Genomic DNA, 72,089 nt, shown 5'->3' with positions numbered 1-72,089 from the left:
ATGGCTCCCCATCCTTTTTCCCTGCGTGCATGGCTCCACATCCTTTTTCCCTGCGTGCATGGCTCCACATCCTTTTTCCCTGCGTGCATGGCTCCACATCCTTTTTCCCTGCGTGCATGGCTCCACATCCTTTTTCCCTGCGTGCATGGCTCCACATCCTATTTCCCTGCGTGCATGGCTCCACATCCTTTTTCCCTGCGTGCATGGCTCCACATCCTTTTTCCCTGCGTGCATGGCTCCACATCCTTTTTCCCTGCGTGCATGGCTCCCCATCCTTTTTCCCTGCGTGCATGGCTCCACATCCTTTTTTCCTGCGTGCATGGCTCCACATCCTTTTTCCCTGCGTGCATGGCTCCACATCCTTTTTCCCTGCGTGCATGGCTCCACATCCTTTTTCCCTGCGTGCATGGCTCCACATCCTTTTTCCCTGCGTGCATGGCTCCACATCCTTTTTCCCTGCGTGCATGGCTCCACATCCTTTTTCCCTACGTGCATGGCTCCACATCCTTTTTTCCTGCGTGCATGGCTCCCCATCCTTTTTCCCTGTCATACTTACCTCTCACCGCGCAGCACAGAACAGAACTTCCTTCCTGGCATCTCTTCTGCAGCGTCTTCCTTCCTGTCTTCAGCGGTCACATGATAGCGCTAATTAAGGTCATGAATATGCGCATATTCATGACCTTAAATTAGCGGTACCATGTGACCGCTGAAGACAGGACGCGCTGCAGGCACTGGGACGCAGTTGCAGCCACCGCTGGAGGAAGGTGAGTATTACGTCTTCAGGGAGGGGGGCGGGAATGAGGGAGGGGGGGAGGGAGGGAGGAGGGGGGGCGGGCACTTGACCCCGGAGTTTTAGAAAAAAAAATAAAAACTAGCAGCGCAAATTCACTTACTATAGAGTCTGCCGCCCTCTCTTCTGCCGCCTGATAGTCAAATCGCCTAATGGTAGCAGCGTCCCTGGCCGCCCTGCAGGGGCCCCCCAGAGCCTCCGGGCCCCGGTGCAGCTGCACCGGTTGAACCGGCGGTATGTCCGCCCATGTACTGTAGAGAATGTCAGTACTCCAGTATTGCCGAAGCTTTGGCTTTTTGATTAGGCCCATATGCAGCACAATTCCCCAAAATGTCATCATCTCTGCTGCATTTACGGGGGTCCATCTGGCATAAGATGACGTGGGATTTTGGGTAAAAAATTGTTGGGCATACAGGTTCGTCTGGGCCACCATAATATTTATTATTTCATCACTGAAAAAGAATTTGAAGAAGTCAATTTCAGTGAGGCCAGTCGTGTCAAACTGGATTCCTGAGCTGCTGCTGAAATCCGGAATGACGGGCTGAAAATTTTCCGGGGGTGCAATCCATACGGGATCGATTGCTGCAGGAGTTGCCTGGGTCCTACGGCGCCTTGTTAGGGGTCTTTCCTCACCAGATGAGGAGGAGGAGGAGGAGGAGGAATAATGGAATGTGGGATCTTCCTCACTGGCTGAATCCGTGTCGGACGCAAGGATGGCGTAAGCCTCCTCTGGTGAATAGCGCCTTGTTGACGAATGGGCCATTTTTTTTTTCCCAAACCCTGGGTATGTGTGTGTAAGTGGTGCTTTTACACGTGTAATGTGTGGGGCTTGTGTATAGGGTACTCTTTATTAAAACCAATCAGAGAGAAAAAACAAGTAGTGAGAAAAAATGTAGAACAAACAAGAAAAAAAGATGAAAAGAAAAATCAATGTAAAAAAATAAGTTTGTATAAAAAAAAAAGTATAAATTTACCCTACGCAACTAAATATTTTTTTTACAAAAGAAAAGCGAACGCCACTAACAGTGTGACGTACGCTCCCCTAATGCACTAGAGATTATCCGGCGATAGCAGATTTTTTTTATGCACAAGACGCTACCTCCCTACCTATAAAACTCGATTTTTTTTTCTTCTAAAAGATGATCGGTCGTCACTAACGCTGTGACGCTGGCTACACTAACACGTTACCACTAAACTACTCTGTACAATTTTTTTTTTCTCTAAAAAAAAAAAAAAGACCGGTCGTCACGAACGCTGTGACACCAGCTAATCTACGTCTAAGACTACACTGTACTAACTACTATTATATTTTTGTAAAAGAAAAAAAAAAATCGGACGTTGCTTAGACTGCAATGTCCGCTACACTAACTAAAAAAAAAAAGTCCTGTAGCGCAGTCTCTGATCAGCAGCGATACTGATCAAAGAGCTGCGGACACAGGAAGAGCACGAATGCTCTGCGCGGGACGCCGCGCACAGGAAAAAAAGCGCAAAAAAGTGCGCAAAAAATTGAATTGGAGGGGGGTACTTGAACAGGGATGGAGGGACATCACCAAACACTGACGCCGGCTACGCTACCTTGTTACGTCTAAAACTACACTGTACTAACTACAATTTTTTTTCTAAAAAAAAAAAAAACAGACGTCGCTTAGACTGCAATGTCCGCTACACTAACTAAAAAAAAAAAGTCCTGTGGCGCAGTCTCTGATCAGCAGCGATACTGATCAGAGCGCTGCAGACACAGGAAGAGCACGAATGCTCTGCGCGGGACGCCGCGCACAGGAAAAAAAACGCAAAAAGTGCGCAAAAAATTGAATTGGAGGGGGGTACTTGAACAGGGATGGAGGGACGTCACCAAACACTGACGCCGGCTATGCTACCTTGTTACGTCTAAAACTACACTGTACTAACTACAATTTTTTTTCTAAAAAAAAAAAAAAAAACGGACGTTGCTTAGACTGCAATGTCCGCTACACTAACTAACCTAAAAAAAAAAGTCCTGTGGCGCAGTCTCTGATCAGCAGCGATACTGATCAGAGCGCTGCAGACACAGGAAGAGCACGAATGCTCTGCGCGGGACGCCGCGCACAGGAAAAAAAACGCAAAAAGTGCGCAAAAAATTGAATTGGAGGGGAGTACTTGAACAGGGATGGAGGGACGTCACCAAACACTGACGCCGGCTATGCTACCTTGTTACGTCTAAAACTACACTGTACTAACTACAATTTTTTTTCTAAAAAAAAAAAAAACAGAAGTCGCTTAGACTGCAATGTCCGCTACACTAACTAAAAAAAAAAAAGTCCTGTGGCGCAGTCTCTGATCAGCAGCGATACTGATCAGAGCGCTGCAGACACAGGAAGAGCACGAATGCTCTGCGCGGGACGCCGCGCACAGGAAAAAAAACGCAAAAAGTGCGCAAAAAATTGAATTGGAGGGGAGTACTTGAACAGGGATGGAGGGACGTCACCAAACACTGACGCCGGCTATGCTACCTTGTTACGTCTAAAACTACACTGTACTAACTACAATTTTTTTTCTAAAAAAAAAAAAAAAAACGGACGTCGCTTAGACTGCAATGTCCGCTACACTAACTAACCTAAAAAAAAAAGTCCTGTGGCGCAGTCTCTGATCAGCAGCGATACTGATCAGAGCGCTGCAGACACAGGAAGAGCACGAATGCTCTGCGCGGGACGCCGCGCACAGGAAAAAAAACGCAAAAAGTGCGCAAAAAATTGAATTGGAGGGGAGTACTTGAACAGGGATGGAGGGACGTCACCAAACACTGACGCCGGCTATGCTACCTTGTTACGTCTAAAACTACACTGTACTAACTACAATTTTTTTTCTAAAAAAAAAAAAAACAGACGTCGCTTAGACTGCAATGTCCGCTACACTAACTAAAAAAAAAAGTCCTGTGGCGCAGTCTCTGATCAGCAGCGATACTGATCAGAGCGCTGCAGACACAGGAAGAGCACGAATGCTCTGCGCGGGACGCCGCGCACAGGAAAAAAAAACGCAAAAAGTGCGCAAAAAATTGAATTGGAGGGGAGTACTTGAACAGGGATGGAGGGACGTCACCAAACACTGACGCCGGCTATGCTACCTTGTTACGTCTAAAACTACACTGTACTAACTACAATTTTTTTTCTAAAAAAAAAAAAAAAAAACGGACGTCGCTTAGACTGCAATGTCCGCTACACTAACTAACCTAAAAAAAAAAGTCCTGTGGCGCAGTCTCTGATCAGCAGCGATACTGATCAGAGCGCTGCAGACACAGGAAGAGCACGAATGCTCTGCGCCGGACGCCGCGCACAGGAAAAAAATGCAAAAAGTGCGCAAAAAATTGAATTGGAGGGGGGTACTTGAACAGGGATGGAGGGACGTCACCAAACACTGACGCCGGCTACGCTACCTTGTTACGTCTAAAACTACACTGTACTAACTACAATTTTTTTTCTAAAAAAAAAAAAAAAAACGGACGTCGCTTAGACTGCAATGTCCGCTAGACAAACTAACCTAAAAAAAAAGTGCGCAAAAAATTTCAATTGGAGGGTGGGGGAGGGAGGGGGTACTGGAACAGGGATGGGGGGATGGGAAAGGGGTGGGGGAGGTGCTGCTGCTGCTGTGATCACAGGAGTCACACAGCAGGCAGATGGCAGCAGAGAGCACACAGCACGGAGCACAAGCTGAAGCAGGAGCTCAAGCTGGAGGCAGGAGATCCCAGGGAGGATCGCACTGGCCACCAATGGATTCCTTCACTAAGGTGACACAGAGGGGCTTAGACCACCGCTCTGCACGCCAAATCTGAGAGAAAGATGGCGTGCAGGGCGGTGATCGGTATTTTAAATTAACCCCTTTGACGCTGATTGGCTAGAAGCTATTGTTCAGCCAATCAGCGCCATAGGGGTTAATCAGGTGAGGTGACGTGGCGATCACCCCACCTACTGTGACGGCTGTGATTGGTGCGACGTCACACAGCATCAATCACAGCCTGTCACATGCTTTTTTTTTTTTTTTTGAAACTTTATTGTCACATCGCTGTGATTGGCTGGTCAGAATTGACCAGCCAATCACAGCGATCGCTGATGCGGGGGGGCGGTGCAGGCACCCGGGGCTGCGTGCAGGGATTGTCTGCTGTCAGGAACAGCAGACACCGGAACCCGATCACCGCGCGATGCCGCGCGGTGACCGGAAAATGGCGGCGCCGTACTAGTACTGCGGCTGGCACTTATGCAGTGCCGGCAGCGCAGTACTAGTACGGCGCATGGCGCGAAGGGGTTAATGGACTTTGAGTTTGCCAGGCATTGTGGTTTTCCCTTGCAGCCTTTGCAGAACCCTATTCCTTTAAGGGGCATTGATGCTACACTGTTGTGAATTCCGTTCTGGAGCTCCCTCTTGTGGTTGCTAATGGTATTTTTGTGAGTTCTGCCCTTGGGCTCCCTCTGGTGGTTTCGAGTGGAACTGCTGCTCCTTTAGGTAGCTGTAGCAGCTGCCTTCACTAATCGCCTTGCCTGGGTTTGTTATTTAAACCTGCTCTGGGTTTAGTCCATGCCTGCTGTCAATGTTCTTGGTTGGATTTGGTTCTTTCCTTGGAATTCTCATATGGCCAGTCCTTGTCTGCAAAAGATAAGTTTTTGCTAGTTTTTGTTTGTCCATTTGTTTGGACTCTATTGCTTTGCAAATATGTCTCTTTTTGTCCAGCTTGTCACTATGTGTTATTCAGGCTAGCTGGAAGCTCTGGGAAAGCAGATTTGCCCCTCCACACCGTGAGTCGGTGTGGAGTTCATTTTTGTAAACTCTGCGTGGATTTTGTAGTTTTTATACTGACCGCACAGTATCCTTTTCGCTCTGTCTATCTAGTTTAGTATTGGCCTCCTTTGCTGAATTCTGATTTCATTTCTTTGTACGTCATTTCCCTCTCCATTCACAGTCTATATTTGTGGGGGGGGCTATCTTTCCTTTTGGGGGTTTTCTCTGAGGCAAGATAGCTTTCTATTTCCTTCTTTAGGGGTAGTTATTTCTTAGGCTGTGAAGAGGTGTCTAGGGAGAGTCAGGAACATCCCACGGCTATTTCTAGTGTTGTTGTTAGGATTAGGGACTGTGGTCAGTAGAGATACCACCTTCTCAGAGCTCGCTCCATGTTGCGTTTTAGCCACCAGGTCATATCAGTGTGGCCTCTTAACCACCAGGTCATAACAGTACAGCAGGCCAGAAATGAATTAAGTGCATCTCAAAAGAAGGAAAAGAAAGTTCTGAACCATTTTTTTTTCTGTGCTCTGTTCTGTCTTTTTTTTCCTCTTGATATCTGGGTGGTGCTGGATATATGCTCTGGTATGGAGGTTCAGAGTTTGTTTTCTCGTGTGGATCAACTTGCTGCAAGAGTCCAGAGTATCCAAGATTATATTGTCCAGACTCCGGCTCTAGAGCCTAGAATTCCTACTCCTGATTTGTTTTTTGGGGACAGATCCAAGTTTTTGAACTTTAAAAATAGCTGCAAATTGTTTTTTGCTTTGAAACCCCGTTCTTCTGGTGATCCCATTCAGCAAGTAAAAATCATCATATCCTTACTGCGTGGTGATCCTCAAGACTGGGCTTTTGCTCTTGAAACAGGGGATCCGGCATTGTTGAGTGTGGATGCATTTTTTCAAGCGCTCGGATTGTTGTATGACGAACCTAACTCAGTAGAGCATGCTGAGAAAACACTGTTGGCCCTATGTCAGGGTCAAGAAGCGGCAGAGTTATACTGCCAGAAATTTGGAAAATGGTCTGTGCTCACTAAGTGGAATGAAGAGGCTCTGGCTGCTATTTTCAGAAAAGGTCTTTCTGAAACCCTTAAAGATGTTATGGTGGGCTTTCCTACGCCTACCGGTTTGAGCGAATCTATGTCTCTAGCCATACAGATTGATCGGCGCTTGCGTGAGCGCAAGGTGGTGCACCATATGGCAGTGTCCTCTGAGCAAAGTCCTGGCTCTATGCAATGTGATAGGATTTTGACTAGAGCAGAAAGACAGAAATTCAGACGTCAGAATGGCCTGTGTTCTTACTGTGGTGATTCTGCTCATGCTATTTCTGATTGCCCTATGCGTACTAGGAGGGTTCCTGGGTCTGTTACCATTAGTACTGTACAGCCTAAATTTCTCTTGTCTGTTACCCTGATTTGCTCATTGTCGTCCTTTTCTGTTATGACATTTGTGGATTCTGGCGCTGCCCTGAACTTAATGGACTTAGAATTTGCCAAGCGCTGTGGTTTTTTCTTTGGAGCCTTTGCAGAGTCCTATTCCCTTAAGGGGGATTGATGCTACGCCATTGGCCAAGAATAAACCTCAGTATTGGACTCAGTTAACCATGTACATGGCTCCAGCACATCAGGAAAATATTCACTTTTTGGTGTTGCATAATTTGCATGATGTTGTTGTGCTGGGTTTTCCATGGTTACAGGTACATAACCCAGTGCTGGATTGGAGATCTATGTCTGTAACTGGTTGGGGTTGTCAGGGGATACATAGTGATATTCCTTTGATGTCCATTTCCTCGTCCCCTTCTTCTGAAGTTCCTGAGTTTTTGTCGGATTTCCAGGATGTATTTGATGAGCCCAAGTCCAGTTCCCTACCTCCTCATAGGGACTGCGATTGTGCCATTAATTTGATTCCTGGCTGTAAGTTCCCTAAGGGCCGACTTTTCAATTTGTCTGTGCCAGAGCATGCCGCTATGCGGAGTTATGTAAAGGAGTCCTTGGAGAAGGGGCATATTCGCCCGTCTTCGTCACCGTTGGGAGCGGGATTTGTTTTTGTTGCCAAAAGGATGGCTCCTTGAGACCCTGTATAGATTATCACCTTCTCAATAAGATCACTGTCAAATTCCAGTACCCTTTACCTTTACTTTCTGATTTGTTTGCTCGGATTAAGGGTGCCAGTTGGTTTACTAAAATCGACCTTCGAGGGGCGTATAATCTTGTGCGTATTAAACAAGGTGATGAATGGAAAACAGCATTTAATACGCCTGAAGGCCATTTTGAATATCTTGTAATGCCATTCGGGCTCTCTAATGCTCCATCGGTATTTCAGTCCTTTATGCATGATATCTTCCGGAATTATCTGGATAAATTCATGATTGTGCATTTGGATGATATTTTGGTTTTCTCCGATGATTGGGAGTCTCATGTATAGCAGGTTAGGATGGTATTTCAGGTCCTTCGTGCTAATGCGTTGTTTGTGAAGGGGTCTAGGTGCCTCTTTGGAGTTCAGAAGGTTTCTTTTTTGGGTTTCATTTTTTCTCCCTCGGCTATTGAAATGGACCCTGTTAAAGTCCAGGCCATTCATGATTGGACTCAACCTACATCTGTAAAGAGCCTTCAGAAATTTTTGGGCTTTGCCAATTTTTATCGCCGCTTTATTGCTAATTTTTCTAGTGTGGTGAAGCCTCTGACCGATTTGACGACGAAGGGCGCTGATGTGGTGAATTGGTCCTCTGCGGCTGTTGAGGCCTTTCAGGAGCTTAAACGTCGTTTTACTTCTGCCCCTGTGTTGCGTCAGCCAGATGTTTCTCTCCCTTTTCAGGTTGAGGTTGATGCTTCTGAGATTGGGGCAGGGGCCGTTTTGTCTCAGAGAAATTCTGATGGCTCTTTGATGAAACCGTGTGCTTTCTTCTCCAGAAAGTTTTCACCTGCTGAGCGTAATTATGATGTCGGCAATCGGGAGTTGTTGGCTATGAAGTGGGCATTTGAGGAGTGGCGACATTGGCTTGAGGGAGCCAAGCATCGCGTGGTGGTCTTGACTGATCACAAGAATCTGATTTACCTCGAGTCTGCTAAGCGGTTGAATCCTAGACAGGCTCGGTGGTCTCTGTTTTTCTCACGTTTTGATTTTGTGGTCTCGTATATTCCGGGTTCTAAGAATGTGAAGGCTGATGCCCTTTCTAGGGGTTTTTTGCCTGATTCTCTGGGAGTTCTTGAGCCGCCTGGGATCCTCAAGGAGGGGGTGATTCTTTCTGCCATCTCCCCTGATTTGCGGCGGGTACTTCAAGAGTTTCAGGCTGATAAACCTGACCGCTGTCCTGTGGAGAAATTGTTAGTTCCTGATAGATGGACTAGTAGGGTAATTTCTGAGGTTCATTGTTCGGTGTTGGCTGGTCACCCTGGGATTTTCGGTACCAGAGATTTGGTGGCTAGGTCCTTTTGGTGGCCTTCCTTGTCGCGGGATGTGCGTTCGTTTGTGCAGTCCTGTGGGACCCGTGCTCGGGCTAAGCCTTGCGGTTCCCGTGCCAGCGGGTTGCTTTTGCCTTTGCCTATTCCTGAGAGGCCCTGGACGCATATTTCCATGGATTTTATTTCTGATCTTCCTGTTTCTCAGAAGATGTCTGTCATCTGGGTGGTTTGTGACTGGTTTTCTAAGATGGTCCATTTGGTGCCGTTGCCTAAGTTGCCTTCCTCCTCTGATTTGGTTCTATTATTTTTTCAGCATGTGGTTCGTTTGCATGGTATTCCGGAGAATATTGTGTCTGACAGAGGTTCCCAGTTCGTTTCTAGATTTTGGCGGTTCTTTTGTGCTAGAATGGGCATTGATTTGTGTTTTTCTTCAGCATTCCATCCTCAGACAAATGGCCAAACGGAGCGAACCAATCAGACCTTGGAAACCTATTTGAGATGCTTCGTGTCTGCTGATCAGTATGATTGGGTGACCTTTTTGCCGTTGGCCGAGTTTGCCCTTAATAATCGGGCTAGTTCTGCTACCTTGGTTTCGCCTTTCTTTTGTAACTTTGGTTTTCATCCTCGTTTTTCTTCAGGGCAGCTTGAGCCTTCTGACTGCCCTGGTGTGGATTCCGTGGTGGACAGGTTGCAGCAAATTTGGACTCATGTGGTGGACAATTTGACGTTGTCTCAGGAAAAGGCTCAACGTTTTGCTAACCGTCGTCAGTGTGTTGGTTCTTGGCTTCGTGTTGGTGATTTGGTCTGGTTGTCTTCTCGTCATGTTCCTATGAAGGTTTCTTCCCCTAAGTTCAAGCCTCGCTTTATTGGGCCCTATAAGATTTCTGAAATTATCAATCCAGTGCCTTTTCATTTGGCCCTTCCAGCTTCCTTTTCCATTCATAATGTGTTCCATAGATCCTTGTTGCGGAGATATGTGGTACCTATGGTTCCCTTCGTTGATCCTCCTGCTCCGGTGTTGGTTGAGGGGGAATTGGAATATGTGGTGGAGAAGATTTTGGATTCTCGTTTTTCGAGGCGGAAGCTTCAGTATCTGGTCAAGTGGAAGGGTTATGGCCAGGAGGATAATTCTTGGGTTGTTGCCTCCGATGCTCATGCTGCCGATTTGGTTCGTGCTTTCCATTTGGCTCATCCTGATCGGCCTGGGAGCTCTGGTGGGGGTTCGGTGACCCCTCCTCAAGGGGGGGTAATGTTGTGAATTCCGTTCTGGAGCTCCCTCCTGTGGTTGCTAATGGTATTTTTGTGAGTTCTGCCCTTGGGCTCCCTCTGGTGGTTTCGAGTGGAACTGCTGCTCCTTTAGGTAGCTGTAGCAGCTGCCTTCACTAATCGCCTTGCCTGGGTTTGTTATTTAAACCTGCTCTGGGCTTTAGTCCATGCCTGCTGTCAATGTTCTTGGTTGGATTTGGTTCTTTCCTTGGAATTCTCATATGGCCAGTCCTTGTCTGCAAAAGATAAGTTTTTGCTAGTTTTTGTTTGTCCATTTGTTTGGACTCTATTGCTTTGCAAATATGTCTCTTTTTGTCCAGCTTGTCACTATGTGTTATTCAGGCTAGCTGGAAGCTCTGGGAAAGCAGATTTGCCCCTCCACACCGTGAGTCGGTGTGGAGTTCATTTTTGTAAACTCTGCGTGGATGTTGTAGTTTTTATACTGACCGCACAGTATCCTTTTCTCTCTGTCTATCTAGTTTAGTATTGGCCTCCTTTGCTGAATTCTGATTTCATTTCTTTGTACGTCATTTCCCTCTCCATTCACAGTCTATATTTGTGGGGGGCTATCTTTCCTTTTGGGGGTTTTCTCTGAGGCAAGATAGCTTTCTATTTCCTTCTTTAGGGGTAGTTATTTCTTAGGCTGTGAAGAGGTGTCTAGGGAGAGTCAGGAACATCCCACGGCTATTTCTAGTGTTGTTGTTAGGATTAGGGACTGTGGTCAGTAGAGATACCACCTTCTCAGAGCTCGCTCCATGTTGCGTTTTAGCCACCAGGTCATATCAGTGTGGCCTCTTAACCACCAGGTCATAACAGTACAGCAGGCCAGAAATGAATTAAGTGAATTAAGGTCATAACACTACACCCTTGGCTAAAAATAAGCCCCAGTTTTGGACACAGGTGACCATGCGCATGGTGCCAGCCCATCAGGAAGATTGTCGATTTCTGGTGTTGCATAATTTGCATGATGCTATCGTGCTGGGTTTTCCGTGGTTGCAGGTACATAATCCTGTGTTGGAATGGAAGTCCATGTCTGTGACTAGTTGGAGTTGTCAGGGGGTTCATAATGATGTTCCTTTGATGTCAATCTCCTCTTCTTCCTCTTCTGAAATTCCAGAGTTTTCGTCTGATTTTCAGGATGTATTCGATGAGCCCAAGTCCAGTTTCCTTCCACCGCACAGGGACTGCGATTGTGCTATTGACTTGATTCCAGGCTGTAAGTTTCCTAAGGGTCGACTTTTCAACCTGTCTGTGCCTGAACATACCGCCATGCGGAGCTATATTAAGGAGTCTTTGGAGAAAGGGCATATTCGGCCATCTTCTTCACCGTTGGGAGCGGGGTTCTTTTTTGTTGCTAAAAAAGATGGTTCCTTGAGACCCTGTATTGATTATCGCCTCTTGAATAAAATCACGGTCAAGTTTCAATACCCTTTACCTTTGTTTACCGATTTGTTTGCTAGGATTAAGGGAGCTAGTTGGTTTATGAAGATTGACCTTCGGGGGGCATATAATCTTGTTCGTATTAATCAGGGTGATGAATGGAAAACTGCGTTTAACATGCCCGAAGGCCATTTTGAATACCTTGTGATGCCATTCGGGCTCACTAATGCTCCATCTGTTTTTCAGTCCTTCATGCATGATATTTTCCGGACTTATATTGATAAGTTCTTGATTGTATATTTGGACGATATTTTGATTTTTTCCGATGATTGGGAGTCTCATGTGGAACAGGTCAGGATGGTATTTCAGATCCTTCATGACAATGCCCTGTTTGTGAAAGGGTCTAAGTGTCTCTTTGGGGTGCAGAAGGTTTCTTTTTTGGGCTTTATTTTTTCTCCCTCGTCTATAGAGATGGATCCGGTTAAGGTTCAGGCCATTCATGATTGGATTAAGCCCACATCCGTGAAGAGCCTTCAGAAATGTTGGGGTTTTGCAAATTTTTATTGCCGTTTTATTGCTAATTTATCCACCGTGGTTAAACCCTTGACCGATTTGACGAAGAAAGGCGCTGATGTGGCGAATTGGTCCTCTGCGGCTGTCTCTGCCTTTCAGGAGCTTAAACGTCGATTTACTTCTGCTCCGGTGTTGCGCCAACCGGATGTTTCTCTTCCGTTTCAGGTTGAGGTTGACGCTTCTGAGATTGGGGCAGGGGCCGTTTTGTCTCAGAGGGATCCTGTTGGTTCCTTAATGAAACCGTGTGCCTTTTTTCCCATAAGTTTTCGCCTGCTGAACGCAATTATGATGTCGGCAATTGAGAGTTGTTGGCTATGAAGTGGGCGTTTGAGGAGTGGCGACATTGGCTTGAGGGAGCTAAGCACCGTATTGTGGTCTTGACCGATCATAAGAATTTGATTTACCCCGAGTCTGCCTAACGGTTGAATCCTAGACAGGCTCGATAGTCCTTGTTTTTTTCCCATTTTGATTTCGTGGTCTCGTACCTTCCAGGTTCTAAGAACATTAAGGCTGATGCCCTCTCTAGGAGTTTTTTGCCTGATTCTCCTGAGGTCTTAGAACCGGTCGGTATTCTGAAAGAAGGGGTGGTCCTTTCTGCCATTTCCCCTGATTTACGGGTTCTTCAGGAATTTCAGGCTGACAAACCTGACCGCTGTCCTGTGGGGAAACTGTTTGTTCCTGACAGATGGACTAGTAGAGTTATTTCTGAGGTTCACTGTTCCGTGTTGGCTGGTCATCCTGGCATTTTTGGTACCAGAGACTTGGTTGGTAGGTCCTTTTTGTGGCCTTCTTTGTCGCGTGATATGCGTTCTTTTGTGCAGTCCTGTGGGACTTTGCGCGGGCCAAGCCTTGTTGTTCCCGTGCTAGTGGGTTGCTTTTGCCATTGTCGGTCCCTGAGAGGCCCTGGACGCATATTTCTATGGATTTTATTTCCGATCTTCCGGTTTCCCAGGGGATGTCGGTTATCTGGGTTGTTTGTGACCGGTTTTCTAAGATGGTTCATTTGGTGCCTTTGCCTAAATTGCCTTCCTCTTCGGATTTGGTTCCATTGTTTTCTCAGCATGTGGTCCGTTTGCATGGTATTCCGGAGAATATTGTGTCTGACAGAGGTTCTCATTTTGTTTCTAGGTTTTGGCGGGCCTTTTGTGCTAGGCTGGGCATTGATTTGTCTTTTTCTTCTGCGCTTCATCCTCAGACAAATGGTCAGACCAAGCGAACTAATCAGACTTTGGAGACTTTTTTGACATGCTTTGTGTCTGCTGATCAGGATGATTGGGTGGCTTTCTTGCCATTGGCCAAGTTTGCCCTTAATAATCGGGCTAGTTCGGCTACTTTGGTTTTGCCTTTTGTTTTGTAATTTTGGTTTTCATCCTCGTTTTTCTTCTGGGCAGGTTGAGCCTTCTGACTGTCCTGGTGTGTATTCTGTGGTTGACAGGTTGCAGCAGATTTGGGCTCATGTGGTGGACAATTTGGTGTTGTCTCATGAGGAGGCTCAACATTTTGCTAACCGTCGTCGGTGTGTTGGTTCCCGGCTTCGGGTTGGGGATCTAGTCTGGTTGTCTTCCCGTCATGTTCCTATGAAGGTTTCTTCTCCTAAGTTTACGCCTCGGTTTATTGGTCCTTATAGGATTTCTGAGATTATTAATCCGGTGTCTTTTCGACTGCCGCTTCCGGCCTCTTTTGCGATCCATAATGTCTTCCATAGATCTTTATTGCGAAAATATGTGGAGCCCGTTGTTCCCACTCTTGATCCTCCGGCCCCTGTGTTGGTTAATGGGGAGTTGGAATATATTGTTGAGAAGATTTTGGATTCCTGTTTTTCGAGGCGGAAGCTTCAGTACCTTGTCAAATGGAAGGGTTATGGCCAGGAGGATAATTCTTGGGTTTTTGCCTCTGATGTCCATGCCGCTGATTTGGTTCGTGCCTTTCATCTGGCTCATCCTGATCGGCCTGGGGGCTCTGGTGAGGGTTCGGTGACCCCTCCTCAAGGGGGGGGTACTGTTGTGAATTCAGCTTTTGGGCTCCTTCCGGTGGTTGTAGGTGGTAATGCAGTTGTCTCTGGGCTGCAGTCCTGGACAGGTGTATCTGCTGATTGCAATTCTGACTGGGGTATTTAGGTTTGCAGGACTCATTAGTCCTTGCCAGTTGTCAATGTTTCTTGGGAAGTGTTGGATCTCTGTCTGGCTTCTCCTGCTTAGCTGCCAATTCAGCAAAGATAAGTGTCTGTTTCTTTTTCTTTGGCACACAAGCTGTGTGCTTGTTTTTTGATTGTATTCCTGCTCTGAGTGTAGGATTTTCTGGAGTTGCAGATATACGTTCCACATCTTTAGTTAGATGGAGGAATTTTTTGTATAATCTGCTGTGGATATTTTTGGAAGGGTTTTAATACTGACCGCATAGTACGCTGTCCTATCCTTTCCTATTTTAGCTAGAGTGGCCTCTTGTGCTAAATCCTGTTTTCTGCCTGTGTTTGCCTTTCCTCTCCTACTCACAGCCAATATTTGTGGGGGGCTGCCTATCCTTCGGGGTTCTGCTCTGAGGCAAGGTAGTATTCCTATTTCTATCTATAGGGGTATCTAGTCCTCTGGCTGTGACGAGGTGTCTAGGGTTTGTTAGGTACACCCCACGGCTACTTCTAGTTGCGGTATTAAGGATTTGCGGTCACTATAGTTACCACCTACTCCAGTGAAAGTTTTCATGCTGCTCCAAGGTCACCAGATCATAACAACGCCGCATATAATGCTCCATATTAAAATATGCCCCATATAATGCTGCACAAAGGTTAATAATGGCCCCATAGAATGCTCCATATAAACATTTGCCCCATACAAATGCTGCATAAAGGTTGATAGCCCCATAAGATGCTCCACACATTATGGCCCAATAAGATGCTCCACTGTTATGAACAGGTAATTCAGAACCACAATGGACCTTGAAGTTCAGACCACAAAAAGTGACCTGACAATTACCAAAAACATAGGACAAGCTCTGAGACGTGGAAACTCTGCTGACCGCAATCCCTAATCCTATCACACTACACTAGAGGTAGCCGTGGATTGCGCCTAACGCTCCCTAATGCAACTCGGCACAGCCTGAGAAACTAACTAGCCCTGAAGATAGAAAAATAAGCCTACCTTGCCTCAGAGAAATTCCCCAAAGGAAAAGGCAGCCCCCCACATATAATGACCGTGAGTAAAGATGAAAGTACAAACACAGAGATGAAATAGATTTAGCAAAGTGAGGCCCAACTTACTGAATAGACCGAGGATAGGAAAGATAACTTTGCGGTCAACACAAAAACCTACAAACAACCACGCAGAGGGGCAAAAAGACCCTCCGTACTGACTAATGGTACGGAGGTGCTCCCTCTGCGTCTCAGATCTTCCAGCAAGCAAGAAAAACCAATTAAGCAAGCTGGACAGAAAAATATAGCAAACAAAAGTAACACAAGCAGAACTTAGCTTATGCAGGAAGACAGGCCACAGGAACGATCCAGGAGGAAGCAAGACCAATACTAGAACATTGACTGGAGGCCAGGATCAAAGCACCAGGTGGAGTTAAATAGAGCAGCACCTAACGACTTAACCTCATCACCTGAGGAAGGAAACTCAGAAGCCGCAGCACCACTCTCATCCACCAAAGGAAGCCCACAGACAGAACCAGCCGAAGTACCACTCACGACCACAGGAAGGAGCTTGGCCACAGAATTCAAAACAGTACCCCCCCTTGAGGAGGGGTCACCGAACCCTCACCAGAACCCCCAGGCCGACCAGGATGAGCCACATGAAAGGCACGAACCAGATCGGCAGCATGGACATCAGAGGCAAAGACCCAGGAATTATCCTCCTGACCATAACCTTTCCACTTAACCAGATACTGGAGTTTCCGTCTCGAAACACGAGAATCCAAAATCTTCTCCACTATATACTCCAGTTCCCCTTCAACCAAGACCGGAGCAGGAGGATCAATAGATGGAACCACAGGTGCCACGTATCTCCGCAACAATGACCTATGGAACACGTTATGGATGGAAAAAGAAGCAGGAAGAGTCAAACGAAAAGACACAGGATTAAGAACCTCAGAAATCCTATATGGACCAATGAAACGAGGCTTAAATTTAGGAGAGGAAACCTTCATAGGAATATAACGAGATGATAACCAAACCAAATCCCCAACACGAAGTCGGGGACCCACACAGCGCCTGCGGTTAGCGAAACGTTGAGCCTTCTCCTGGGACAAAGTCAAATTGTCCACTACATGAGTCCAAATCTGCTGCAACCTATCCACCACAGTATCCACACCAGGACAGTCTGAAGACTCAACCTGCCCTGAAGAGAAACGAGGGTGGAACCCAGAATTGCAGAAAAACGGCGAAACCAAAGTAGCTGAGCTGGCCTGATTATTAAGGGCGAACTCGGCCAAAGGCAAAAAGGACACCCAATCATCCTGATCAGCAGAAACAAAACATCTCAGATATGTTTCCAATGTCTGATTGGTTCGTTCAGTCTGGCCATTTGTCTGAGGATGGAAAGCCGAGGAAAAAGACAAATCAATACCCATCCTAGCACAAAAGGCTCGCCAAAACCTCGAAACAAACTGGGAACCTCTGTCAGAAACGATGTTCTCTGGAATGCCATGTAAACGAACCACATGCTGGAAAAACAATGGCATCAAATCAGAGGAGGAAGGCAATTTAGACAAGGGCACCAAATGGACCATCATAGAGAAGCGATAACAAACCACCCAAATGACCGACATTCTTTGAGAGACGGGGAGATCTGAAATAAAATCCATAGAGATATGTGTCCAAGGCCTCTTCGGGACCGGCAAGGGCAAAAGCAACCCACTGGCACGAGAACAGCAGGGCTTAGCCCGAGCACAAATCCCACAGGACTGCACAAAAGAATGCACATCCCGCGACAGAGACGGCCACCAAAAAGATCTAGCCACCAAATCTCTGGTACCAAAGATTCCAGGATGACCAGCCAACACCGAACAATGAACCTCAGAGATAACTTTATTCGTCCACCTATCAGGGACAAACAGTTTCTCCGCTGGGCAACGGTCAGGTTTATCAGCCTGAAATTTTTGCAGCACCCGCCGCAAATCAGGGGAGATGGCAGACAAAATTACCCCCTCTTTGAGAATACCCGCCGGCTCAGGCAAACCCGGAGAATCGGGCACAAAACTCCGAGACAGGGCATCCGCCTTCACATTTTTAGAGCCCGGAAGGTACGAAACCACAAAGTCAAAACGGGAGAAAAACAGCGACCAACGAGCCTGTCTAGGATTCAACCGTTTGGCAGACTCGAGATAAGTGAAGTTTTTGTGATCAGTTAAGACCACCACGCGATGCTTAGCTCCTTCAAGCCAATGACGCCACTCCTCGAATGCCCACTTCATGGCTAGCAACTCTCGATTGCCAACATCATAATTTCGCTCAGCAGGTGAAAATTTCCTGTTAAAGAAGGCGCATGGTTTCATCACCGAGCAATCAGAACTTCTCTGCGACAAAACAGCCCCTGCTCCAATTTCGGAAGCATCAACCTCGACCTGGAACGGAAGCGAAACATCTGGTTGGCACAACACAGGGGCAGAAGAAAAACGACGCTTCAACTCCTGAAAAGCTTCAACCGCAGCAGAAGACCAATTGACCACATCAGCACCCTTCTTGGTTAAATCAGTCAACGATTTAGCAATACTAGAAAAATTATTGATGAAGCGACGATAAAAATCAGCAAAGCCCAGGAACTTCTGCAGACTCTTCAGAGATGTTGTCTGAGTCCAATCATAAATGGCCTGAACTTTAACAGGGTCCATCTCGATAGTAGAAGGAGAAAAAATGAACCCCAAAAATGAAACCTTCTGAACACCAAAGAGACACTTTGACCCCTTCACAAACAAAGAATTAGCACGCAGGACCTGGAACACCATTCTGACTTGCTTCACATGAGACTCCCAATCATCCGAGAAGACCAAAATATCATCCAAGTATACAATCAGGAATTTATCCAGGTACTCTCGGAAGATGTCATGCATAAAGGACTGAAACACTGATGGAGCATTAGAAAGCCCGAATGGCATAACCAGGTACTCAAAATGGCCTTCGGGCGTATTAAATGCTGTTTTCCATTCATCGTCCCGTTTAATACGCACAAGATTATGCGCACCACGAAGATCTATCTTGGTGAACCAACTAGCCCCCTTAATCCGAGCAAACAAATCAGACAGCAGCGGCAAGGGGTACTGAAATTTGACCGTAATTTTATTTAGAAGGCAGTAATCAATACAAGGTCTCAGCGAACCATCCTTCTTGGCCACAAAAAAGAACCCCGCTCCCAATGGCGACGATGACGGGCGAATATGACCCTTCTCCAAAGACTCCTTCACGTAACTCCGCATAGCGGCGTGCTCAGGTACAGATAAATTAAACAGTCGACCTTTAGGAAACTTACTATCAGGAATCAAATCGATAGCACAATCACAAACCCTATGCGGAGGTAGGGCATTGGACTTGGGCTCATCGAATACATCCCGGTAATCAGACAAGAACTCTGGGACCTCAGAAGGGGTGGATGACGAGATAGACAGAAATGGAACATCACCATGTACCCCCTGACAACCCCAGCTGGACACAGACATTGATTTCAAATCTAATACTGGGTTATGGACTTGTAGCCATGGCAACCCCAACACGACCACATCATGCAGATTATGCAACACCAGAAAGCGAATATCCTCCTGGTGCGCAGGAGCCATGCACATGGTCAGCTGGGTCCAATACTGAGGCTTATTCTTGGCCAAAGGCGTAGCATCAATTCCTCTCAATGGAATAGGACACTGCAAGGGCTCCAAGACAAACCCACAGTGCCTGGCAAACTCCAAGTCCATCAAATTCAGGGCAGCGCCTGAATCCACAAATGCCATGACAGAATAGGAAGACAAAGAGCAGATCAAAGTAACGGACAAAAGAAATTTCGACTGTACCGTACCAATGGTGGCAGACCTAGCGAACCGCTTAGTGCGCTTAGGACAAACGGAGATAGCATGAGTGGAATCACCACAGTAGAAACACAGCCCATTCTGACGTCTGTGTTCTTGCCTTTCAGTTCTGGTCAAAGTCCTATCGCACTGCATAGGCTCAGGTTTATGCTCAGATAATACTGCCAAATGGTGCACAGATTTACGCTCACGCAAGCGTCGACCGATCTGAATGGCCAAAGACATAGACTCATTCAGACCAGCAGGCATAGGAAATCCCACCATGACATCCTTAAGGGTTTCAGAGAGACCCTTTCTGAAAATAGCTGCCAGCGCACATTCATTCCATTGAGTGAGCACGGACCACTTTCTAAACTTCTGACAATAAATCTCTATCTCATCCTGACCCTGACACAGGGCCAGCAAATTTTTCTCTGCCTGATCCACTGAATTAGGTTCATTGTACAGCAATCCGAGCGCCAGGAAAAACGCATCAATATTACATAATGCAGGATCTCCTGGCGCAAGGGAAAATGCCCAGTCTTGAGGGTCGCCACGTAATAAAGAAATAATGATCTTAACTTGTTGAACTGGGTCACCAGAGGAGCGGGGTTTCAAAGCTAGAAATAGTTTACAATTATTTTTAAAATTCAAAAACTTAGTTCTATCTCCTGAAAATAACTCAGGAATAGGAATTTTAGGTTCTAACATAGGATTCTGAACCACTAAATCTTGAATATTCTGTACATTTATAGCGAGATTATCCATCAAAGAGAACAGACCCTGAATGTTCATGTCCACACCTGTGTTCTGAACCACCCTGATGTAAAGGGGAAAAGAAAGACAGAACACAGTGCAAAGAAAAAAAAATGGTCTCAGAACTTCTCTTTTCCCTCTATTGAGAAGCATTAGTACTTTGGGCCTCCAGTACTGTTATGAACAGGTAATTCAGAACCACAATGGACCTTGAAGTTCAGAGCACAAAAAGTGACCTGACAATTACCAAAAACATAGGACAAGCTCTGAGACGTGGAAACTCTGCTGAACGCAATCCCTAATCCTATCACACCACACTAGAGGTAGCCGTGGATTGTGCCTAACGCTCCCTATGCAACTCGGCACAGCCTGAGAAACTAACTAGCCCTGAAGATAGAAAAATAAGCCTACCTTGCCTCAGAGAAATTCCCCAAAGGAAAAGGCAGCCCCCCACATATAATGACTGTGAGTAAAGATGAAAGTACAAACACAGAGATGAAATAGATTTAGCAAAGTGAGGCCCGACTTACTGAATAGACCGAGGATAGGAAAGATAACTTTGCGGTCAACACAAAAACCTACAAACAACCACGCAGAGGGGCAAAAAGACCCTCCGTACCGACAAACGGCACGGAGGTGCTCCCTCTGCGTCTCAGAGCTTCCAGCAAGCAAGAAAAACCAATTAAGCAAGCTGGACAGAAAAATATAGCAAAAGTAACACAAGCAGAACTTAGCTTATGCAGGAAGACAGGCCACAGGAACGATCCAGGAGGAAGCAAGACCAATACTAGAACATTGACTGGAGGCCAGGATCAAAGCACCAGGTGGAGTTAAATAGAGCAGCACCTAACGACTTAACCTCATCACCTGAGGAAGGAAACTCAGAAGCCGCAGTACCACTCTCATCCACCAAAGGAAGCCCACAGACAGAACCAGCCGAAGTACCACTCACGACCACAGGAGGGAGCTTGGCCACAGAATTCACAACACTCCACACATTATGCCCCATGAGATTCTCCACACATTATGCCCCATGAGATTCTCCACACATTATGCCCCATGAGATACTCCACACATTATGCCCCATTAGATGCTCCATACATTATGGCCCCACAAGATGCTCCATACACCACCAAAGTGGCATCAATTTGGCCACATTATAAATAGTATTATACGGACCGACAGGTCTTCTACTACACCCACCTCAGCAGATGGACACTCAACCAGGAGTTTTCAAATTTAAAAAAAATGAGAGCCTAACACCAAGGAAGAGGCATAAAGTTCACAACAGTATAGTGTAATAGGGACCGACAGGTCTTTCACTACACCCAACCCAGCAGATGGACACCCAACCAGGAGTGTTTACAGTTCCAAAAATTATTGGCAGACATCACAAAAGTGGCATCAATTTCACTACGGTATAAATAGTATAATAGGGACCGACAGGCATTCCACTACACCCAACCCAGCAGATGGACATTGAAGTAGGAATTTTCAAATTTCAAAAGATGAGGGCCTGGCACCACTGTACCGGATTAAATTTCACGAGAGTAGAAGTAGTGTAATAGGGATCGACACGTCTTCCACTACAGCCAACCAATCAGATGTAGATAAGCCATGACAGTTCACATTTCCACAAATTTGGGTTAACATATGTGGCGGCAGCAGCAACAGCAGGCACAGAAGCCGCACTAAAGGTATCACAGAATGCAGTTAAGCAAGATTAATGCAGCATACTAAAAAATGCAACATTGCCTAGTCTGTACAGTCTGCGATTGGGATACAAAAGTTGTTGAAGATCCATGACTTGTTCATTTTGATGAAAATTAGGCAGTATACTCAGTATATTCAGAGGACAGTTGCTCTTATACGTCAGAATACGACCAGCAGCGCTGAAGACACGTTCTGAGAGAATGCTGGCTGCTGGGCAAAATAAAACCTTCAAGGCATGTGAGGCAAGCTCAGGCCACTCATCCATTTTGGAAGGCCAAAATTTGAAAGGGTCCAAACCCTCCATGATGGTAGTGATATTCAGTTCTAGGTACTTCTGCACCACCCTCTCCATTCATTCACCACGTTTAAGACTTGGGCTCTGTTGTGCCGATGCACGAGCTTGTCAAAAAAGTGTCAAAGGACTCACAGAAATTGCTTCTTCCACTTACACAACTGCTGCTTCTGCTGCTAACGTTTTGGAATTGAGGAATTGATGGCACTGCTGTCTTGGGGAAAACCTCTCTTAAAGTTGTGTAAAAGCGTGTTTCGATACTCCAGCATTTGCGGGTCTCCTTTCCAGGGTGGGAAGCATTTGGCAAAATTTGGTTTTATAACGTGGATCGAACAGAGTGGCAACCCAGTAGTCAGCACTAGAGTTGAGCGACCTTGACCTTTTTAGAGTCGAGCCGGGTTTCGCGAAACCCGACTATCTCAAAAGTCGGGTCGAGTGAAATCGGCCGATTATGACGTAAAGTCGGGATCGACCGAAACACGAAACCCAATGCAAGTCAATGGGGCAGCATAGTCGGCAGTGAGTGGGGGCCAGGAAAACACCTAGAGTGCCCATTTTAATGTCAAAACCATCCATTCTTCTTAATGAAGCTTGTCAAGCGTAATTTACCTTATAATAATTGGAAGGCATTTGAAATTGGGGGTCATTTGGCTAAAGTTGTGTGGGGTAGGGCTGGTTCAAGTAATTAGTGGGCCCAGGAAATCTGGACCACGTCACGGCAGTGGAGCAGGGAGAGGTAAGTATTTCAACTTTGCAAGTGCAGTGATCCTGAGCAAGCAGGGGGGGCCCACTTGTTGGCATTGGCACTGGCACAGGGCCCCTCAAAGTACAGCGGTGTGTTTGCACGGCGGGGGCGCCTCCCACCGGCAGCAACACTTTTGCGTACTATGAGAGGCCCTGTGCCAGTGACGTCGCCAACTAGTATTCATCCCCCCACCTGATGAAGGAACCTGCACTTTCATCTGCACCTTCCTCTTTGTCCCCGTGTAAGGTGGTATGGTATGCGGGAAGAGCAACCTGACTTTCAGCAGGGTCACAATGTTGTTGTGTAGCATGCACGGGGAATGTTGCGTTATGGGTCAATGTACCAGCAGACTCATCTATCACTGGCTGGGCAATGGGCACGATGAAGTGGAAACACAGATATAGGCCCAAAGAATAAAGTGGGCTAAATGCAGTTCAAAATTGGTAACACAGGAATAACCAGGGGGCATTGCAGTGGAGGACAACTGGAATGAGAGGCTGACACAGAGAGTAGGGCCAAATCAGTAAGTAGTCGAAATGCAGTTCAAAATTGGCAACCGTAGTAAACAGGCGGCACAGCTTTGTTCAGTGGAGGAGAACAGCAAGGAGTGGCAGACACCGATAGTAGGCCCCAACCCAACTAGTAGGCCAAATGCAGTCTAACATTAACAACTACTTAACGAGAGCCTGAAAATGGAATTTCAGGACAGGAAACCAGGAGAACAGCAAGGAGTGGCAGACACCGATAGTAGGCCCCAAACCAACTAGTACGCCAAATGCAGTTGTTCCATTTAACCACAATTTAATGAGAGCCTGAAGATAGAAGCTCAGGAAAGGCAACCTGGGGAACACCTTGGAGTGTAACACACCATCTCTCTCCACCCCATACCCATTTTGTAGGCCTAATGCAGTGTACTTTTCTACAACTACTAAACGAGAGTCGGAAGACCGAAGCAATGGCAAGGAAACCTGGGGAACACCTTGGAGTGTAACACACCATCTCTCTCCACCCCATACCCAATTTGTAGGCCTAATGCAGTGTAGTTTCCAAGAACTACTAAACGAGAGCCGGAAGATCGAAGCTCAGGAAAGGCAACCTGGGGAACACCTTGGAGTGTAACACACCCTCTCTCTACACCCCATACCCAATTTGAAGGCCTAATGCAGTGTAGTTTCCAAGAACTACTAAACGAGAGCCGGAAGATCGAAGCTCAGGAAAGGCAACCTGGGGAACACCTTGGAGTGTAACACACCCTCTCGCTACACCCCATACCCAATTTGAAGGCCTAATGCAGCGTAGTTTCCAACAACTACTAAACGAGAGCCGGAAGATCGAAGCTCAGGAAAGGCAACCTGGGGAACACCTTGGAGTGTAACAAACCCTCTCTCTACACCCCATACCCAATTTGTAGGCCTAATGCAGCGTAGTTTCCGACAACTACTAAACGAGAGCATGAAGATCGAAGCTCAGGAAAGGCAACCTGGGGAACACCTTGGAGTGTAACACACCCTCTCTCTACACCCCATACCCAATTTGAAGGCCTAATGCAGTGTAGTTTCCAAGAACTACTAAACGAGAGCCGGAAGATCGAAGCTCAGGAAAGGCAACCTGGGGAACACCTTGGAGTGGAACACACCATCTCTCTACACCCCATACCCAATTTGAAGGCCTAATGCAGCGTAGTTTCCAACAACTACTAAACGAGAGCAGGAAGATCGAAGCTCAGGAAAGGCAACCTGGGGAACACCTTGGAGTGTAACACAACGTCTCTCTACACCACGGAAGGGCTGATTCTTAGGAAGGAAGGCTGTTGGAAATAAGCATTGCGCGTCCGAGGGTGATTATATTCTTATTAGGTATATACTCACCCTCGGACGCGCCCTGCTTCTTTATTTGGAATGAATGTTTATTTGCAATGTGATGTTGACTTTCTCTATTATTTTGGTAATTAATGATTTTATTATTTTCATTGTTTTGCATCTTCTCGGCAATAATATAAAGAAGACGCGACAGGACAACACTCGGTGGATGCCATATGTGTGTTTTCAATTTAAAAAACCTTTCAGTTAACTACTTGCAGGAGAAAGTAATTGTAGCTGGTGGCCATTTTTAGTACTGTACCAGATTTTAGTTGTGTGTTTGTTTTTAATGTTAAAATGTCTGCATTTGATATCTCTCCAGTATTTTCTTTTTTGTAAGCAAAATACTTATTTTTATATTTTCTGATGTTGGTTCCAGGGGTACACGGGCAGCAGTGCCCTGGTCAGTGTAGTAGTAGTTGAAAGAATGGACCGCAGACAGGCATCGAAGGCCTAAAATAAAAAAATTGGGCTGGCTGTAGGCAATTTTAAATTGGTTCCAGGGGTACACGGGCAGCAGTGGTGTGGTCAGTGGAGGCCTAGTGGAAGGAGTGACCGCAGACAGGCATCGAAGGCCTAAAATAATAACACATGGCTGTAGGCAATTTTAAATTGGTTCCAGGGGTACACGGGCAGCAGTGGTGTGGTCAGTGGAGGCCTAGTGGAAGGAGTCACCGCAGACAGGCATCGAAGGCCTAAAATAATAACACATGGCTGTAGGCAATTTTAAATTGGTTCCAGGGGTACACGGGCAGCAGTGGTGTGGTCAGTGGAGGCCTAGTGGAAGGAGTGACCGCAGACAGGCATCGAAGGCCTAAAATAATAACACATGGCTGTAGGCAATTTTAAATTGGTTCCAGGGGTACACGGGCAGCAGTGGTGTGGTCAGTGGAGGCCTAGTGGAAGGAGTGACCGCAGACAGGCATCGAAGGCCTAAAATAATAACACATGGCTGTAGGCAATTTTAAATTGGTTCCAGGGGTACACGGGCAGCAGTGGTGTGGTCAGTGGAGGCCTAGTGGAAGGAGTGACCACAGACAGGCATCGAAGGCCTAACATAACAAAAATGTCAATACAATGGTATTGTCAGTGGCAGGCATTGAAGGATGTCAGCGCATAGACTAAACATTGGTGGAGCTGTGAGATAATTTTGCAAGTGGTAGAGCACTGTTTGAGCTGGGGTGGGGGGAAACTGTCTTGTGGCCGGCGGTACAGGCCCAGGGCCCCTCATATTACAACGGTGTGTCTGACGTTGGGTACGCACCACCACCGCCAGAGACACTTTATTGTACTAGGAGGGACCCAGTGGCAGTGCCGTCGACCAAAAGCGGGCTCACCCACCTCTTCAGACAAACTGCACTCTCACGGGTGCTGTCGCCAAGTGTCGATACCACGGCCCCGTGTGGGGAGTTTGGCCATTTAGTGAGGTGTAAACATGTCGTATGCTGGACAATCAGGTGCTGAAAATTACGAGATTGGAAAAGGCATTCAGAATAGTCCACAGGCAAGACCTTTTCATAGGAAAGCTAGGTGTCAGCCGGGCAAGGTGGGGCAAAAGATTTCGAAATCCAGTTGTGGTTCATTTTAATGAAGGTTAGATCATCTACATTTTGGGTAGCCAGACGAGTCCTTTTTTCTGTTAGTATTGAACCTGCAGCACTGAATACTCTTTCTGATAGGACACTAGCTGCTGGGCAAGCAAGCTCCTGCAATGCATATTCTGCCAATTCTGGCCAGGTGTCTAATTTTGATGCCCAGTAATCAAATGGGAATGACGGTTGAGGGAGAACATCGATAAGGGATGAAAAATAGTTTGTAACCATACTGGACAAATGTTGTCTCCTGTCACTTTGAATTGATGCTGCAGTACCTGTCCTGTCTGCGGTCATAGCAAAATCACTCCACAACCTGGTCAGAAAACCCCTCTGGCCAACGCCACTTCTGATTTCTGCCCCTCTAACTCCTCTGGTCTGCTGGCCCCTGCAGCTCGTGTGAGAACGATCACGGGCGCTGTGTGCAGGGAATGCCAGAAGCAAACGGTCAACAAGAGTTGATTGTTTGGTTGCTAATATTAGTTCCAAGTTCTCATGTGGCATTATATTTTGCAATTTGCCTTTATAGCGAGGATCAAGGAGGCAGGCCAACCAGTAATCGTCATCATTCATCATTTTAGTTATGCGTGTGTCCCTTTTGAGGATACGTAAGGCATAATCCGCCATGTGGGCCAAAGTTCCAGTTCTCAAATCTGCGGTTGTGCTTGGTTGAGGGGCAGTTTCAGGCAAATCCACGTCACTTGTGTCCCTCAAAAAACCAGAACCCGGCCTTGCCGCGCCACCAATTTCCAGTGGCCCCGGAAAAGCTTCCTCATTAAAAATATAATCATCCCCATCATCCTCCTCGTCCTCCTCTTCGCCCGCTACCTCGTCCTGTACACTGCCCTGGCCAGACAATGGCTGACTGTCATCAAGGCTTTCCTCTTCCTCAGCTGCAGACGCCTGATCCTTTATGTGCGTCAAACTTTGCATCAGCAGACGCATTAGGGGGATGCTCATGCTTATTATGGCGTTGTCTGCACTAACCAGCCGTGTGCATTCCTCAAAACACTGAAGGACTTGACACATGTCTTGAATCTTCGACCACTGCACACCTGACAACTCCATGTCTGCCATCCTACTGCCTGCCCGTGTATGTGTATCCTCCCACAAAAACATAACAGCCCGCCTCTGTTCACACAGTCTCTGAAGCATGTGCAGTGTTGAGTTCCACCTTGTTGCAACGTCTATGATTAGGCGATGCTGGGGAAGGTTCAAAGAACGCTGATAGGTCTGCATACGGCTGGAGTGTACGGGCGAACGGCGGATATGTGAGCAAAGTCCACGCACTTTGAGGAGCAGGTCGGATAACCCCGGATAACTTTTCAGGAAGCACTGCACCACCAGGTTTAAGGTGTGAGCCAGGCAAGGAATGTGTTTCAGTTGGGAAAGGGAGATGGCAGCCATGAAATTCCTTCCGTTATCACTCACTACCTTGCCTGCCTCAAGATCTACAGTGCCCAGCCACGACTGCGTTTCTTTCTGCAAGAACTCGGACAGAACTTCCGCGGTGTGTCTGTTGTCGCCCAAACACTTCATAGCCAATACAGCCTGCTGACGTTTGCCAGTAGCTGCCCCATAATGGGAGACCTGGTGTGCAACAGTGGCAGCTGCGGATGGAGTGGTTGTGCGACTGCGGTCTGTCGACGAGCTCTCGCTTCTGCAGGAGGACGAAGAGGAGGAGGAGGGGGTGCGAACGGCTACAGCCAATTGTTTCCTAGACCATGGGCTAGTCAGAACTGTCCCAAACTTGCTGTCCCCTGTGGACCCTGCATCCACCACATTTAACCAGTGTGCCGTGATGGACACGTAACGTCCCTGGCCATGCCTACTGGTCCATGCATCTGTTGTCAGGTGCACCTTTGTGCTCACAGATTGCCTGAGTGCATGGACGATGCGCTCTTTAACATGCTGGTGGAGGGCTGGGATGGCTTTTCTGGAAAAAAAGTGTCGACTGGGTAGCTCGTAGCGTGGTACAGCGTAGTCCATCAGGGCTTTGAAAGCTTCGCTTTCAACTAACCGGTAGGGCATCATCTCTAACGAGATTAGTCTAGCTATGTGTGCGTTCAAACCCTGTGTACGCGGATGCGAGGCTAAGTACTTCCTTTTTCTAACCATAGTCTCATGTAGGGTGAGCTGGACTGGAGAGCTGGAGATCGTGGAACTAGCGGGGGTGCCGGTGGACATGGCAGACTGAGAGACGGTGGGAGATGGTATTGTTGCCACCGGTGCCCTAGATGCAGTGTTTCCTACTATGAAACTGGTGATTCCCTGACCCTGACGGCTTTGGCCTGGCAAAGAAACCTGCACAGATACTGCAGGTGGTGCGGAAAATGGTGGCCCTACACTGCCGGAAGGGATGTTGCGTTGCTGACTAGCTTCATTGGCCGAGGGTGCTACAACCTTAAGGGACGTTTGGTAGTTAGTCCAGGCTTGCAAATGCATGGTGGTTAAATGTCTATGCATGCAACTTGTATTGAGACTTTTCAGATTCTGTCCTCTGCTTAAGGTAGTTGAACATTTTTGACAGATGACTTTGCGCTGATCAATTGGATGTTGTTTAAAAAAATGCCAGACTGCACTCTTTCTAGCATCGGATACCTTTTCAGGCATTGCAGACTGAGCTTTAACCGGATGGCCACGCTGTCCTCCAACAGGTTTTAGCTTTGCCACGCGTTTTGGGCAAGATACGGGCCCGGCAGATGGAACCTGTTGCGATGTTGATGCCTGCTGCGGCCCCTCCTCCTCCGCTTCAGAACTGCTGCCGCCTGCACCCTGTTCCCCCAATGGCTGCCAATCGGGGTCAAGAACTGGGTCATCTATTACCTCTTCTTGTAGCTCGTGTGCAACTTCGTCTGTGTCACCGTGGCGGTCGGTGGTATAGCGTTCGTGATGGGGCAACATAGTCTCATCAGGGTCTGATTCTTGATCAGCACCCTGCGATGGCAATGTTGTGGTCTGAGTCAAAGGACCAGGATAGTAGTCTGGCTGTGGCTGTGCATCAGTGCACTCCATGTCAGATTCAACTTGTAATGGGCATGGACTGTTTACTGCTTCACTTTCTAAGCCAGGGACGGTATGTGTAAAGAGCTCCATGGAGTAACCCGTTGTGTCGCCTGCTGCATTCTTCTCTGTTGTTGTTTTTGCTGAAGAGGACAAGGAAGCGACTTGTCCCTGACCGTGAACATCCACTAACGACGCGCTGCTTTGACATTTACCAGTTTCACGAGAGGAGGCAAAAGAGCTAGAGGCTGAGTCAGCAAGATAAGCCAAAACTTGCTCTTGCTGCTCCGGCTTTAAAAGCGGTTTTCCTACTCTCAGAAAAGGGAGCGTTCGAGGCCTTGTGTAGCCAGACGACGAACCTGGCTCCACAGCTCCAGACTTAGGTGCAATATTTTTTTTCCCACGACCAGCTGATGCTCCACCACTACCACTACCCTCATTACCAGCTGACAATGAACGCCCCCGGCCACGACCTCTTCCACCAGACTTCCTCATTGTTTTAAAAACGTTAACAAACTAACGGTATTTGTTGCTGTCACACAACTTACACGGTGAGCTATAACTTCAGTATGATTTAGCTACCCCTTTACAGGTGGGTGAGACCACAACGAAAATCAGCCACAATGTTACACACTCTGTTGTTGTTGGCAACAAATGAGATGGCACACACGCAGGACTGTCACTGAAGCGCAAATGTAAATATTTATCTCCCACTGATTTGTGTTTGTTTTTTTTAAAAGGGAGACTTCAGAAAAAAAAAAATTAAAAAAAAATTATTTTTTACAGAAGAATTTATAAAACAAATAAAATGAAATGATTGTTTCAGGGAGAATTTAGGAAAAAAAAAAAAAAAAAGGCTTTGTAGGGCCCACTGAGTGACAGATGACACACACAGGAGTCAGGAGTGGCACACAAGCCCAGAGGCCAATATTAATCTCCCACTGATTGATTTAGTGATGTTTTTGGTAGATTTTGGAACCCAAATCAAGCAAAAAAATTAATAGGCTTTCTATGGCCCACAATTGGGGAGAGAGAGAGAGATGGCACACCCAGGAGTCAAGACTGGCACACAAGCAGAAGGGGCAATATGAATCTCCCACAGATTTTTTTTTTTTTTTTTTTTTTTTCAGGGAGACTTGAGAGAAAAAAAAATACAAAAAAAATGATTTTTTTTCAGGAATAATTTAGAAACCAAAGAAAATAAAATGATTGTTTCAGGGAGAATTTAGAAAACAAATAAAACAAAAAATAGGCTTTCTAGGGCCCACTGAGTGACAGATGACGCACACAGGAGTCAGGAGTGGCACACAAGCCCAGAGGCCAATATTAATCTCCCACTGATTGATTTAGTGATTTTTTTCAGGTAGATTTTGGAACCCAAATCAAGCAAAAAAATTAATAGGCTTTCTATGGCCAACAATTGGGGAGAGAGAGAGAGATGGCACACCCAGGAGTCAAGACTGGCACACAAGCAGAAGGGGCAATATGAATCTCCCACAGATTTTTTTTTTTCAGGGAGACTTGAGAGAAAAAAAAAAACCAAAAAAATGATTTTTTTCAGGAATAATTTAGAAACCAAAGAAAATAAAATGATTGTTTCAGGGAGAATTTAGAAAACAAATAAAACAAAAAATAGGCTTTCTAGGGCCCACTGAGTGACAGATGACGCACACAGGAGTCAGGAGTGGCACACAAGCCCAGAGGCCAATATTAATCTCCCACTGATTGATTTAGTGATTCTTTTTGGTAGATTTTGAAACCCAAATCAAGCAAAAAAATTAATAGGCTTTCTATGGCCCACAATTGGGGAGAGAGAGAGAGATGGCACACCAAGGAGTCAAGACTGGCACACAAGCAGAAGGGGCAATATGAATCTCCCACAGATTTTTTTTTTTTTTTTCAGGGAGACTTGAGAGAAAAAAAAAATACAAAAAAAATGATTTTTTTCAGGAATAATTTAGAAACCAAAGAAAAAAAAATGATTGTTTCAGGGAGAATTTAGAAAACAAATAAAACAAAAAATAGGCTTTCTAGGGCCCACTGAGTGACAGATGACGCACACAGGAGTCAGGAGTGGCACACAAGCCCAGAGGCCAATATTAATCTCCCACTGATTGATTTAGTGATTTTTTTCAGGTAGATTTTGGAACCCAAATCAAGCAAAAAAATTAATAGGCTTTCTATGGCCCACTATTTGTGAGAGAGATGGCACGCTCAGGACTGGCACACAAGCCCAGAGGCCAATATTAATCTCCCATTTTTTTTTTTCCTGGGAAAATTTATAAACCCAATAAAAAAAATAATAATAAATAGGCTTTCTATGGCCCACTATCTGAGAGAGAGAGATGGCACGCTTAGGACTGGCACACAAGCCCAAAGCCCAATATTAATCTCCCACTGATTGATTTAATGATTTTTTCAGGTAGAATTTAGAACCCAAATCAAGCAAAAAAATTAATAGGCTTTCTATGGCCCACTGAGTGAGAGATGGCACACACAGGAGTAAGGAGTGGCACACAAGCCCTGAGGCCAATATTTTTCTCCCACTGATTGATTGATTGATTTTTTCAGGTAGAATTAGGAACCCAAATCAACCCAAAAAATAAATAGGCTTTCTATGGCCCACTATTTGTGAGAGAGATGGCACGCTCAGGACTGGCACACAAGCCCAGAGGCCAATATTAATCTCCCACTTTTTTTTTTTCCAGGGAAAATTTATAAACCCAATAAAAAAAATAATAATAAATAGGCTTTCTATGGCCCACTATCTGAGAGAGAGAGATGGCACGCTTAGGACTGGCACACAAGCCCAAAGGCCAATATTAATCTCCCACTGATTGATTGATTGATTTTTTCAGGTAGAATTATGAACCCAAATCAACCAAAAAAATAAATAGGCTTTCTATGGCCCACTATTTGTGAGAGAGATGGCACGCTCAGGACTGGCACACAAGCCCAGAGGCCAATATTAATCTCCCACTTTTTTTTTTTTTCCAGGGAAAATTTATAAACCCAATAAAATAATAAAAAAATAGGCTTTCTATGGCCCACTATCTGAGAGAGAGAGAGAGAGATGGCACGCTTAGGACTGGCACACAAGCCCAAAGGCCAATATTAATCTCCCACTGATTGATTTATTGATTTTTTCAGGTAGAATTTAGAACCCAAATCAAGCAAAAAAATTAATAGGCTTTCTATGGCCCACTGAGTGAGAGATGGCACACACAGGAGTAAGGAGTGGCACACAAGCCCTGAGGCCAATATTTTTCTCCCACTGATTGATGTTGTGATTTTTTCTGGTAGATTTTGGAACCCAAATCAAGCAAAAAAATAAATAGGCTTTCTATGGCCCACTGAGTGAGAGATGACACAGACAGAGATGGCACTCTAGCAGAAATGTCAATCTTAATCTCCCACAAAAAAAAAAAAAAGGAACTGTCCTTCAATTACTATCTCCCTGCAGTAATCTCAGCCAGGTATGGCAGGCAGCAATAAGGAGTGGACTGATGCACAAATTAAATAAAAAGTGTGGACAAACAAACAAGATAGCTGTGCAGAAAGGAAGGAACAAGAGGATTTGTGCTTTGAAAAAAGCAGTTGGTTTGCACAGCGGCGTACACACAGCAATGCAGCTATCAGGGAGCCTTCTAGGGCAGCCCAATGAGCTACAGCGCTGAGGAAAAAAAAAAAAAAAAAGGAGCTTCCACTGTCCCTGCACACCGAAGGTGGTGTTGGGCAGTGGAAATCGCTACAGCACAAGCGGTTTTGTGGTTAATGGACCCTGCCTAACGCTATCCCTGCTTCTGACGAAGCGGCAGCAACCTCTCCCTAAGCTCAGATCAGCAGCAGTAACATGGCGGTCGGCGGGAACTCCCCTTTATAGCCCCTGTGACGCCGCAGACAGCAAGCCAATCACTGCAATGCCCTTCTCTAAGATGGTGGGGACCAGGACCTATGTCATCACGCTGCCCACACTCTGCGTTTACCTTCATTGGCTGAGAAATGGCGCTTTTTGCGTCATTGAAACGCGACTTTGGCGCGAAAGTCGCGTACCGCATGGCCGACCACGCACAGGGGTCGGATCGGGTTTCATGAAACTCGACTTCGCCAAAAGTCGGCGACTTTTGAAAATGTTCGACCCGTTTCGCTCAACCCTAGTCAGCACTATTTCTAATCATAACTATACGGGGATTATGTTGCAGATAGTGCAGCAAGTAGGTACTCATATGTCAGGCTCTACAATGAGGTCCAATATCATATTGTGTTGGTGGCTGGGTAACACTGCTGTGGGTTGGAGGTCCTAGAGGAGATATAGGAGAAGGTGGCAGAAGCAGTGGAGAAAGTGTTAAATATAGAAGTTTGTCCTGCAAGCCTTGAATATTCCAAAAACTTGTGGAGCAGCGACTGCCCCATCCAAGTGTCAGTGGTGAAATTCAACCTAGCAGACATAGATTTAGGCAAAGAATGGGTGATGTTGTATGCGGCATACTGGTGAAGCGCAGGCACAGCTTACTTAGAAAAGTAATGGTGACTGGAGTATTGCGGTGGCCAAAAGCTTTCTGAAACTGTCTGTATCTACCAGGCGGAAAGGCAGCATTTTCGTGGCCAACAGATTGGAGTGGGTGAAGATTAATCTCTTAGCTTTGTCATGCTTAGGAGGAAACAATTTTGTGCGTGACCACAACTGTGGTACCATGGGCTGGCTGCAGTGCTCAGAGAAGGAGGAGTATGGTGAACCAGACAAACTGCTGGACCGTGAAGGAGGTGCAGGCAGAGATGTTACGGTGGATTGATAACGTGTTGGTGTGCTCGTTCTCTGAGATCGGTCAAAAACAGCAAGCATGTCCGCTTCCATTACAGCTGATGGTGGGCTCTCAGTCAGCGTGACTGGAGGGGGTAAAGAACCCGAAGTTCTGTTGTCAGAGACCTGAGTCAGGATGCTGCTCAGACCCTACTTCATCATGCCTCGGATCCAAGCTAAAAAAAATTGCGGCATCAGTGCAGATTTCCTCCTCTTGACTCTGTGAAGCTATTGATTACACTTCTGATGACCATGGAATAGAATATGTGAACAGCTCTTCAGACTCACCTATCCGTTCCGTACAGTCAGTTGTACAGTTGGAGAGTTGGAACGTGGCGGGGAAGCAAGGGTAATTTTGGTGCCACCTCTGTGTACTGTACTGGGTGTGATGTTGAGGTGGTGGAAGAGGAAGAGAGGCCACTTGAAGCTGCACTTGCCATCCACTTAAGCATATGCTCTTTCTGGGCCTCATTAACAAGGCTTACCACTGTGTGTCTGCCAAAGAAATGTAGTGGAGTAGCCCTTCCAGTAACAGACGTCAGTTGTCTTTGCATAGGACGTAACATTGTTGGTTCACTAGTGCTTTCACAAACATTACCACCTACCCCACATACACATTGAGCACCAAGCCTAATCCACCTTCCACCACGGCCTTGCTTTTTCCCAGTCATGTTGCTCAGATAATGTGGTAGGAGCAAAGTATTAGCAACAAAATTTGATTTTAAACTCTGCACCAACTCTGCAAACAGCTGAATTTCAGCGGCAGTAAATGACAAGGTGAAATATGGCATGCAGAATTGTGTTAGTCACAGAACAAAGAATTGTTTGAGTGTGGATGAGGCTTGTATGGCAAATAAGATATGCTCCAAACAATTTTAAAATTAGATCACCCCTACTCTATGACGTTAGTAACACAATAATTTTTTGGGGACCTGTGGATTAGGCCTCTATAACAGACTAGATGCTACAAACAATTTGAAAGTGAAATGTCCCCTACTGTACAACGTTAGTAACAGAAGAATTTTTCTGATGCCTGTGGATTAGACCTCTATAACAGACTAGAGGCTTCAAACAATTTGAAAGCGAGATGTCTCCTACTGAACGACGTTGGTAACAGAAGAATTATTTTTTAGTATGCGTGAGGCCTATATAACCTAAAAGATATACTCCAAACAATTTCACATTCGGATTTAGCTTTCTGTATCATGTTTGTAATACCCCAAATATTTAGTTTTTTTTTATGTGCAACAGTTATGTACACACAACAATTTCAGCATGGGATATGGCAGGCTGTATCACGTTTAGCAACATAATTTTTTTGTTATGTGCCTGAGGTCCGCAGACAGTCTAATTTCATCCCAACAAACTGACAATGTGGGATACGGCAGGGTATATCACATTTAGCAACAGAAAAAGTAAACATATTTTTTTTAATGTGCATTAGGTCTGCGGATAGCTTCATATCACCACCACGAAATTACAACGTGGTATACGACAGGCTGTATCACATTTAGCAACAAAAAATATATATTTTTTAATGTGCATGAGCTATGCACACTGTGGAATTTCACCCCCACTAAATAACAAGGTGGTGAGATATGGCATGGTGAATCATGCTAGGAAAAACCCCCAAAAAATATTTCTTCATGCGAAGCAGCTCAAATCACAGAACTATATCACTACAGCAGTAACTGACAAAGTGGGATATGGCATGCTGCTTCACATTTAGTTAGTGAACAAATAAGATTTAGAACCCTGTACTCATGCATGGAGCACATTAGAAGCAGTTCACAACACACTTGTATGACATGTGCACTACTGTCTTTGTCACTGGACCTCAGTAATGGCAAGAAAAAAATTGCTGGAAGGTTGCTTTTACAGCCACACAGGACAGTACCTAGCTAAACTGTCTGAGTAAGGTGTACTTCCGCATACTTTTGCATGCATCCTGCATACCTGTCTTCATCATTGGGTACACAGGACATGCGGATGTATGTGGATGTTTTTTTTTTGACGCACCCGCCATCCGCACAAGACGCAACTTGTTGCGTTCCCATGCGGTCGGCGGGCGCGCCGTACATCTGTATACATCTGTATGTCCTGCATACCCAATGCTAAAGATAGATATGCAGAACGCATGCAGAAGTATGCGGAAGTAGGTGGGGCTTAGAGGAGGACATACACAGCCCTCTGCAAAGCCCCCGAACACTAATGTGAACTTATACTAAGAAACAACTGCCTAACTAAGTAGCTAAAATTTAGCTGCTAACACTGCCAGCATCAGGAACAGCCTCTCTGTGATCCTGCAGTGTCATTAGGGCACTAAAACAAGATGTCTGATCTGTATATGGAGAGGGACATGTGATTTCAGCTGCCAATGACATCAGCCATTGTGTCAGGACATTGTGGATGTTTCCTGCACCATCATTGGCTAGTCGAAATGTGCACACATAAAGTTAGGAAAAAATAATTACTGTTTACAAGAACTCCACGCCTCTGAGCTCTGCACACCCCCTACCCTCATTAAACATGTGCCCCACGCTCATGAAACACCACCATTATGGTAGCCAAAGTGCTGAAAATACTTTTGTGGCAACGCAAATATTTTTCCCCACTTTTTACCATATGTTTCCGATTTTTACTGATATAATATTTTTGCTTGTGTTTCCTATCATGAATCCAAATGTGCCATATTTGTACAGAGTTTCTATTTGGCGATTGTTTTCCGAACAAATTCACTCATCGCCCACAAATCCTTTTCAGAATGCCCATAATTTTATCAGTTTGATTATAATATGTGCCTGCAATAATAGAAAGATTGTAATTAGTGATGGGTGAACCCATGGATGTTCGGGTTCGGACAAACATTTAAAAAAAGTTTGGTTCAGATGCCAGAAACCCGGAACCCATTCAGATGACTGGGGGACCATAACATTCAGTGTTTGCCACACTGTCATCTCCATTAATTCATCTGCAAACATTGTCTCTGAACAGCGGTAAGATTATTACTGCTGGTCAGAGAGCTGTGGTTCCCAGCCAGCAGCTGTGGTCGGCGGAAAAAAGTCTACAATAGAGGCGTCAGCTTATGAGAGTGTTACTCCCATCAGCCTACACCTGCTGCCGCTAAGAACTTCCTCACACAGTGAGCCGTACATAAGATGTTCACCAGAGTTCAGCTATGAACTCCGATGAACTTTCTCACAGCAGGAGTTCAACGCTAGACATGGATAGGAGCGTTTATGCTCCTGTCAGTGTTTGCCGGCTTGCGGGGAGAGAGTTCACTAATAGTTATTTATAACACATGCACAATTAATTCTCCCATTTGCAGGTGCCTGCTTTCGATGTTGTTAGTGGCAGTAGGCTGATGGGACCAGAACATATGAACAGAGGGGGTGCTCATAGAACTACTACTACCTGATGAAGGCACACCAACGAAATGCGCGTAGGGGCTGTGGCACCATTGCTGTCTGCAGGTAAACCACCATCACATCTTTTACAGCATTATACTTTATTTATGCTAACACTTTGTTTATTTTGTCCATTGTGGCAGCCTTATGCACTATGCACTTTATAAGTAATCTAGTATAAACAGGCCCACTATTGGTCATTACATTTTGGTGTGACTAGGCATATTAATTTATAACTATCGGCTGCTATACTGTAAGTGTTTCCTGCAAGGCTGTAGTTATTGGCACACCATTGAGTGTTTTGGCTCACTTGTGTTTTTATCATTGTGATTCAATAAAGATTCTTTGTTATATTGTAGTTTTGTGTGTGCCCCCTCTGTTTATTGTCTATGTTTTAATCCTTTATGGTGCTGAACTTGAGTATTCAGCAGTCATGTATCCCAATGCCCATGTACTGTATGCAGTACCCAACAACTCACTGATCCACCTTACAGGCTATGTGACATTGCTTTTTAGGGATTTATTTTTGTTTCACATAGGCTGATGGGAATAGCACTCACATCAGTCAACACCTCTGTGGCCAGAGGTAAGCATTTTACCACCGATAACAGTTGCCATCGCTCTGGCCGTTGGTAATAATGTTGCGGCGGTCAGAGCCACCCGTATTTCTCGCACTCTCATGCAGATGACAGCTTGGGAAACACCTGATGTTTGTGGAGCTGAACCCGAACAGAAACACAGACTTCCTGGAGAAGTTCGTGTTCGGGCTCCAGTAGATGTTCGGTATGGACCCTGAACTTTACTGTACAGGTTAGCCCATCACTACTGTAATATTCTTCTATGCTGTTAAAACAGCTTTAGATGCCCTAGGTTTATCAGAAAATGTATTTCCTCATGAATGTTGGAGTTATCATAAGATGACAACTCCATATTAAAAAATATTTTCCAATGATATCTCAAAAATAATATACAGAAATCTCACAATTCATCAGCAACTAAGATATTAGTAGACAATTCATGCATTCATGTATCATTTCAGCATAACATATCAGACGCCGGGTTGTCAACAGTAGAGATGAGCAAACCTTTCAAGCTTTGGTTCATTTCGATCTGCCGAACACCCTGATATTCGCAGAACAGTCCATCGAACGTACCCAAACCCCATTAAATTCTATGGGAGGCCAAACTAAATGTATACACAACACCTTGAGGGGGGACAAAAAGCTTCCCAAACAGGTACAATTAGGGCAGACACCATGAAAAGTGGCATCAATTGACCCACAGTAGGAATTTGCAAATGGCATAGCAGCAGTCAGCCACGGACTATGCATGAGGTATCAGGGTCTGAGACAGCATTTAAAGGTTAGAATTGAAGTTTCAATGAAGACCTGGTGGTGAAGGGAGCAGTGTAAGCCTTCTTTACTGGGAGCCCTGATACCTCATGCAACAGCTCCAATTTTTTCTCTCAGTCACACTCAGATGGCACAAAAATCAGTATCATAGAGTACTATTGGCAGAAATGTGTAAGAATAGTAAGACAGGTAGTTGAGAGAATGCAAGTGCAGGCCTTTCCAGAGGTGTATCTAGGGTTTCTGGCACCTAGGGCAAGAATTCAGTTTGGCGCCAAAGCCCCCCCCCTCCCCCCCCGGGAACAAATGCGATTTGCACACTTAGTCATGTACCCACGAGCCGCTCTCTCTAACGCTCTCAATGTTCAGTGAAAAGCTGAGAGAAGCAGAAGATAAGCTCGTTGTCACAGGACCATACGTATGAAAATCGTATAAGAGTGAAATGTTCATGTGACGACTACTAAAACCTGCAGAGCTGAATCCTGACATCGCAGGCTTCTGAATTATCTCAATGAATGCACTGCACACTTTTAGGATTCTCCCTTGCCGTGGACAGTCATGTCAGCACAAGTATGTGATTTGTATCCTTCTGGCCACATTCCGACTAGATGTGCCCGGCCTCACTCAGTAAGTTTTCATTGAGTGAGGCCACACATGTCTAGTCAGCACATGACTGCATGTATGTAAATCGCCAGCACGAGAGAATCCTGAAAGTGTGCAGTGCGCACTGTGAGAAGTCAGAAGTCTGCAGTTACAAGGAATGACTGCAGACTCATTACAAACCTGGACATCCCCTTTAACCCCTTCATGACCCAGCCTATTTTGACCTTAATGACCTGGCCGTTTTTTGCAATTCTGACCAGTGTCCCTTTATGAGGTAATAACTCAGGAACGCTTCAACGGATCCTAGCGGTTCTGAGATTGTTTTTTCGTGACATATTGGGCTTCATGTTAGTGGTAAATTTAGGTCAATAAATTCTGCGTTTATTTGTGATAAAAACGGAAATTTGGCGAAAATTTTGAAAATTTCGCAATTTTCACATTTTGAATTTTTATTCTGTTAAACCAGAGAGTTATGCGACACAAAATAGTTAATAAATAACATTTCCCACACGTCTACTTTACACCAGCACAATTTTGGAAACAACATTTTTTTTTGCTAGGAAGTTATAAGAGTTAAAATTTGACCAGCGATTTCTCATTTTTACAACGAAATTTACAAAACCATTTTTTTTAGGGACCACCTCACATTTGAAGTCAGTTTGAGGGGTCTATATGGATGAAAATACCCAAAAGTGACACCATTCTAAAAAATGCACCCCTCAAGGTACTCAAACCCACATTCCAGAAGTTTTTTAACCCTTCAGGTGCTTCACAGCAGCAGAAGCAACATGGAAGGAAAAAATGAACATTTAACTTTTTAGTCACAAAAATTATCTTTTAGCAACATTTTTTTTATTTTCCCAATGGTACAAGGAGAAACTGAACCACGAAAGTTGTTGTCCAATTTGTCCTGAGTACGCTGATACCTCATATGTGGGGGTAAACCAATGTTTGGGCGCACGGCAGGGCTTGGAAGGGAAGGAGCGCCATTTGACTTTTTGAATGAAAAATTGGCTCCACTCTTTAGCGGACACCATGTCACGTTTGGAGAGCCCCCGTGTGCCTAAAAATTGGAGCTCCCCCACACGTGACCCCATTTTGGAAACTAGACGCCCCAAGGAACTTATCTAGATGCATAGTGAGAACTTTGAACCCCCGGGGGCTTCACAAATTGATCCGTAAAAATGAAAAAGTACTTTTTTTTCACAAAAAAATTCTTTTAGCCTCAATTTTTTTCATTTTCACATGGGCAACAGGATAAAATGGATCCTAAAATTTGTTGGGCAATTTCTCATGAGTACACCGATACCTCACATGTGGAGGTAAACCACTGTTTGGGCACATGGTAAGGTTCGGAAGGGAAGGAGCGCCATTTGACTCTTTGAATGAAAAATTATCTCCATCGTTAGCGGACACCATGTCGTGTTTGGAGAGCCCCCGTGTGCCTAAACATTGGAGCTCCCCCACAAATGACCCCATTTTGGAAACTAGACCCCCCAAGGAACTTATCTAGATGCATATTGAGCACTTTAAACCCTCAGGTGCTTCACAAATTGATCTGTAAAAATGAAAAAGTACTTTTTTTTTTCACAAAAAAATTCTTTTCGCCTCAGTTTTTCATTTTCACATGGGCAATAGGATAAAATGAATCCTAAAATTTGTTGGGCAATTTCTCCAGAGTACGCCGATACCTCATATGTGGGGGTAAACCACTGTTTGGGCACACGGCAGGGCTCGGAAGGGAAGGCGCGCCATTTGACTTTTTGAATGGAAAATTAGCTCCAATTGTTAGCGGACACCATGTCGCGTTTAGAGAGCCCCTGTGTGCCTATGCATTGGAGCTCCCCCACAAGTGACCCCATTTTGGAAACTAGACCCCCCAAGGAACTTATCTAGATGCATATTGAGCACTTTAAACCCCCAGGTGCTTCACAGAAGTTTATAATGCAGAGCCATGAAAATAAAAAATAATTTTTCTTTCCTCAAAAATGATTTTTAGCCTGGAATTTCCTATTTTGCCAAGGGTAATAGGAGAAATTGGACCGCAAATGTTGTTGTCCAGTTTGTCCTGAGTACGCTGATACCCCATATGTGGGGGTAAACCACTGTTTGGGCGCACGGCAGGGCTCGGAAGGGAAGGCACGCCAATTGGCTTTTTAAATGGAAAATTAGCTCCAATCATTAGCGGACACCATGTCACGTTTGGAGAGCCCCTGTGTGCCTAAACATTGGAGATCCCCCACATATGACCCCATTTTGGAAACTAGACCCCCAAAGGAACTAATCTAGATGTGTGGTGAGGACTTTGAACTTCCAAGTGCTTCACAGAAGTTTATAACGCAGAGCCATGAAAATAAAATAAAAATTTTATTTTCTCTAAAATGATCTTTTAGCCTGCAATTTATTATTTTCCCAAGGGTAACAGGAGAAATTTGACCCCAAAAGTTGTTGTACAGTTTCTCCTGAGTACGCTGATACCCCATATGTGGGGGTAAACCACAGTTTGGGCACATGTCGGGGCTCGAAAGTCAAGTAGTGACATTTTGAAATGCAGACTTTGATGGAATGCTCTGCGGGCGTTACGTTGCGTTTGCAGAGCCCCTGATGTGGCTAAACAGTAGAAACCCCCCACAAGTGACCCCATTTTAGAAACTAGACCCCGAAAGGAACTTATCTAGATGTGAGGTGAGCACTTTGAACCCCCAAGTGCTTCACAGAAGTTTATAACACAGAGCAGTGAAAATAATAAATACGTTTTCTTTCCTCAAAAATAATTTTTTAGCCCAGAATTTTTTATTTTCCCAAGGGTTACAGGAGAAATTGGACCCCAAAAGTTGTTGTCCAGTTTCTCCTGAGTACGCTGATACCCCATATGTGGGGGTAAACCACTGTTTGGGCACACGTCGGGGCTCAGAAGGGAAGTAGTGACTTTTGAAATGCAGACTTTGATGGAATGGTCTGCGGGCGTCACGTTGCGTTTGCAGAGCCCCTGGTGTGCCTAAACAGTAGAAACCCCCCACAAGTGACCCCATTTTGGAAACTAGACCCCCCAAGGAACTTATCTAGATATGTGGTGAGCACTTTGAACCCCCAAGTGCTTCACAGACGTTTACAACGCAGAGCCGTGAAAATAAAAAATCATTTTTCTTTCCTCAAAAATGATGTTTTAGCAAGCAATTTTTTATTTTCTCAAGGGTAACAGGAGAAATTGGACCCCAGTAATTGTTGCCCAGTTTGTCCTGAGTACGCTGATACCCCATATGTGGGGGTAAACCACTGTTTGGGCACATGTCGGGGCTCGGAAGTCAAGTAGTGACGTTTTGAAATGCAGACTTTGATGGAATGGTCTGCGGGCGTCACGTTGCGTTTGCAGAGCCCCTGGTGTGCCTAAACAGTAGAAACCCCCCACAAGTGACCCCATTTTGGAAACTAGACCCCCCAAGGAACTTATCTAGATATGTGGTGAGCACTTTGAACCCCCAAGTGCTTCACAGACGTTTACAACGCAGAGCCGTGAAAATAAAAAATCATTTTACTTTCCTCAAAAATGATGTTTTAGCAAGCAATTTTTTATTTTCTCAAGGGTAACAGGAGAAATTGGACCCCAGTAATTGTTGCCCAGTTTGTCCTGAGTACACTGATACCCCATATGTGGGGGTAAACCACTGTTTGGGCACACGTCGGGGCTCGGAAGGGAAGGAGCACCATTTGACTTTTTGAATAAAAGATTGGCTGGAATCAATGGTGGCGCCATGTTGCGTTTGGAGACCCCCTGATGTGCCTAAACAGTGGAAACCCCTCAATTCTTACGCCAACACACCCCTAACCCTTATCCCAACTGTAGCCGTAACCCTAACCACAACCCTAACCGCAACACACCCCTAACCACAACCCTAACCCCAACACACCCCTAACCCTAACCACAACCCTAATTCCAACCCAACCCTAACCCTAAGGCTATGTACCCACGTTGCGGATTCGTGTGAGATTTTTCCGCACCATTTTTGAAAAATCCGCGGGTAAAAGGCACTGCGTTTTACCTGCGGATTTCACCTGCGGATTCCTATTGAGGAATAGGTGTAAAACGCTGCGGAATCCGCACAAAGAATTGACATGCTGCGGAAAATACAACGCAGCGTTTCCGTGCGGTATTTTCCGCACCATGGGCACAGCGGATTTGGTTTTCCATAGGTTTACATGGTACTGTAAACCTGATGGAACACTGCTGCGGATCCGCAGCGGCCAATCCGCTGCGGATCCGCAGCCAAATCCGCACCGTGTGCACATAGCCTAATTCTAAAGGTATGTGCACACGCTTTGGAAAACGCTGCGGATCCGCAGCAGTTTCCCATGAGTTTACATTTCAATGTAAACCTATGGGAAACAAAAATCGCTGTACACATGCTGCGGAAAAACTGCACGGAAACGCAGCGGTTTACATTCCGCAGCATGTCACTTCTTTCTGCGGATTCCACAGCGGTTTTACAACTGCTCCAATAGAAAATCGCAGTTGTAAAACCGCAGTGAAATGCGCAGAAAAACCGCGGTAAATCTGCCATAAATCCGCAGCGGTTTAGCACTGCGGATTTATCAAATCCGCTGCAGAAAAATCCGCAGAGGACCAGAATACGTGTGCACATACCGAAACCCTAACCCTAACCCTAACCCTACCCCTAACCCTACCCCTACCCCTAACCCTACCCCTACCCCTACCCCTAACCCTACCCCTAACCCTAACCCTAACCCTAACCCTACCCCTAACCCTACCCCTAACCCTAACCCTAACCCTAGTTCTAACTCCAACCTTAGTGAAAAAAAAAAAAAATTCTTTATTTTATTATTGTCCCTATCTATGGGGGACAAATGGGGGGGGTCATTTACTGTTTTTTTATTTTGACCACTGTGATAGATTATATCACAGTGATCAAAATTCACATTGGAACGAATCTGCCGGCCGGCAGATTCGGCGGGCGCACTGCGCATGCGCCCGCCATTTTGGAACATGGCGGCGCTCGGGGAAGAAGACTGACGGACCCCGCCAGGATCGGTAAGTATAAGGGGGGGAGATCAGGGCACAGGGGGGGGAGATCAGGGCACGGGGGGGCGTCGGAGCACGGGGGGGGAGGGATCGGAGCATGGGGGAGAGTGATCGGTGTGCGGGCGGGTGGATCGGTGTGCAGGGGGGGGGGATCGGTGTGCAGGGGGGGTGGTTCGGAGCACGGGGGGGGATCGGAGTGCGGGGGGGTTTGATTGGAGCACGGGGGGGTGTGATTGGAGCACGGGGGAGCGGACAGGAGGACGGGGGAGCGGAGCACAGGACGGAGGGGAGCGGGCCACAGATCGGGGGGCTGGGGGGGCGATCGGAGGGGTGGGGTGGGGGCACATTAGTATTTCCAGCCATGGCCGATGATATTGCAGCATCGGCCATGGCTGGATTGTAATATTTCACCATTTTTTTAGGTGAAATATTACAAATCGCTCTGATTGGCAGTTTCACTTTCAACAGCCAATCAGAGCGATCGTAGCCACGAGGGGGTGAAGCCACCCCCCCTGGGCTAAACTACCACTCCCCCTGTCCCTGCAGATCGGGTGAAATGGGAGTTAACCCTTTCACCCGATCTGCAGGGACGCGATCTTTCTGTGACACAGCATATGCGTCACAGGTCGGATTGGCACCGACTTTCATGACGCATACGCTGTGTCACAGGTCGGGAAGGGGTTAATGCTCCTAACATAAATAAAAACATGAGAATTAGTCAGTATCACAAATAACATTTACATCCAGGTACCTTATAGATGACATTGTCTCTGGAGCCGTTCTTCTTTTCTTCATCTTGTCCAGACCCCATGATGAGTTTTCTCATCCACAGCCATCCCTGCAGACTTCCATCTTCTCCGCTCTTTTGCAGAAAATGTCCAAATAATGCCCTTAAGGATAGAAGTGTCATTATAATGCTCCTGAATAAAAAAAAATGCCCCTCACTATATTGTCTGCATAAAATATGACCCCCACATTGTCCCTGTTGCATTCTCCTCCTTAACTCCTGCGTGGTCTGCCCCACATACACCTTTGGGCAATCGCAGAAGATAGCATACACGAAGTTCCTGGATCTACAGTTAAAATATTCCTTCGATCGGATCCGAAAAGGTACTGTGGGAATAGAAAAGCCATCTTGTGAAATCATGAATTGGCAGATGTTGCATCCTCCACAGGGATAAGAACCATAAGTTCTGGTCCCTCGATTCAACTTCAAAACTGGGCGTTGGTAGTGACTATGACAGGGACGACCTCTGCTTTGGCCTGGCACCAGCTCGTATGCCTTGTATATAATTTAAGTGTTTATTTTTCCATACTCAGTTTGGGCCCATTCTATGGACCCATAGTTTCTATGCCAAGAACGTTTCTCCAACTTGAATAGGTATAATTTGGAATGAGTAACTGGTTATACCATCATTATAAGTGGTTGTGTGGTGTGATTACATATCCATATATGAAAAAGGGCTGTTATATTTATTCTTTTTTGATTAAACATCTTTCCACAAAGTAGTAAAAAACTATATAGGTCTGTTTTTATACATTATGCACATGTTTAAATATAACTTACTGCTGGCATGCGTATATAGACACAACCTTTGGAGGCCAATTGGCCCTTCTGTGTCTTCCCAATGATCGTCTGTTGCTGTTTGGAGAACATAGCCCTTTTTTGGCTACTATCAGATTTGGTACATGGCTAAGGGGATATGGGTATATAGGTATATTTGGGATGGTTCATATGTACGTTCAGTACAACCATGTTTTGATAGCGCGATATTTCTTAATGAGACGACCTGTATACACTCACCTTCTGTAGTTTTTGACATCTGAGTACGTGATCTTATGTGACAAAGAGTGCGGCGATTTGAGATCTTCTAGCCAGTGCTCCTATATGGTATCGTGGTGTATCATATGTATTCTACACATTTGATTTACCCCGAAGGCTGCACATATGCGATGCAGCTGAACTTGGGTATTGTTACCATCATTCTTTATTATCCTTTATTGTGTATAATCCTTGTAAATATCTTGTGGGTCCTTTTTCCCAGCCTGGTGTGGTCTTACCGCACTTTATTAGCTTGGGTACTATGCATATTTATTTAATTTCAGCAGACATCATTCTGACGTCTTGTATGCTGCTCTTTCCCCTTTAGGGGCAGAGTCTTCAATTAGCGCTTGCGCAGTATGGATTCCCCGCAGCCATCTTTGTGCTCTGGAATATTTCTTTTCTATTCATGGATGCGAGGGCTGCGCGTGCGCATGAGGTGCCTCCACGGCCATCTTGGTACTCCCGGATTTGCGTATGTGTGCTGTCACGTCCGGCGCTGGGAACGCCATTTCCATACCCACCACTGTAATGCCATGCCGCCGTCTCACAGCTGATGGGGATCCATTCTTTTGGGTATGCTTTAGTTTGTATATAAATAGTAGTCGGCCGCACATTTCGGTACCTGCTCCTGACGAAGCCACTTCCGTTCCGTGGCGATACGCGTTGGGCTTCGGCCCCCTGGACCTCTGTAGCGATAGGTATCTTGGTCATGCTCTATTAGCAGCACTATCTTGATTTCATATGAGGGTGGTAGCATTTTGCTCTACACAGTGGGCTTTTTCCCTATATGCTGCATTTATTCAGCCTCATGCATAGGTATGCACCTGAGTGTGATGGGGTTCTGGACACTCTAACAAGGTTCGGATGTACCTCAGGGACATTCACTGTGTATGATTCATGTTTTATCTAGGCTATTATATATATGTTGGGGCTTTCTTTATTATCCAGACATGTTTCTTATATATATGGGTAAAATATTGAATCTGCTATAATAATCTTTAGTGTTTGAGGCTGATCCCCTCTTTGCTGTTATTATACTGGATGGTGCCTTCCACTTTTTGTATTTGTCAAGCGGTATAGGTGATTCACCATGAATAGCCTCACTTGCCTAGGAAACATTTGACCTGTTTTATCTTGTGTACTTTTGCTACCACACGCCTATTATGTGTATACCTGTTATGCATTTTTAGGTATTTGTCCATTTAGTCAGCAGGTTTACACATTTCTTTATAAGCTATTATCATCAAGTGCTGCGAGCTGGGCCAGGTATAAATTAAACTATCTGTCTATCTTATATTGATCTGTTGTCATCTTAAGCCAGCAAGACTGTGCATGGCTTTATCATCTGTTTAGATGTGTATCTAAGGCTACGTTCACATTAGCGTTTTGCGTGTTTGCGTCGGGCGACGCAGCGGCGACGCATGCGTCATGCGCCCCTATATTTAACATGGGGGACGCATGGATATGCGTTGTGCTGCGTTGTGTGATGCATGCGTTTTTTTTGCCGCAAGCGTCTGGCGCAGAAAACGCAACAAGTTGCATTTTTCTTGCGTCCAAATTTCGGCAAAAAACAACGCATGCGTCGCAAAATGCAGCGTTTTTGCGTGCGTTTTGGTGCGTTTTTATTTGCGTTGTGCGTTGCGTCGCCGACGCAGCGGCGCACAACGCAAATGTGAACGTAGCCTAAGATAGTTATACCAATAGTAATATTTGTTGTTTGGTGATAACTATCACATAACATGTCCAGGGGGAGGTTCCTTATTGGGAACCTCTGATGTTATATCTGTTTTTTAAATGTTTTTAAAAGTGTGGTGTGCTGTTTTGTGTTGTTTTTGGCTGATAAAATAAAGAATTTAAAAGTGATTTCTATACTATCTTTGTGGTGGTCCCCATTACATAGTGTGACGTCTTTTTCTTGGTCTTCTTGGAGCTTATGATAGGTCATGCTTTGGGTTGACCCCCTTATTGCTGCTATTATGCTGGATGGTGCCCTCCACTTCTCTATTATATAGCTCATATAGCTCAAGTAAAGTTGACTCCCGATCCATGCCTTGATGGACCAAGATTCGGGCCATGTGTCAGCACACATTTGGTCACCAAAATGAACGCTGAAACCGGCAGGGCCCAATGATTCAAAAATTAAATTCATACTACCACTGTTGCGCTCCTCTTCCTGGAAACAAGTTCTCCTGTTGTAAGTATTAAGGAAGCGCTTCCTTATTGTCAGATCACTTCGTAGTTGTGCAGTGATCCTGATCCTGTGGTAAGGTTGCTTCACTCCTCTCATAGCGAGAGTTAGCCTGCGAGAGAAAATCCTGCCCATTGGTATTATCTTGCAGGCAAAATTTAAAGAGCCGAGTAAAGATAGCATTTGTACCAAGGAAACCTTCCCGACCGATAGGCAACCCTCGATTAAATCTGACAACTTCACAATCTTATCCTGGGGCAACCTGAATTCCATGGCAACTGAATCGATCTCGATCCCGAGAAAAGTAATTACTGGGATGGGGCCGACCGTTTTCTCCAGGGACAACGGAACTCCGAAATGCGCCATGAACTCTTTGAATTGCTCAAGAGCCTGGCACACAACTCCGAATTTGCCGGTCCTATGAAAAAGAAATCATCAAGGTAATGTGTGATAGATGACAATCGTGTGATCTTCCGAGCAACCCATTCCAGAAATGAGCTAAACATTTTGAAATAATAACAGGAAATTGAGCATCCCATAGGGAGACACGTGTCATGGTAATACCCACCCTCGAACATGGCACCTAATAAACGGTAACAGTCCGGGTGTACCGGTAACAGGCGAAAAGCGGATTCTATATTTGACTTGGCCATAAGAGCCCCAGGTCCGGCTTTCCTGACGATCTCGACGGCCCTGTTGAAGGATATATATGTTACTGCGGTGTCATCGCCTGGAATGCCATCGTTCACTGATTTACCTTTCGGGTAGGACAAATGGTGGATCAACCGGTATTTACCCTGTTCCTTTTGGGGAACTATGCCCAAGTGGGAAACCTGTAAATTATAAAAGGGGCGGACATTAAAGGGGCCCCTGAAACGCCCTGCTCTAACTTCCTTGTTCAGTTTCTCATACAAGATGTCGGGTGAATCCCTTGCAGATTTTAAATTGGGGGCTGACTGCGATTCACATGAAAAAAACAAAAGGGATGAAAAAACCAAAAGAAAAGCCAAAGCGAAGCTGCGCCGCGACAGATTTATTTGGGTATTTGTCCAACCATGGCCCCATGTTTCTTACATTCACTGGTGTCATGGGGCTCACTCGTGGAGGCAGACTTGCCGCTATTTGTTTTTTGAGGGGTTCACGTGCATTTTGCTGCAGAATGGGTACCTCCACAGACGGAACACTCATGCTTGTATTTACACAGGCCATAGAATTTGCAATGGCCTTCATTGAACAGCCAGCATGATCCTGGTCTCCGTATAACCACTGAACCTGTGTTGTTGGCAGCTCCGGCGGGCATGCCAGGAAAGGGCTGTGTATTTCTCTGGGCCATCATCAGGCGTAACCAGGAATCAGTGGCCTTAACCCCCAATCCTAAATGTGGATTAACAGCCAGGCGGCTACGAAAGTCTTCGTCATATTTCCACCATGCTGACCCCCTGTGGGCCTTGTATGAGCTGTAAATGCTGTCTAAATAAATAAATAGCTTGGAGCATCACTCTGGGTTTTTTTTTTTTTTTGCCCATAACGCAACCTAACACCGCAAAAGCCTGCAGCCAATTGTTGATGGTTTTGGCTACCTTGGGCTTTCTGTCATAAACTGTTGTGAATTCTGCTTTTGGGTTCCCTCCAGTGGTTGTAGGTGGGAATGCAGTTGTCCCTGAGTCGCAGTCCTGGCCAGCTGTATCTGCTGATTGCAGTTCTGACTGGGATATTTAGGTGTGCAGGATTCATTAGTCCTTGCCAGTTGTCCATGGTTCTGGGAGGTTTTGGATCTTTGTCTGGTTCCTCCAGCCTTGCTGCCATTTCAGCAAAGATAAGTGTCTGGTTTTTGTTTCTGTGGCACACATGCTGTGTGCTTAATAATTCTGTGCTATTCATTTGTTTTCTCTTGTCCAGCTTAGATTGAGTCAGTGTTTTTCTCTGTCTTGCTGGATTCTCTGGAGTTGCAGATATACGCTCCACATCTTTAGTTAGATGGTGGAGTTTTTTGTATTTTCGGCTGTGGATATTTTTGGAAAGGTTTTAATACTGACCGCTTAGTATTCTATCCTATCCTTTCCTATTTTAGCTAGAGTGGCCTCTTTTGCTAAATCTTGTTTCCTGCCTGCGTGTGTCTTTCCTCTACTACTCACAGTCAATATTTGTGGGGGCTGCCTATCCTTTGGGGTTCTGCTCTGAGGCAAGGTAGTATTCCTATTTTCATCTATAGGGGTATTTAGTCCTCCGGCTGTGTCGAGGTGTCTAGGATTTGTTAGGCACACCCCATGGCTACTTCTAGTTGCGGTGATAAGTTCAGGATTTGTGGTCAGTATAGTTTCCACCAACTCCAGAGAAAGTTCCATGCGCCTCCAAGGTCACCGGATCATAACAATAAACCTTATCACCAACTCGTCTTTCCTTGTCCACTGACTGCTGCTCGGTGGACACCAGTGACCATATGTCAATGAACTCATTAGACCAAATTTATTCCTTTATACTAACATGTAAATGTGATCCTAAAGGTGGAACCCCGCAAAAAAGGCCATCTTTGTAGACGTCTGGGTGGGGGGGAGGGGAGGGCTTGGGCGGTGCTGCAGGTTGTAACATTCACAAAAATCCTGTTACCACCCAAACTCAACACATTCACCGTGTCCGATAAATTTGAATTATTAGCCCTGTTGCTGCCCCAAGCCCCAATAAAGGGGTACTCACCGGATTGTGTATTGGGCTCCGGACGGCTCTGCTCTTGATTTCTATGGTTGGTAGCACTTTGCTGCTCCACTCGAAACGTGGACCTGTGGCATGAAGATTCATGCCGACGAGACCTGCCGGATGAGCTATCCGACGAAGATGGAGAACGCCATCTTGATGCTCTAGACAGCTGCGACGGCTGGATCTGGAGCTTTGAGAATGCCTCTTACTACTGTAATGCTCCCTCTGCTTATTCCGGCATCTACAAAAGTCTTCTGAAGATGATGATGAGGAAAAGCTGCGCGCGGAGCGGTTACCCGCACTCTGTCCGCTAATGAGAGCCGGGGTACCAGCACCCTGTGTGGGGGGACCAACACCGGTTGCCACCAGTGATAACACTGCTGGGGCGTTCTGATGATCTCCTGCTACTATTTGTGATGTAACTATTTGCCCCCCAGGTATTTGTGAAGGAGGTGTAGTAAAAATCACCGGGCATAAGGGGAAAGGCGATTCCCCTCTAACACCTATCTGGCTATTGACAGTTTGTTGCCCGTGTCCTGAGGATGAACGTACCTGCTTTTGAGCTGCTGCTAATACCTACCATCCTCTCCCTGTATTATTGCTGGCATCTCCCATTTGTTGTGGGACTGAGGAGATAATTTCCTGTGACTCCCCTACTAAACTATCGGATACCCCAGCCTCCTGAGAGGATGAAGATGAGCCATGTACCCCCCATAGTAGCAGCTGATATCTGACCTGTCCCAGTTAAGGTTACCGATGTTTGCCGCCTTATGCCCCATCAACTAACGGCTGCCCCCGTCGGGTGTATGATGCTGCTGGGCGGAACTATGCCTCCCTCATGCGCCTGCCCTTTCCCCGAGGCAGAGACACACTGTTTTGTGCCTGAATGCGAGGAATCGCACACACACTCCTCTTCAAATGCATTGGCAGACTCAGGCGCGCCGGCGGCTGGGTAGCTCTGCGAGGTCACCGGCCGTCCGGCGGTATCACCTGTGTCGCCGCAGGGAAGGAGCTGCTCCCGGCTAGCAAAGCCGCTAGCCAAGCACTGCCTTCCCGGCTGATTTTTTTCCTCACCGCCTCCTGGAGCGGTTCCATGCTGCCGGCTGCCCAACCAGGTCCGGGTACTAACGGGGACCGGATACCACGTCAGGAATCTGACCAACCACGTCCTGCACATGATAGGCCCCTGCAGGAGGCACGGCCACCCAGCTTCTCACAGCATCACCATATGGGAGACCGGAGGCAGCCATAGAGGGGGCCCAGCAGTCAGGGGACAGCGGAATCGCCACCGTGTCCCTCATTAGAATTCTGCCACCTCCAGAGAGGATATTGGCTGTGTGAGTTCAGGGCTGGCATCAAGCCATCAAAATTGCGGCTCCTCCGGAGAGGAGGTTTACTGCGTGTTCTTGCTGTGAATTTTTGCTATCTTTTTCTGTCCCGTGTGTATGCTATACTTCCCTGTGGGGTTAACAGGGTATTGCACCACAGAGAAAGTTCAACCCACGTGTTCTTTAACAGGGTATTACACATTCCTATTGTCCCTGTACCTCTCAGTGGTTAGCTGAGCTGGTGCTCACCTTCCCTGTACCCCTCGGTGGTTTGCAGAGCTGGTACTTACTGTCCCTGTACCTCTCAGTGGTTAGCTGACTCCTCTCCCTGTGCACCTCTGAGTTGTATTTGGGTTTGGTTTTCTGTGTTTCATTCACACTGTGTGGAGTTAACCCATTGTGTTTAAGGAGGAACATTCGATAGTTTTTATCCATCCTTATTTACACTAGCCACTAACAGCAGTTTTGCATCTCTGCACCGTGGACCCCGGGTTGTGATTGCATTTTATAGATTATTTTAACCCCCAAAGGTGGTTTGCATGTTAATGACCGGGCCAATTTTTACAATTCTGACCACTGTCCCTTTTTTGAGGTTATAACTTTGGAACGTTTCAACATATCCTGTTGATTCTGACAATGTTTTCTCATGACATATTTTACTTCATGATAGTGGTAAAATGTATTTGATATGACCTGCGTCTATTTGTGAAAAAAATGAAAATTTAGAAAATTTTGCAATTTTCCAACTTTGAATTTTCATGCCCTTAAATCATAGAGATATGTCACACAAAATACTTAATAAGTAACATTTCCCACTAGTGTTGAGCGATACCGTCCGATATTTGAAAGTATCGGTATCGGATGGTATCGGCCGATATCCGAAAAATATCGGATATCGCCGATACCGATATCCGATACCAATACAAGTCAATGGGACACAAATATCGGAAGGTATCCTGTAATGGATCCCAGGGTCTGAAGGAGAGGAAACTCTCCTTCAGGCTCTGAGATCCATATTCATGTGTAAAATAAAGAATAAAAATAAAAAATATTGATATACTTACCCTCTGATGCGCCCTGGTCTTCACCGCTGCAACCGCCTTGCTTTCGTTCCGAAGAATGAGCGCGTAAAGGGCCTTCGATGAAGTATATCAATATTTTTTATTTTTATTCTTTATTTTACACATTAATCTTAATCCCGATACCGATTCCCGATATCACAAAAATATCGGAACTCGGTATCGGAATTCTGATACCGCAAATATCGGCCGATACCCGATACTTGCGGTATCGGAATGCTCAACACTATTTCCCACATGTCTACTGTTAGGGCTAGCGGAACGCACCAAATGATAAGACAGATAGAGTATGGTGCGTTCGCAGCCCGGGGTCCACCGTGCAGAGATGGAACCTGCTGCCAAGTAATGACAGACTATATGGCGGTACTCATAAGTATACATACGTGGGTTAAACTTCACCCAGCGTGAAGGAAGCGATCCTGTTGCGTCACAGGACCGCGGTACCGCACATAGAGCGCGAGCAAGTAGTCAGCGAACTCAACCCCAACTAGGATTGAAGTCTGATTAGACCCTTGCTGGCACAACACCGCAACTGGGTGTGTAAGGAAACTAAATAACAATATTAAGGCACAAGAGTGCATGCGGTGCCGCACTGACGAACGCCACTAACCACCCAGGCTTGGGTAAGGAAAGCACAGAGGAAGTGCACGGCGCCGTACTGGCGGTCACAGCAACTGGACGCTGTAATGTGTGATTCGTGCTGTAGGATAAGTCAGGCGCTAGATAGCAACCATACACCTTCCGCGAACAGACATTCAATAGGGTAGGGGTATCCAAGGACGACTTGCACTCACAACATACACACATTAACAATTGTACACTAGCGCATGGCCGTGCGGTCATGCGCAGTTTATATAGTTGCAGCACAGGAAGTGGCCACAGAAACTTTGCCCTTCCAAGACCTGCCAAGAGGACCAATGGAATGTGCTGCAGAGCCTGAGCACATGACCCTCGATCTCCAACGGGAGATCTTGCCCTGGGCATGCTCAGTGTGTGCAGACAAGGACTTAGTCCCAGAGAAGTCCGCTCGCTGCTGACCAGCACTGGCTTTAATGGCAGAAGCTGAAGAAGCAGCAGTAACTCTCTGTACAGAGTGAGACTGAGCAAGACGCTGGGACCGACGTCCTTGCTGAGCAGACTCCACTGCGGATGGATAAGAATGGGAGACCGCAGCGGAGATGGCTTGAGATTCCCCCTGTGCAGAAGCGGGAACTCGAGACCTAACATCTACTTTACATCAACACAATTTTGGAACCAAAATTTATTTTTGTTAGTAAGGTATAAGAGTTAAAAGTTGACCAGCGATTTCTCATTTTTACATCACCATTTTTCTTTTAGGGACTACATCACATTTGAAGTCACTTTCAGGGGTCTATATGATAGAAAATTCACAAAGTTACACAATTCTAAAAACTGCAACCCTCAAGGTGCTCAAAACCACATTCAAGAAGTTTATTAACTCTTCAGGTGCTTCACAGGAATTTTTTGAATGTTTAAAAAAAATTAACATTTAACTTTTTTTCACAACAAATTTGCTCCAGATATAATTTGTTTTATTTTACCCAGGGTAACAGGAGAAATTCAACCTCAAAAGTTGTTGTATAATTTGGCCTGAGTACGCCAATACACCATATGTGGTGGTAAACCACTGTTTGGGCGCATGGCAGAGCTCGGAAGGGAAGGAGCGCTGTTTGACTTTTCAATGCAAAATTAGTTGGAATTGAGATCGGACGCCATTTTGTCGCACTTGGAGAGCCCCTGATGTGCCTTAACAGTGAAAAACCCCTCCCACAAGTGACACCATTTTGGAAAGTAGACCCACTATGGAACTTATCTAGATGTGTGGTGAGCACTTTGAAACCCCAAGTGCTTGACAGAAGTTTATAATGTAGAGCCGTAAAAATAAAAAATATTTTTTTCACAAAAATTATCTTTTTGCCCCAATTTTATATTTTTCCAAGGGTAACAGGAGAAATTGGACCTCAAAAGTTGTTGTGCAGTAAGTACTGAGTATGCTGATACTCCATATGTGGGGATAAACCACTGTTTGGGTGCATGGCAGAGCTCAGAAGGGAAGGAGAGCCATTTGACTTTTCAATGCAAAATTGGCTGGAATTGAGATCGGACACCATGTCGCGTTTGGAGAGCCCCTGATGTGCATAAAAAGTGGAAACCCCCCACAAGTGACACTGTTTTGGAAAGTAGACCCCTAAGTCTCAGGACTAGCTACCTGACTGGCACTCACCGGCAACAGCGCAGGAGGCTAGCCTGGATGTCTGGTGCCAGTGACAGCCTGTGACACCAAGGAGCTGTGACTGAGAGTGGTAGCAGCGGTACTGCAGGGGCTAGCCATTGTCCAGAGCAGGCAGACAGGACTTGTGGTCAATTGACCACGTGTCAGAGGGGGTGGGCAGAGCTTAGCGCCACTGTTTGAGCCTGTGGCGTGGGGCTGCAGCGGCTCTGGGAGAAAGTGTAAGAAGGAGAGGAACCCCCAAGGACGTTAAAAGTGATTACAGGAAAAAACGTAGTCACACAAGCCAAGGTCATGCACAGAGAGGTCAGCGCAGTACACAGGGGCAGTCAGAAGAATAGTCAGAATGTAGCAGGAGATCAGTAAACTAGAATGGGCAATAGATGGTACAGAAACAGCAGGCAGGAATCACAGCAGGGACGGAACCAGATCAGAAACCAAACAGACAAACAATAGTACATGCACAAAGCTGAGGCACACCAGGGTCAGACACACTCAGCCAAGAGTCAGAGTATAAACATCAGGGATCGACCACACAGTGAGGCTATAAAAAGCCTCCCAGGACACAGAAAGAGGCCATCCGAGTTTATCCTGCAACTACCTGACCTGAGAGCCCAGTAAACCATGACACTAAGGAACTTATCTAGATGTGTGATGAGCACTTTGAAACCCCAAATGCTTCACAGAAGTTTATAATGTAGAGTCGTAAAAATAAAAAATCATATTTTTTCCACAAAAATGATCTTTTTACCCCAAATTTTTTATTTTCCCAAGGGTAACAGAAGAAAATGGACCCAAAAAGTTGGTGTCCAATTTGTCCTAAGTATGCCGACAACAAATATGTGGGAGAAAACTACGGTTTGGGCACACGTCGGGGCTCAGAAGCAAAGTAGTGGTGTTTTGGAATGCAGACTTTGATGGAATGATCTGCGGGCGTCATGTTGCATTTGCAGAGCCACTGATGTGCCTAAACAGTAGAAACCCCCCCAAGTGACCCCATTTTGGAAACTAGAACCCCTAGTAACTTATCTAGATGTGTTGTGAGAATTTTGAACCCCCAAGTGTTTCACTAAAGTTTATAACGCAGAGCCGTGAAAATAAAAACATTTTTTCCCACAAAAATGATTTTTTTGCCCCAAACTTTTTATTTTCTCAATGGTAACAGGAGAAATTGGACTACAAAAGTTGTTGTCCAATTTGTCCTGAGTACGCTGATAAGTCATATGTGGGGGTAAACCACTGTTTGGACGCACGGCAGAGCTCGGAAGGGAAGGAGCATTATTTTACTTTTTCAGAATTGGCTGGAATTGAAATCGGACGCAATGTTGTGTTTGGACAGCCCCTGATGTGCCAAAACAGTGGAAACCCCCCAATTCTGACTCCAACCCTAGCTCAAACACAACCCTAATCCTAATCCCAACCTTAACCATAACCCTAACCACACCCCTAAGCCAAACACACCCTAACCTTAATCACAACCCTAACCACACCTCTAACCCCAACACATCCCTAACCCCAACACAAGCCTAATCCTAATCCAAACCCTAACCATAACCCTAACCACACCCCTAATACTGACACACCCCTAACCCTAATCCCAACTGTAAACGTAATCCAAACCCTAACCCCAATTCTAGCCCCAACCTTAACCCTAACTTTAGCCCCAACCATAAACATAACTTTAGCCCCAACCCTAACCTTAACATCAGCTTCAACCCTAACCGTAACTTTAGCTCCAACCCTAACCCTAACTTTAGCCCCAGCCCTAACCTTAACTTTAGCCCCAACCCTAACTTTAGCCCCAACCCTAACCCAAATGGAAAAATGGAAATAAATACATCTTTTTAATTTTATTATTTTTCCCTAACTAAGAGGGTGATAAAGGGGGGTTTGATTTACTATTTATAATGGGGGTTTATAGTGGGTTTTTATGTTTGATAGCTGTCACACACTAAGAGACGCCTTTTATTGCAAAAAATAGTTTTTGCATCACCACATTTTGAGCTATCATTTTTCTATACTTTGGACCACAAAGTCATGTGAGGTCTTGTTTTCTGTGGGACAATTTGATGTTTTTATTGGTAGTATATTCGGGCACATGACTTTTTTATTGCTTTGTAATTAAGATTTTTGGGAGGCAGAATGAACAAAAACCAGCAATTCATGAATTTCTTTTGGGTGGGACGTTTATACCATTCCGCGTGTGGTAAAATTGATAAAGCAGTTTTATTCTTCAGGTCAGTACGTTTACAGCGATACCTCATTTATATTTTTTATGTTTTGGCGCTTTTATACAATAAAACTATTTTATATAAAAAATAATTATTTTTGCATTGCTTTATTCTGAGGGCTATAACTTTTTTTTTTTCCCGCTGATGATGTTGTATGGCAGATCGCTTTTTGCGGGACAAGATGATGTTTTCAGCGGTACCATATTTATTTATATCCATCTTTTTGGTCGCGTGTTATTCCACTTTTTCTTTGGCAATTTGATGATAAAGCATTGTTTTTTGCCTTGCTTTTTTTTATGGTGTTCACTGAAGGGGTTAACTAGTGGGACAGTTTTATAGGTTGGATCGTTACAGATGCGGCGATACTAAATGTGTACTTTTATTGATTTTTTTATTTACATAAATGTATTTATTGTAACAATATTTATTATTTTTTCTTTATTTAAGAAATTTTTAAAAATATTTTTACACAGTATAATATTACTTTTTTTTACTTTTTTACATTGTCCCAATTGCAGTCAATACTTGGTCGGGGCTCTTTTTGCATCAATTACTGCATCAATGCGGTGTGGCATGGAGGCGATCAGCCTGTGGCACTGTTGAGGTGATATATATATCCCGTCATAACCAAAAGTGTTGGCACTCTTGAAATTGTACTTCTCCAGGAAAATTATTTCTATTTCAGCTTTTGTTATACACATGCTTATTTTCTGTGTATGTATTAGAGCAACACAAAGAAAACAGAAAAAACTGCAAATTGGACATAATTTCACACAAAACCCAAAGATAAGCTGGACATAATTGTTGGCACCCTCAACCTAATATTTGGTGTGGCGCTTTGGATTAAATAACTGCAATCAATACTTCCTATTACCATGAATAAGCTTCTTACAACTCTCAGCTGGAACTTTAAACCACTCTTCTTTTGAAAACTGCTCCAGGTCATTCACTTCTAAAGGGTGCCTTCTCCCAAAAGCAATTTTAAGATCTCTCCAAAGTTGTTCAATGGGATTTAGATCTGGACTAGTTATGAGCTAGTATACTCGTTGCTCGGGTGGTCTCCGAATATTTGTGAGTGCAAAGGAGATTTAGTTTTTGTTGATGCAGCTGCATGATTTGCGGCTTCCAGACAGCTTGAATACATGTGGGGATTCCTTAGCAACCAGGCAACCCCCATATGTACTCAGGCTCGCTAGCAGCCGTAAATCATGCAGCTGTGTCAACAAAAGCTAAATCTCTGAGCACTCACAAATACTTGGAGACCATTCAAGCATGCTTGGGAAAACCCGAGCAACAAGTATACTCGCTCATCACTAATCAGGACTCATTGCTTGCTGCTTTAGAACTCTCTAGTGTTTTGTTTACATCCATTTCTGGGTGCTTCCTGAGGTTTGGGGTTATTGTCCTGCTGGAATACCAATAACCTAGGTTGCAAACCCAGATTTTTGATACTGGGCCCTACATTGTAACCCAAAATCCTTCAGTAGTCCCAAAACATCTTTGAACCTCCACCATATTTGCCTGTAGGTATTGTGTTCTCATTTGTCCATAAGACGATTTCCAAGAAGGATTTTGGCTTACTCACACACATTTTTGCTAACTGTAGTCTACCTTTGTTATGTCTCTGTGCCAGCAGTGAGGTCTTCATGGGTTTCCTGCCATAGTGTTTCATTTAATTGAAATGTTTATGGAAAGTTCTCACTGACACTGATGCACCCTGAGCTTGCAGGACAGCTTGAATTCCTTTGGAACTTGATTGGGGCTGGTTATCCACCATCCAGACTATCCTGAATTGCAACCTTTCGTCATTTTTTTCTGACTTCCATGTTCAGAGAGATTAGCTACAATGCCATGAATTGAAAACATCTTGATTATGTTGCACGCAGCGGACATAGAAACATCAAGATCTCTAGAGATGGACATGTAATTTTGAGATTGTTGATATTGTTCACAAATTTTGGTTCTCAAGTTCACAGACAGTTATCTTCTTTCTGTTCTACATGCTTAGTGTTGCACACACACACACAATGCAAAGATTGAGTCAACTTCTCCCCTTTTATTCTGGTTTCAGATGTGATGTGTTTTTCATGTTGCCCACACCTGTTACATTCCACAGGTGAGTTTTAATGAGCATCACATGCTTGAAACATAGTTGTTAACCCACAATTTTTGAAAGGTGCCAACTATTTTGTCCTCATTATTGTTAGGGTTTTGTGTGAAATGATGTTCAATTTGCCATTTTTTTCTGAGTATTTTTCTGTTGTTCCAATACAATAAAAGGAAATAAATATGTGTATAACAAAACATGTGTAATTGCAATAATATTCTTGCATAAATAGTTCATTTCCTGGATCATTTTCAAGGGTGCCAACACTTTTGCCCATAACCGCATATTGTTTTGCAAAGAAATGGGTCTATTTAACAACAGTAGAAATACACACTGTAGTTTGTACATAGCTGAAAATGTAGCATAATGATATTTGAGGTGTACTTACCACTTGAGGTTCTCCAAAGAAAGCACTAACTACCTATAATTACATGTAGTAGTGGACATATCATAAAGAAATCTGGAAGAACATATTTCTGTTCTTCTTATAGATATGGAACTTGAGTGCATTTTTGCTTCTTACAATCTAAATCATCACAAACATTTTGAATACAGTCTACATCTGGTGTCTGGTGGTAGCTAGCTTATATAAACCAGACGCTTTTCTGTTTTATAGCTATTTCTTGATTTTTCCAGCAGTCTGCTTGACATACTTTTCTTGATGCACAATTATATTTTGAAGTTGAAGCAAATCTTATCCAGAGAGACATCATTTACAATAGCAGGAGCCACTGCAACAATCCTAGCTGAGTTAAATAAGTGCTGTGATTCCTCATCAAAGGATCGAGACAAGGCACGAGTGCCAGTCAGGCAAGGCAGGTCAAAAGGCAAGGAAGGCAGGGACTTGGGCAAGACCTTGGAAAGGCAATTAGTAGAACACAACAATCCCCATTGAATCACCTGACTGGTGGACCAGTCAGCAACCGGCACATGTAGACAAAACCATGGAAGACCCAGAAGAACAGAGCTAGATAGCATGTAAAAATACATTCTTCCGCATTAATGAGTTCTAATCTGAGGGTCACTAGCATTATGACATGTTGAATAGGCTTCTCCAGGGGTTGCCTGTCAATATAAGCAGCAACCATGGGACGAACTAGCTGCTGAGTAAAAAGCCGGAGTTGATGAACCAGTTTCTGGGGGAAGAGGTTGGCAGTGGATCAGGAGACTAAATGGGCTGCTGTGGAGAGAGGCCTCTTTCCTCAAAACAGGGTGACTTGGATCAAAAGTTTTGGAGAGCTAACTTTGCCATCCAGTTGCCTCTACAGTAAATGCACACATTCTCTCTAAACCTATGCTGTGACTCTTGTACATCTACTGAAGATGGATGTCTCCCTATCTGGACATATTGCATCACATCCAACAATTACATATCGGAGATTACAGAATATGAAGGACATTCTTGTCAAGAGTAACTTTGAACCTAAAGTGAAAAACATTTTTAAATCCAAGGGACCTCCTTGGGGATGTAAATCTTGTGGATCATGAGTTGCGTGCTCAAATATTGAGACTACAAAGACTTTCTCTGATTCTTCCAATTCTAAAACCTATAAAATTACTCATAATATTTTTTGCAAAACCTTTGGTGTCATATACAGTGCTAAATGTCCCTGCAACAAGTTGTACATCACGTGAATTGCGCAGAAGAGTCCGGGAACATCTCCTGGACATTAAGGCAACAGCAGAGTCCACCAATATTGCTGAATTGAAAACCATTACCCGGCATTACAAACTATACCACAATTCTGATCCTTCCAGCTTTAAGGTGAGTGGTATAGATAAATTGATCATTGATAATCGTTGGTGGGGATTGGAAAAAACTTCTAGCCCAAAAAGAATTGAGATGGATCACTGTTTTAGACACTATGACATCAAAGGGTCTCAATGAGACCATTAGCTTTGCCCCATTCCTTTAATACATTTCTCCCCCAATGTTTTTGTTTTTGTTTTTTGTTTCTTTTTCCTTTCCCCAGTTTTTGGTTTTGTTTTTGTTTCTTATTTAAACTATTTTTCTTCTGCTTTGGTCCATTTTATCTGTGATATATAGCATCTATATGCACGTTATGTACTGACAAGTTATATATGGTGTATGTGTTTTTGATGGATGTTGGATGATTAGTGTTCTTTGAATGTATTTATGTGTGGGTTATGATTGTTATGTGTGTGTTTGGGTGTGTGGTTGTATGTATCCATACACATATAGATTAGATTGTATACATGTTGTAGATTATATGGGTACATAGTTATATATGTATGTGCACATTAGTATGTATAATTATTTATATATCTATTTGGTTCTGTCCCAATTTTATCTTGGATCAATTTGGTTGATATACATATATATGTGCGTTATGATTGTGGCACATATAGTATGTTCTTTTAATTAGGTTTTATCTGATCACGTTTTTCTCTATATATCTAATAATCGTTTTCTCTTTTGTTTTCTCTTTTTTTAGATCTTTCGCCATATTCATATTAAATTTTGCCTGTTATTTTATATGTACTGTATTTTACTGCCTGTATATATCTGTGTTGTTTAACCTTCACAGCACTATTTATTATGCACTATAATTACATTATCTATTTTACACTTTGTAATTTTACACAGATCTTGGCTTTGCCAACTTGTTTTTCTCACCTGATATGTCAATTTATTTGTATACATGATTTAATGACGGCGCCGAGTATACACTTTATTCCTGTTGAGCTCATGTGACCGCGACGTCACTGAAAGTCCTTCACTCACCGCATTCTAAGGAACAGAGGGAGACGCTAGCAGCGCTGTGATCCAGGGCCCGTCCGAGGGTGAGTATATCCATGTTTTTTATTTTTATTCTTTATTTTTTACATGAATATGGATCCCAGGGCCTGAAGGAGAGTTTCCTCTCCTCCAGATCCTGGGAACCACACGCCGAAATGCAGGATTGCTCCCTGCACACGCTGTACCCAGCGTATAAGACGACCCCCGACTTTTGGGACAATTTTTAGGGGTCAAATAGTCATCTTATATGCCGGGAAATAGGGTATATTTATATTCATTATTGACTTTATGAGCCACTACATATGTTATATTGGTCCTTGTGATACCCCGTACTTTTTTCCACCTGTTCTTGTTTTCCCTTCTACATATGTTATGTTATATTTTATGATTAATAAAATTACGTTTATTATAATTATCTGAGTTGTGCATTATGTTGTAGGTTTAAAACTGGTTAATAAAGCAATGGCTCTCCTTGGGATCTCCATCTAAGTGGGATGAAAGTGGAAGCTGGAGTTTAGCTGCTCCACCAGAAAATGAACCATGTGTGGATTCTCAGGAGTAGATGACAGAATGGAGGATGACCTGTCGTCACAAATGAGGCTTGGGACAGGGTGAAGATCGAGGAGGACAAATCCTACAGCTGAGTTTACATCACTCATCATGCCTGCATCAGCGGATCTTGATGCTCCCATTGAGAATGGACCTCCTTGTATAAGACTTGAACTGAAGACTTATGGTCACTGAGTCTTGATTTTTCATGGGGACTATCGCCCGATTGTACAAAAATGCTAGTGGGTGAGTGTGGATCTACTGCTCCATGGGCCTGTCTTACTCTGAAGGGCCTTACCTAAGTGACTACCTAGTATTCACTTGAGCCTCTGATGGTGAGGATAGGATTGTCCAAAGGAAAACACCAGGTACCACTCAAGGGCAGTTCCCAGATCTGCAGCAGTTGACCTGAGGGTCAGAGACAGGGGCATGAGGAACAGGAGGATAAAGGTAAAGATCAGGCCATAAAATCTGGTTTAAGGGAAGGTAGCACAGGATCAGAATATAAAGCCGAGGTCAGGAGCAAAGAGGTCAAACAGAACAGCTATATAAGCCATGTCAATAACAGGAGAGACAGAATTAAACATGCACCCACAGAAACCAGAGACAAGTACCTGGAACAAGCAGCATGGCCAGGAGAGGGGGGAGGTGCCTAATAAACCCTCTGCTGCCTAGGGATAGGCTGGAGAAGGCAAACCCTGCAGGACACAGCAGGGTTAAATTCCTGCACGATCTATAGCCAGGTGGAGATTCTCTAGGAGCAGAGCTGGCAGTGACCACAAGGCAACTCATGGAGATTGTCTGATGCTGGAGAAGCAGAGTTCTGAATACAATGAGTATGATGGCACTGAGTGGGCGTGAGAGTCACCTGTGTGACATGCTCTTGCGATCATGCATAGTGTTGCAATGTGCACTCCATGTATGAGCACACTTGTGATGATACATTATGCATTCTAAAGACCATATTTCCATCCATTTCTAATTGACATGCGTGGCTCGTGGCTCGCGCATTCACTGTTGTATGTTGTGCGTTCCATGTATGTGAGCAGGCACAATGATGCATTCTGTGTTTTCATAGACTACTATAGCACATTTGGATGAGATTAGACTCTGACTTGTGGTGTGGTTACTGCATATGTGAGGTCACATAATGAATATGACAACACTGGAATTCACTGCTACTTTATTACTGGGCAACCCTTTTTTTGTATTCTTCAGGTTTGCTGATGAAGCTGCTTCTAGCAGAGATATGCATGGGGAATATATCCATGACAGCATATGACCAATTAAAAATGATGTATCACCTTTGTAAAAGACACTTAATTCTAAACAAAAAAATCTAAAATGATTAATACTCAAAAGTATCACATCCACTAACAAAAAGAGAATATTTTGCAGATGATTTGAGCCAGGTGGTCATAGTATAACTTGAGGAAGATGATGCAGGGGACTGGATTATTCTTCAGAACCACATTTTGAATGATATTTTGATAGAGGGGACTAATTAGTAGTGAATATTAATTCAACATAAACAGATAATGAAAACATAGTGAACCAATTAGCAGTAGAAAAGTATTTTACAAAGGACTTGCGTTACGTGGTTGGAAGCATACTCAATAGAAGACTTGAGCAAAACACAGCAGTGATCTATATTGAAGGGGTTTTCCACTTTATGGAAAGTAAAAGACTTGAAATAACAAATAAAACAGGTGGTCCCCTCCTCCCCAGGTCCAGCGCCAATTCCCAGCTGCTGTTTGGGATTTTGGGATTTGCTCTGCTCTGTTTGTTATTTTAAGGTATATACAGTGGCATGTAAAAGTTTTTGAACCCCTGGTAAAAATTACTGCTACTGAGAACAGTTAACCGTGTTACCCCCGAGGGTGGTTTGCACGTTAATGACCGGGCCAATTTTTACAATTCTGACCACTGTCCCTTTATGAGGTAATAACTCTGGAATGCTTCAATGGACCTTGGCAATTCTGAGGTTTTTTGTGACATATTGTACTTCATGTTAATGGTAAAATTTCTTCAATATAACTCGCATTTATTTGTGTAAAAATTTGAAATTTGGTGAAAATTTGGAAAATTTTGCAATTTTCAAACTTTGAATTTTTTTTCCCTTAAAACAGAGTAATATGTCATACAAAATAGTTAATAAATAACATTTCCCATGTGTCTACTTTACATCAGCACAAATTTGGAAACAAAATTATTTTTTGTTAGGCAGATATCACTTCCCTACTAACCAGAATCTCACAATGTCTGTTTGCTATTTCATTCTTTTTCTCTGCTAGATTTCTAAAACTTAACATAGACAAAACAGACTTCATCATCTTTCCCCCATCCCACTAGACACCCCAACAGACCTATCTCACTCTTCCCAGCCCCACAAGCTCACTGCCTTGGGGTAATCCTTGACACTGATCTCTCCTTCAAACCACATATCCAAGCCCTTTCCACTTCCTGCCGACTTCAACTCAAAAATATTTCCTGGATCCGTACATTCCTCAACCAAGAATCAGAAAAAACCCTAGTCCATGCCCTCATCATCTCCCGCCTTGACTACTGCAACCTCCTGCTCTGTGACTTCCCCTCCAACACTCTTGCACCCCTCCATTCTATTCTAAACTCTGCTGCCCGACTAGTCCACCTGTCCCCCCCCCCCCACCTATTCCCAGGCTTCTCCTCTCTGTCAATCCCTGCACTGGCTCCCCATTACCCAAAGACTCCAGTTCAAAACCCTAACCATGAAATACAAAGCCATCCACAACCTGTGTCCTCTATACATCTGTGACCTCGTCTCCAAGTATGTACCTGCACGCAACCTCCGATCCTCACAAGATCTCCTTCTATTCTCCCCTGTCACTTCCTCTTCCCACAAAAGCACACAAGATTTTTCCCACGCATCACCCTTACTCTGGAACTCTCTACACCAACAGATCAGACTCTCACCTACCATGGAAACTTTCAAAAAGAACCTGAAGACCTACCTTTTCTGACAAGCCTACAACCTGCAGTAACCACCAATCGACCAAACCACTGCACAACCAGCTCTACCCTCGCCTACTGTATCTTCACCCATCCCTTGTAGATTGGGACCCCTCACGGGCAGGGTCCTCTCTCCTCCTGTACCAGTCGTGACTTGTATGGTTTAAGGGTACCGTCACACTATACGATTTACCTACGATCACGACCAGCGATATGACCTGGCCGTGATCGTAGGTAAATCGTAGTGTGGTCACTGGGGAGCTGTCACACAGACAGCTCTCCAGCAACCAACGATGCCGAGGTCCCTGGGTAACCAGGGTAAACATCGGGTAACTAAGCGCAGGACCGCGCTTAGTTACCCGATGTTTACCCTGGTTACAAGCGTTAAACTAAAAAAAATACAAACAGCACATACTTACATTCTGGTGTCCGTCAGGTCCCTTGCAGTCTGGTTCCCGCACTCAGTGACTGCCGGCCGTAAAGTGAAAGTGAAAGCACAGCCGCTGTGCTCTGCTTTCACTTTACGGCCGGCAGTCACAGTGCGGGAAGCAGACGGCAAGGGACCTGACGGACACCAGAATGTAAGTATGTGCTGTTTGTTTTTTTTTAGTTTAACGCTTGTAACCAGGGTAAACATCGGGTAACTAAGCGCGGTCCTGCGCTTAGTTACCCGATGTTTACCCTGGTTACAAGCGAACGCATCGCTGGATCGCATCGCTAGATCGGTGTCACACACACCGATCTAGCGATGACAGCGGGAGATCCAGCGATGAAAGAAAGTTCTAAACGATCTGCTACGACGTACGATTCTCAGCAGGATCCCTGATCGCTGCTGCGTGTCACACAGCGATATCGTAACGATATCGCTGGAACGTCACGAATCGTACCGTCGTAGCGATCGAAATGTTATAGTGTGACGGTACCCTAAGATTACTGTACTTGTTTTTGTTACGCATACCGCTTCTCACATGTAAAGCGCCATGGAATAAATGGCGCTATAATAATAATAATAATATAATTATAGTTTTTCTCCCTGTAGAGATCTACCGGTACTCATGGATTTTGTCACAGAATGTTCTAATGAAGATCAGTGTAGAATACCAAGTTCACAGCAGGAATACACTTTTATTCTAAAATGTGCTTATTTCTATCTCACCAGATATAAACCTAACAGAGCTAGAATGTTAATTCCATTTTGTTTTTAGATTCTATTTTCATTTTCCTTCACAATACAGGCAATTACAACATTTGATAGGTCAGGTGAGGTGGTCTCTTTATAGGTGTTGGGCAGCCTGTAAGCAGTAAATTATATTTTGTTCTATTTGTTTAATTTATGGGTAGTTTATAATGAAAATACAATACCGCCACCTATAATTTGACAATTCACCATAATTGAAAAATTATGATTTATTGTTCATTTTGTGACTGTATTAATTTACATATTCTAAACAAAACAACTAAATTATCACCCCAGTGGTTCTCTGAGTATTGTAACAGAAATGTTGCTATTCATTTCACGAATAATATAAAAGAGATTGTTCTTATTATACAAAATAGGCAAAGATGGGTTACAATGAATTTAGAAAAATACAAAAAAATGTACAGTGCAAAATTTGTAACATATGGGCTTATAAAACACCTCTATGTATATATGTAACACCCCAGATAACTGGTTTCTACAGTGGCATTGCTTTCCTCTCGGGGAGGATGATGCCATGCTTAGAAGCGCGGAAAAGATCCCTTTAACAGGTAATACATTCATGCAACATGTTCTGACTCCAGGCCAGAAGGAGGAGCTCTGATACAGTTTGTAGGTGGCTCCCCTATATATATTCTGGCTGGAAGAAGAGTTAGAGAGTAGAAAAGAGAATGAAGAGAGAGGAAGCAGACAGAGAGAGCTCAGGAAGAGAGCTGGGGCCATGCAGACGAGCAGATCTGCAGCTCCTGGAAAGGAAAGAAAGGAACAAAACAGTTTTGTAGAGAGAGTGAAGGAGGAAGAGAAGCAAAGGCAAAGTAAAGAGCTGGAGGAAACCTGTGACTGAGCTTCCTTCATGCTGAAGCACAGGAAGCGGTGGCCAGGAGGCCAAGGTTGTGGGGGTAACTTCATGCCCCACAGCAGAAACCGGCGGACAGCAGATTGCAAGTCTCCTGTCCACCATTAATATCCGAAAGCACAGTAACAGATAGAGTCCGGAGTCATCCTGAAAGACCCTGTAAAAAGGCTCGAGTTACCTGTCATGCAGGTAGTGTCCTACCTAAAGGGGGACAGAGAGAAAGTAAGGACCTTGTGTGATGCCTAAGGCAGCAAGGGACTACAACGCAGCGCAGAGAAGAAGGCGTCCAACCACACCTGGCTAGGGAGATTCCTGAACCGCTTCCAAGCCAGATGGAGTACAACAGCACCTGTGATCCAGTACCCTGGACTGTGGCTGCCTTAAACCAGTAAAAAGGTAAAGAAACTTCAACCTTGTGTCCTCTAGTTCTTTCTGGCATTACACCATCTTTATCTAATACACCGGGAGCCCTGGGGACCCAGCTTCACCTGTGGGAAGCCATACCATCCCTGCTGCCATAACATCGCCCCAGAAGACCCCTTTAAGCATCATCGGTCATCTCTGACAGAACACCACAGGTGGTGCCATGAACATTTCTTTATTCAACAACCCCTTTTAAACTCCTACCCTTTTACTTGGATGCCCAGGGCCACGGACTTGGTCACTGCCACAATGACACATCCCTTTAAGAACTGGCCCAGTACCGAGTAACCGCTAGGCCCTGGCGGGCGCTCCATATACGGTATGTTAAAATGTCAATGGCCCTTCCACCGAATAGCCCTATGAATACCTTCAGCATTGAAATTGCAACACCAAGAAGAAAAAGTCATGAAATCATGGAAATCACAGTATCAATAGACATACTAATGATATGCAAATAGTGAAATAATGCAAGCTAAATTTTTTTAAATCTTGATTTATTCAGCATCGAGTATGAAGAAATACAGGCAATTACACACCTTGACATGCGAGCTATGAGTTTATTAGTGGTTGTCTGAGGAATGGTATGCCACACCAAATGCTACCAAATGCCACATGCAATCATCAAGATCCGCATGGGGCAGCTCCCTTTGCAATTTTTTACCAATGATATCCTAAACGCGCTCAATGGGAGACAAGTTCTGAGACACTGCTGCCTGGGGTAACATATTTCTGCCATGCAGGCTGTTCACAATAGCATGAGCCACAAGCACCATGGTGTTGTAGTGCTAAAAAACAACTCCTGGAACAGTTTAAAGAAATGTCCGTATAACTGGTTCCACTACCAAACCAATATAACTTTGAGCTGTTACTGTTCCTGGAATGAAGACTAGAGGGGTTTGGCTACTGTACATTATGCCACTCAAAATCACAATCCCAGCAGTAGCACCGATATTGTGTTGCCACATTAAGGCCTCTTCATGGCATTGCCCACATGACCTGCAAATGAAGACGAGAGGCTGGAATGGAGCAATGGAGGCTGGAAGGAAGTCTACCATCTTCATTGACAACTCATATTTGGCTTAAATGCAGTGCCAGAGACAGATTGGTCTGGTGACCACATTTGCAACTCCAGCAGGTGTACATACATGATATGTAGTACGTTGTACTGTCTCCTTCTGCTTGGTCTGTTGCATCTTCTGTTATGCAAGCTATAACTTTTTTAATTGTTTGTCTATTTACACATGTAGTTTTGCCTGTTTATTCATGAAGGATTTATAGTAAGTGCTAGCAGCTGCACTATTCTAATTCATGCTAAGTAATTCTCGTTTTTACAGAAACAATATATAGGTGCTCGATTTCTGTTTGCATACGTTTGAAGCAGGTTGGGAAAATTGTGATAAATTTCTGCGCTGCTGAATCAATAGAATTCCTGAGTTATTAGTACATGTGGCTTTATTATTCTACACGTTTCAGAGTTCAGGTTCCTGTGGTGGTTCCTGATGAAGGAGTCTTGAACTTTGAAACGTGTAGAATAATAAAGCCACATGTACTAATAACTCTGGAATTCTAGTGATTCAGCAGCGCAGAAATTTACCACAATTTTCCCAATCTGTATCTAACAGCTGGTCCTTCCTGGACTCCTGGATCTGCTGCAGCGAATCCTTTGAATGCTTCAACTCAACTACATCTGGTGAGTGCAATCTTATGGATTAACCTTTTAACCTTCTCAGATAAGACACTATTTGCACTTTTTCCTTCAACAGTTTTCATATGTTTGCATACATTTGGAATATTTATAAATGACCCTAGATTAATTTTATTTGACAGGCAGTGTTTGAGCTCACTTTTCTAAAAGTGTAAAGTCCTTTTTAAGACTTAAGGTACCTTCACACTCAGCGACGCTGCAGCGATACCGACAACGATGTCGATCGCTGCAGCGTCGCTGTTTGGTCGCTGGAGAGCTGTCACACAGACAGCTCTCCAGCGACCAACGATGCCGAGGTCCCCGGGTAACCAGGGTAAACATCGGGTTACTAAGCGCAGGGCCGCGCTTAGTAACCCGATGTTTACCCTGGTTACCAGCGTAAAAGTAAAAAAAACAAAGACTACATACTTACCTACCGCTGTCTGTCCCCGGCGCTCAGCTTCTCTGCACTCCTCCAGCACTGACTGAGAGCACAGCGGCCGGAAAGCAGAGTGGTGACGTCACTGCTCTGCTTTCCGGCTGACCGACGCTCACAGCCAGTGCAGGAGGAGTGCAGAGAAGCTGAGCGCCGGGGACAGACAGCAGAAGGTAAGTATGTAGTGTTTGTTTTTTTTACTTTTACGCTGGTAACCAGGGTAAACATCGGGTTACTAAGCGCGGCCCTGCGCTTAGTAACCCGATGTTTACCCTGGTTACCAGTAAAGACATCGCTGGATCGGTGTCACACACGCCGATCCAGCGATGTCTGCAGGGAGTCCAGCGACGAAATAAAGTTCTGGACTTTCCTCAGCGACCAACGATCTCCCAGCAGGGGCCTGATCGTTGGTCGCTGTCACACAGAACGATTTCCTTAACGATATCGTTGCTACGTCACAAAAAGCAACGATATCGTTAACGATATCGTTATGTGTGAAGGTACCTTTAGGTAATTAGTTACATGCTGTATGAAGACCCATTGGAAATTATGACTAGCCTGAGTGGTGTGAGTTACCAATTGAATTTGTATCCCGTCATCCTAATGTAATTAGTTTGAAATAAAAAATGTTATTTCAAATTGAAATTTACTGTTAACCTACTCATCCACCATTCAGATCATTACGCAATGTATCCAGCACTTTTCAGTAAAGTATAATGAGTAGTGTTGAGCGATACCGTCCGATACTTGAAAGTATCGGTATCGGATAGTATCGGCCGATACCCGAAAAATATCGGATATCGCCGATACCGATATCCGATACCAATACAAGTCAATGGGACATCAAGTATCGGAATGTATCCTCATGGATCCCAGGGTCTGAAGGAGAGGAAACTCTCCTTCAGGCCCTGGGATCCATATTAAAGTGTAAAATAAAGAATTAAAATAAAAAATATTGTTATATTCACCTCTCCGGCGGCCCCTGGACATCAGCGGGATGATCCGGCGTCCGGCACGGCTTCTTTCTTCAAAATGCGCGCCTTTAGGACCTGTGGAATGACGTCCCGGCTTCTGATTGGTCGCGTGCCGCCCATGTGACCGCCACGCGACCAATCAGAAGCCGCGACGTCATTCCTCAGGTCCTAAAAGGCGCTCATTCTAGGACTTTAGCTGAGGAATGACGTCGCGGCTTCTGATTGGTCG

This window comes from Ranitomeya imitator, chromosome 6 (assembly GCF_032444005.1).
Source record: "Ranitomeya imitator isolate aRanImi1 chromosome 6, aRanImi1.pri, whole genome shotgun sequence".
In the NCBI taxonomy this organism is placed as follows: domain Eukaryota; kingdom Metazoa; phylum Chordata; class Amphibia; order Anura; family Dendrobatidae; genus Ranitomeya; species Ranitomeya imitator.
This window is presented reverse-complemented; position numbering follows the sequence as displayed.